We start from the raw sequence: 67,378 nt of genomic DNA, 5'->3' as shown, positions 1-67,378 counted from the left end.
TTTTAATAATATTTGTATATTTGAGTATACAATTCATCTATGGAAACTTCTAAATTTTGAATCCTTTTCTAACTTTTTACCTATTTTTCTGTTTATTATGGCAGCAATTTCCATTTTTAAACTTGATAATTCCATTAACACCATAATAAATCTCCTATAGTTATTATTATATAAATAAAAAAAACAGAGTTATGTGTGGCGCTGGGTGTTGGAGACTAATTTGAAGGGATAAGCCAAAAGTCCTTCTTAGGACCTCCAGGGTAACAAATGGCAATGCTGTAGCCAATGAAGTTTTAGCTGAGGTTCGGCCTATTGCCGTTACCCAGCCATGCCTAGAGCCTTTTAGCTCAATAACACCCCATCCACACAGATTTTCTTCATTCAGATGACGGGATAAAGAATCAAGGACTCAGTCCATCGACCAGTTCTTTTAAGAACTTTAAGAACGTGTAGCGCTGTAGAAGTGGCGCTTGCACCCATAGTGCTAAGCAACCAGAATAAAGCCTTTCTCAGTTCGAATGTAGTCGCTAACTAGGATTCTTTTTTTCTTAGCCTTTCTGCGACTTGGTCAAATCCAATTATTAGAATCGGATTCAAATAGTATGTCAAAACGAAATATGACCAGAATGGAACATATTAATAACGAATATCCAGTTTTGTCAGAAAAACCTGTGATGTATCTTCTGACTTCCCTAACTCATATCTTAAAAAAAAAAGCCTTCTTAACGGGACCCCCCCCCCATCTAAGGCAAAAAATCAAACAATCATAAATATAGTATTTAACAAAACTAATTTCTTGCCAACAGAAAAAATTTCGTTTGTTTTATTAACTTTTCTTTATTATTGAAAATTTATATTTTATAAATTTTGTTTCTTCTGAATGTATATGGAATTTATATAATTAAAAATGTATTTAATAATTATTAAAAAAAATTGTTTCACGTGTTTGTAATTTCGTATAACGCAAATGTTTAAAAATTATCTTTATAATTAATTAGTGTGTGTGTGTGTGTGTGCGTGCGTGCGTGCGCGCGCTCTTTCGAGGTTTTAAGTTTGAGTTTAAATAATAAAAAAAGGAGTTATCATCGCATGTTGGTTGAGGTGGAGGCTGCTTACAACTTGCGTTACTCAAAATGAAGACATGCATTTCTCTACTTAGTACGTTATTATAATCATTATGTTAATTAATAAGCAAGTCACCTTAAATAAATAAATGTTTTTGTCAAAACTTCCAAATCATAGGAATATTAACAAGGGAAAAATATGCATTTGGCATGACAAGATTATCTTAGGTGCATTCACCTCTTTTCTACTTACAGAGTGTTTACCTCTTAAAAACGCTTTGCTCTTTTCATGATGGAACATTTACAAGGTCGACAAAACACCACATCAGCATAAATTATGAAGAAAAAATAATGTTAATGAAACTTGATAAAGTTTGTGTGAGAAACAATATTCGTTGTGTTGATATGCTATGAATCGTAAAAAATTTATTTATTGTTCTGATGACTGGAGAAGTTGCGAAACAGTTGAAGTGATAACCCAATTTCATAGTTCATCGTTCCTTTCTCGATTCTTTTCATGATCAATTATAATATATAATTCTGGGGGCTGAATTTGTTAACGGTTACTTTGCACATTTATTTGTTTCACAAAGGGTTTGACTTTTATAACAACACTCATCGCATTTAAGTGTAAGAGTCTAGACGTGCGTGCCAAGGTGGGGAACCCTTGGCATGCGTGCCAAATGTGGCACGCCAACGACTTTTTTCCGGCACGCAACCCAGTGCTCATCTTAAAAAAATAATTAAATAAATAAATACATATCTAATATCTTCGCTGGGTTGTATATTTTAACTTAATAGAATATAATTTTATTAAGTACAGCGATCCTAAATAAAAATGCAATAAAGAAACACACACTATCAACTGTTTTAATAATAATAAGTAATAAGAAAATGAAACATCAAAATTAATATGAGCGTGGAATGGTTTTAAATGCTGCGACAAGTTCAAACATGTTTGAAAATCAGGCGCTCCTTATTTTGCATGTGGATTGTGCTATTAAGTCAAGGGCCAGCGCGCGCTGGCCCTTGACTCGGCCGCCAGCGGTTGTCGACACCTCCGAGCACGAGTGAAGTGAATACTATGAATCTATGAATACTCTATATAAAAATCCACCAATTATTAACAATACCATCTGCATTCAATAAAGTTATTCTACATGCATTCTTTCTTTGCTTGCAGCAGAAGACAGGTAATCAGATTTTAATATAATAGATAAATTTATTTGAAAATGGTGTTTTAGCCTACTATAAAATATTTAACACTCTTCAAATTTTAAACAAATAATAAATTTTAAAAAAGTGTAAAAATAAGTTTCACACTTTTTTTGTTAATTTAAGAAATTAAAAAAGTAAGTAAAGAATCTTTGAATCGGTTATACCCAAAATTTATCATTTGTGGTTTATAAATAAACACCCATTGTTCATTAAAGCATTTGCCTAATGAAATGTTTAATCAAACCAATGTTTTCATTACGCAAAAATAATGCTTATTTACACTGATTAGATTTTCGTTTAATATTTCATCCTCTAAACGAAAGTACTTAATGAAAAAATAGTACTTTTTTTGTACTACTTTTAGTAAAACATCTAAGAGGAAATAAAAAATTACCAAGATATGTGAATTTAAGTAAAGCAACCTTCTAGAAGGTCAATATCAAAAAATATATTTTTTTTTTTTTGGCTAGATGGGTGATGCAAGAATGCTTTTCATATTCTCCGTAATCTGTAGAAAAAAATGTATGGATAGAGTGTTGTTGAGCTATCAGCTCTGATCATGGCAGGAGGGTAACAGCAATAGCCGAGCCTCCGTTAAAACTTCATTGGCTACAGCATTGCCAACCATTACCCTCCCTGGGTACCCATTTTAGTCGCCTCGTACGACATGCATGGGCTACAGTGGGGCTGGTATGTAAGTAAAGTCCTTTCTAAATAAAAGGCGATCCCCAGAACCACTCCCCACGAATGACCGAAAGATCGTCCAACTCAGCTTTAGTTCCACTCAGTGACGGGCCCCACCACCACTGAACAGAACCTTTCATATTCCAGGGAAAAGCGCTCACCGACAGGGCCTCATCAGAAAATAACATCCCAGGAGACTCAAATTGCTTCCCCAAGGCAAAAAAAACTTAGGAGAGCGAAACTCTGCGTCCATTTTAGTCGCCTCTTACGACACGCATGGGTTACAGCTGCGCTATTCTTAGCCCTGCCACCACACGGGGAATCAGGACACTTTTTTTTGAGGGGGGGGGGTGAGATGGACTGAGTTCTTGACTCTTTATCCCTTCATCAGATTGATGAAAATCTGTATAGATGGGGGTGTTATTGAGCGTTATATTTAAGTAAAGCCATCTCTAAAAATTCGGACGATCCCTGGACCACTCCATAGTGGCCGAAAGACTATCCAACTCAGCGTTGGGCTCCCCCACCACCGAGCAGAATGGCTCATATTCTAGAGAAAAGCATCCACCGACATAGCCCCCCTCACCGGGCCATGTCGGAGAACACCCTTCCCGGAGACTCAAAATGCTCTCTCTCAGGATAATCCCCCTCCCCGAAATTAAACCCTCCTTCTGCGGGAGCAAAACTTCGGAAGAAACCTAAGAGAGCGAAACTCTTAACGGCCATAGCCTCAGTTAGAACTTCATTGGCTACGGCAGTCATGACTGGGTAACCTGAAAGCCGAATACAACTTAAAACTTCGCTTTACTATATCAAACATATTTATAAAATATTGGTTTATTAGCCTTATATTTAATATTTTATTAATTTTAAAGGCTGAGCAGAAATTGTTTATAAGAATAAATGCAAATAAATTTTGCATTATACTTTTTAACTCAAACATTTATATATTAAAATATTAATAATAAATTTTAAAAAAATGGTATTAGTATAATAAAGGAGTATTAACTGCGATCCCGAAAAAAATATATTACGAAATGTTTCATAAAAAAAAGAAACATTTACATAATAAAATACAATACTTAAAAAAGCTTTCATTAAAAACACTTCCATTTGATTTTTCATATGTGTACTTTAAACGTACTAGTTATGGGTAGATATACAAGTATATATTTGTATATTTCTCATGCTGGTAATTCGAATAGTGCATACAGTATTTGCATATTGTCTTCAGAGTAAATACAGTTAATTAAACTCCTGTATTTAAATCTCTACACATATTTTATTGTCATTTTTGCTTCACTGAAAATTTTAATCACGGAAAATGCTCTTTGTACATTTCTTGATAACTGATAATTTAAAAAAAATATATTTTTTAATTATAGTGTAGAAACTATAGTGTAGCTACGCTTACTTTGGAAATTCCGTGATGATGATTGTACGCGCGCGCGCGCGCGTGTGTGTGTTAGGAAAATAATATTGATATATTTTATCTACTTTATACAGTTATTTATTAATTAATAAAAATAATCAGATAACAAATAACAAATATAAATGGAATAGTCCGCACAAACTGCAAGGGTAGTGGTGGGCCTAGGAGTTTGTTACGCTTTATGTACACTAATGTCAGAAGCATTCGGTTAGTCGGCATTTAGAGAGACGGCGTTGGGATAGAATGTGAAGGGGTGTAGTATTTTCAAGGAGGATACAGAGAGAGAAAGAGAGTGAGTGAGAGAGAGAGAGAGAGAGAGAGAGAACAGAATGAAGAAGATCATTGCATATGATAGCAGAAAGTTAGTGCATTTGAGGCCATCTGTTGAGATAGAAGCCAATAATACAAATATATAAGCTATAAGCTAAACAATACAAAGGATGGTGTGATGGTAATAATGGACAAATAAACTCAATGAATGGAGTACGAGCAATTTTTATGGAGACCTTAATTATCCAGACATCAGTTTACATGGGCGAAAGGAATTGGGATTTTTGTGGGTAATAATAAATAATTAAATTGGCAAGAGCAGCCGTATAGTTTTCATTTGGAAGATAGCTAAATGTGTGGAATTTTCAGTTAAGAAGGTGTGTTTGTGGAGTTAATAACGGCAAACTGAAAATATTACTTTGAAAGGTGCATGGAACTGTAGAGAAAGGATATTAGCAGTGCATTGGATGTTTGAAGGATATAGCAGTAGACTGTATACCTAGAGTTCAAGAGGATAAATCAAATTGATTTATCCTCTTGAACTCTAGTTATACTGCCAATAACTGATGTGGAAAGAGGTATAAGTAGGCGAATAGGATTTAAAGAATCTTGATGTGAATACATCTAGAAGATTAAATGGATATTATCCGAGTATTGCGAGAATGCACTAGGAAACTGACACTTCCTTTCATACGATTTTTTAATTTGAACCTTAGCACTTATAGGATTACCAAAGGTGAGGAAAGAGAGGAAAATAGTTTCATTGTATAAAGGAGGTTTCAAGACAGAAGTTGCTAATTATGGCGTATTAATAGTGCCTTAGGTACAGGAGAAGTTAATTAAAAGTGAAATTCTGGAATGGATGGAATAGGATACTGTACGCGAGAACAGCATAGTTTGTGAAAGACAAGGTCATGCAATAATGTGCTTACTTTTTATAATAAAGTGACAGCTGAATTGGATAGTGGGAGCATTATATTGCTGGACTTTGCAACGGCATGAAGAGCTTTGCCAGGATACAGCATGGAACTCTGTTATATAAACTGGAACAAATACGGATGGTTGTGGAGCTGGTGATGTGAATAAAAGGTCGGGTGTTGAACAGACATTGGAGGGGTAGAATTCAGAAGACGTAGAACTAGTTGAATGCTACAGGACTCCATACTCTCCAGTGCTATTTAATTTGTACCTTAATGATATAGGAAATGATCGTGAATAAATATTTAGTATCTTTCTGACGATGCAAAACCGGATAGAAGTATAGTTAATAAGGATTATGTCAGAGACCTTGCAGGATGATTTAAATAATGATGATGATGATGATAGTAATAATGCATTTATGAAATTTGACAATTATCAGATTCATTTGCTATCATATTCTTTTATGATATAAAAACACAACCAGATGTCGCTGTATCAGAGATGTTTGGAGTTAAAGTGTTCTATGGAATTTATGAAGGGTTCGTTGTTTCGTATATATAATAGATATTCTTAAATTTCTGGACAAACATCTTTAAGACCTTACCAACTAGAAAAAAAATTTTAAAACTAAGATATTTCTAGAGAAAAAATTAAGCCAATAACATTACACATTTTTCGCAATGCAAAAAATAAACAAATAAATAAAAATATTAGAAATACGATGCGGATGAATTGTAAGCACCAATCCTACACGCATGTTAGAACACGTGAACCTGATAACCAGTTGAATTAATCGCGAAGTGACGTCATAGATCTCAAATACTGTCCATAAATAATACACTTGTCAGAACTGTTTATAAAAGCTCTTCATGTCAGGAACAAACTTAGATCATGTACATTAACAATATAAGAAATCACGTTTATAGAAATATTTCCAAATTATATATATATTTTTTTTTTTTTTTTTTTTTTTTTTTTTTTTTTTTTTTTTTGGAGAGAGAGGTAGAGAAAGAATGGCCACACAGTTTCCATCTTTCACTCCTACGAAAGGTGGTGACTGCTAACCAAGTAGGATGACGATGTGGAGTCTGCATGAGGCAGTGGGCTTCTAACCTGCGTAGATGTTGGTGCTGTAGGAGTATGGTGTAGTAGTCTGGCTATCCTTGATTAATGAATGTATTGTTCATTGTGTGTGGGTGGGTGTGTCACAAGTTGTTTCTGCCTCATTATTTTTAGAGGATGCAATATATACTGAGGTTACTCTCTGAAAAGGTGGTCAAGTTGCGTATAACAGTAGAATAAATTCATACTAGTGAATTTATTCTAGTGTTACTAGTGAATTCATAGTAGTGAGTTGTTACTTGATATTTTATACATTACCTTGTTTAGTTTTAATAAAGAAATGAAAAACGTCTCCAATTTTCAAGTATCTAAATAATCACTGCATGATATATAACAGAATATTTTCCTGTTTGGTGACTACAGTCATTACACTTTCTTTTCACTTAATGATAGAACTCAAAAACAAAAAACACAAAAAAGTTTGTTTGCTTACACTTGAACAATAAATAATAATAAAATAAAGATGAAATTTATTTTGAAATATAATTAACTTTAAAAAAATCTGAAACAGATGTCTAAAATTATAATAATAAATCAGACGCCTTTTTATTACTTGTAGATGAAAAATATATGTCATATGTATTTATTCCACGTAAATTCGGGTTCAGTGGGGAGGCGAACACCGGAGGAATGTGATTAATACCCTTGGAGGGTAATGGAAGGCAGTGCTGTAGTCAATGAAGTTCTAACTGAGGCTCGGCTATTGCTGTTATCCTCCTGCCATGATCAGAGCTTTAATAGCTCAATAACACCTTATCCCTACACTGTCCTCTACAGATAACGGGGAAGATGAAAAGCATTCTTGCTTCGCCCCTTTAAGCCAGTCCTTATAAGGACGTAAATTCCGGTGTGGAGAAGATCGACCGCGAGATGCGGTGATTAATACTCTTGGAGGGTAATAAATGGCAATGCTGTAGCCAATGAAGTTCTAACTGAGGCTCGGCCATTACTGTTACCCTCCTGCCATGATCAGAGCTTTAATAGCTCAATAACACCCTATCCCTACACTGTCCTCTACAGATAACGGGGAAGATGAAAAGCATTCTTGCTTCGCCCCTTTAAGCCAGTCCTTATAAGGACTACGTAAATTCCAAGGAAGTATCAATGTGCTAGAAAACGGGTTCACTAACTGGAAGATTCAGGTGAATCCCCTCAAAAGCTCAGCTATGCTGTTCTCTAGAAGAAAGGTCTGCATTAAAGAAGACATCTTGCTCTCTGGCCAAAATATTCCATGGCAATCAGAGAACAAATACCTTGGGGTATTACTGGACAATAAACTCCTTTTTAGCAAACACATCAATCTCATTGGCTCCAACACTTCCAAAGTCATTGCACAGCTCTACCCAATGATCAACAAGGAGCAAATTAAACTTACAAAATCAATTACTACTTTACCGGATGGTTATGCGTCCAGTTATTACCTACGCCTCACCAGCATGGAGTCACACTTCACGATCAAACATTTCAAAACTACAAAGAGTCCAGAATAAATGCCTGAGGATGATCCTGGACGCCCCATGATTTATCAGAAATTCACGGGTTCATCGAGAAATCTGCATTCCATACATTTCCTCCCTTCTCCGCGATCTTGCATAAAAAGTCTTCGTCAAAATCAAGTACACATTCAAACCCGCTGATTGTACAAGCTGTCAATTACAACGAAACAGATTACCACAAATATAAAAGACCGAAGGCTATCCTACTCCCAACTGACCACAGCTAACACAACTGCCACCAGAAGGCGAGATTAATTGCTCACAAAACTCCCTTTCTCAAATAACTCTCATCACAGAGACAAAGGGGAATATGAAAAGCACTTGTGCTTCACCCATCCTGGTAACGATACGTAAATTCGAGATGCTCCCCGTGTGGTGACCGGGAAAGAATAGTCCCCACGTAACTATGCGTGTCGTAAGAGGCGACTAAAATAGACGCTGAGTTTCGCTCTCTCATGTTTCTTCCCAAATTTTGCTTCCGGTGAGGGGGGGCTTAGATTTCGGGGGGGGATTGCCCTTGGAGAGCATTTTGACTCTCTGGGGAGGGTGTTCTCCGGCGTGGCCAGAGAAGGGCCTTGTCAGTGGATGATTTTCCCTGGAATATGAGCGGTTCTGTCCGGTGGGGTGGGGGGCCTAACTGAGTTGGACGATCTTTCGGCTACTATTCAGTGGTCTAGGGATCGTTCTAATTTTTATACAAGCCTTTACTTACGTATTAGCCCCAATGTAGCTCATGCATGTCGTAAGAGGCGACTAAATACATAAAATGAAATATATAAAACGTAAATGTAAAACATTTTATATATTTCGCCTTATATTTCATTACATTTATATTTACTCTATTTTATATAACATGTTTTACATTTACGTTTTATATATTTCATTTTATGTATTTACATTTATTTTATGGTATACTGTACATCATGTATATTATATCATCTATTTATATTTAATTTTGCATGTATTTTATATGAATTACAATCACAAACTTTAGTTTGCCGTAATAGATTCAGCCAAACTTTCTTCTGCCACGAGCTAGCGCTTTTAGCGCTCCGTGGTATATTTCAGGAAGTGACGTATGTTACAAACTTCCTAACAGCATATTTTCTTATACGCAGCATATCACTGGAAAGTCCGTGTTGGTCACATACAGTAAACGTAATACGATATCACGGCAACAATCTTGTGAACTTCCTAAGAAATACGGTCACACTTCTGCCAACGCATTGTGCTTCCACAATGAACTAATGAACTCATCCGTTTCCATGACAACGCGGTTGTTATCAGCCGCCATACTTCGACATGCCCGAATGTCGCAACATCCCACTAATTACGTGAGTTTGCAATCGTCGGCTAGGTAGTTGTACGAATACAAACGAGAGGAGTGGGTCGCGACTTTTTATCGTTCTCACGCCTCAAAGCCAGATGTCTGTCGGTCTCATGAAGGTGTGAAACGATGAAATTTGGAGGGTGTTCGCTGATCTGGTGGATAACAACACAGATGTATTTGCTACTTTTAAGAGACAGCGCTATCAGGGCAGAAGATAACTTTACCGTAAGTGAGTTGCACATGTCCCTACCTCTGAGAACAAGTAAGTCGTCATACGCACTATTATGTTTTCTTAAAAGTTGCTTTTTAGAATCAAATCTTAAACGCAGAATTGTTATAATATAATAGTTGTTCATTGAAAGTCGTCGTACGCACACCAAGAGTAATTTAAAATTACGATTGCTTCTCATGTTATCCATGTTTAGCATGTTGGTTAAACATAATCAGTAAGTCGTATTTTTGGTCTCTAGAGCAGAATTTTGGATTATGCAAACTGTAAATAAAAATGCAAAAAAAAATTATAAAATTATGCTTGGCCCACGCTAGTATTACGTTATATTATGTTATATCATATTGGTTGTTTGACAAATTTTCGTACTTCTATGTCAAATGTTCAAAGGAAAAAAAATGAGAGATTTGTTTCAGAAACACCAAAAAAAACCAACTATATTTCATATTTCCAACATTAATTGTTTAAGATGTATGAATTAAAATTTTAGGTGTCTTAACATAATTTCAAAATTTTTGCTAGTTTTTCTTTATTTAAGATAAATATTTTTAAAAATAATAGATTGTTATTATTTTCATACATTTTTTAAGAGAATTGTATTAAAATATTGAAAAAGTAGTTTCTCTATTTTGGTAAAATGAAAAAAGGAATTTCTGGACGAAAATAGATTCGCTTTCTTCACCTTTCTTTCAACATGAAAAACTACAAGCATTGAGAACGATGTTGTAGACTGTGAATAACAACAAGAATAAAACATAAGTAACTTTCTTTTATAATATTGCTACGAGAAAGAAAAAACACACCATAACATAAATAGGCGCCTTTTCATAGTGGTTTGTTGCCGAACTTTTCTTCAATTCACAAGAAATTTCTTTTTATTCTTTTGTTGAGTGACGTACTGAGGTGTGACTAGAATAGATGATCTAGCTACAGTTGACTGCTGTTTTCCTGTGAATCATTATACCGAATCAAACAGCAACATTCAATTTCCTGATTAGCTATTTCGCCATAAACAGATCAGACAATGTATGAAGATGTTTACTACACGAATGTGGTAAACACATATTTTATGATAATAACCGAAAGAATTACAATCACTAACAAACAATGTTTTTACTCTGGAATGTGATTACTTCAGACAATGTAATTAAAGAGAATTCATGAAACTGTTTTACTGCAAGAAAAATAACCAGAATACAGTTAATTTCTTGATTTTCTTGGAATAATCTGCAGCTTAAACGAAAAGCTGCTATTCTTTTTATAGATCTTATAATTATTATAACCTATACATCTTCAAGTGCTATACAGTTGTCCCTCCAACTTTCAATTCATTCACACCAGAAGTATTGATAGCGAGTAGCATACAGAATAAGGTGAAGAAGATTCATTTTCTTATAGTCCTTATAAGGACTGGCTTAAAGGGGCGGAGCAAGAATGCTTTTCATCTTCCCCGTTATCTGTAGAGGACAGTGTAGGGATAAGGTGTTATTGAGCTATTAAAGCTCTGATCATGGCAGGAGAGTAACAGCAATAGCCGAGCCTCAGTTAGAGCTTCATTGGCTACAGCATTGCCATCCAAGGGTATATTAAAGCTCTGATCATGGCAGGAGGGAAACAGCAATAGCCGAGCCACAGTTAGAACTTCATTGGCTACAGCATTGCCATCCATTACCGTCCAAGGGTATATTAATCACTGCATCTCACCTAATCATCGATTCATTTTCTTATAGTCCTTATAAGGACTGGCTTAAAGGGGCGAAGCAAGAATGCTTTTCATCTTCCCCGTTATCTGTAGAGGACAGTGTAGGGATATGGTGTTATTGAGCTATTAAAGCTCTGATCATGGCAGGAGGGTAACAGCAATAACCGAGCCTCAGTTAGAACTTCATTGGCTACAAGATTGCCATCCATTACCCTCCAAGGGTCACAAAAAAAAAAAAGTGGTTCTAGAAGGGAGAGACAGAAGGTAACGAATGACAATGCTGTATATAGCCAATGAAGTTTTAACTGGGCCTCGGCTATTGTTGTTACCCTATCCATACATTTTCTTCTATAGATAAAGGGGAATATTAAAAGCATTTTTGCTTCACCCATCTATCCAAATAATAAAAATACTATTATAAAATGTAGTTTGTGAGGGAAAAAAAAAAAGAGGATAACAGATGGCAATGTTGTAGCCAATGAAGTTTTAACTGTGGCCCGGCTACTGCCGTTACCCTGTCATGACCAGAGCTTATAGCTCAATAACACCCTATCCATACATTGTCTTCTACAGATAACGGGGAATATGAAAAGCATTCTTGATTCACCCACTAGCCAAAAAAAAATTTTTTTTAATTGCAAAATGTAAAACAAACAAACAAAGTAATGCAAGAGAAAACATTTTTTACGAACCTTTTGACAATTATAGAATGAAACAGTAATATGTTAAAAAAAATCGAAACAAAAGACAAATATTTTTTTTTCTAAAACTAAAAACCTATTTTAAAGGAATGGTGTTAAATTAGTCTAACAATAGACAGTCGTTAATATATAAAAAAAGCACTATATTTTGTCCTCTCAACATGACTGTATAGAAACAGATAACAAAACAGGAAGTGTAAGAAACAAACGTTACTAAAGCAGGAAAAGATATAAATATGTCTACGTATCGTTGATTAAATGAGCTGCTGTACAGGAGAAAATATATTGCTGCAGATAATTGTTGTTGAATAATCTATTTCAGAAAGAAATATATTAGCAGTTTTCTGACTGGTAAAATATATGATCGCTTAAGTATAATATTATGTGTTTTATGCTTTAAAAATGTTTTCTTGCTCTATTCAGTCTCCTAATAAAATGAAAACAAATATAGTGGTTGCGTTACTAACCACGTCTTTTTCGCATTAGCAATCATGTATCTTATTAGACTGAATGCTTGTGGCTAGGGGACAAAAAATCACAGAAACTGCTGTTGAGTGGGGTGTATTGAATTCGTTACGATTTTCTGCAATGAATAAAGTAAGAAATTAAAGATTTAATGCTACGTAAGGTCATATTAGAGCCGCCACCAATTCCACTTAAAAAGGGATTGGAAACGTTCAGGCAGTGATTCGAATGACTGACGAATTGTGCTCAATATGCGTCCTACCTTGCCTCGGCGTGCTTTACTTGTTAAGTTGTTTTACCTTAAACAGTGCAATGCCGTAGCTGCCCTTCGGGAATTTAGAAGGCTTCATAACCTGCGTACAGGTCCTATGTCAGCTGTCGCACTGAGAGCTATGATTAAGAAGTTTGAAGAAACTGGATCACAAGGAGTTAGACCTGGCAGAGGTCGGAAAGCAGTATATTAAGAAATATTAAGAGACAGTAATAGACGTTGCTCCCGCGGTGTTCGACGACACAGGGACCAGTACTGGTCCAAGCGCTCGTGCCATAGCTCACAAACTTGATATGGCTTATGGTACAGTCTGGAAAATCTTACGGAAAATGCTTCACTTCTATCCCTATAAGTTCAGCCGTGTGCAAGCACTAACTACCGCAGATTATGATAAGCGCATGACCTTCGCACTAACGTTTCTTGTCCGAATGGAGGTCGACAATGACTGGCCTTGGAGAATATTGTGGGGCGATGAGGCTCATTTTTATCTGAATGGGTCGTTCAACACTCACAACTGCAGAATTTGGGCATCTGAACATCCCCAAGCGATCCAACAAGTACCACTGCATTCTCCAAAAGTAACCGTGTGGTGTGGCTTCACACCCGATTTCATTATAGGACTATAGTTTTTTGAGCGTATTACCCCTACAGGTCCTGTATCCTGCTCCATTAATGGAGAGATTTATCGACGAATTCTGGAAAAATTTGTCATTCCTGCATTGCAACAAAGACAATGTTTGGACTCCATAATTTTTATGCAGGATGGACCACGGCCACATATTGAATGTTCAGTACAGCGCTTTCACGTCAGCATTTCAGTAATGAGAGGGTTAGCAGTCATTTCTTCTGACGGCATGGCCGCCTCGATCCCTGGACATCACTCCATGTGACTTTTGGCTGTGGGGATATTTGAAATCGGTTGTGTATGTTGATGGCGTTCCCCACTTGCATGTCTTGAAAGAGAACATAAAACGGGCTGTTATGAACGTCCAATCCGACTCCTTACGCTCAGCTGTAGAGCATGTCGCCATTTGTTGTACACAAGAAAGGTCAGCACGTTGAAAATCGTATATGTGGTCCAGGAGACCCTAATTCTGATGAATAAAACATTATTTCCTGTGAGTTCAATCTCTACATTAATTTCTGTGTCTCTTGCAACTTGTTATTTTAGTTTATTTGTTATTATTCTTTTTATCATTGTAACGCGCCACATATCCAGCTGGAATGAGTGACGCGGCTGTCGCTTACACCGTCGAAATGTTATTATTCCATTTTATCTGCCTTTAATGCAATTATCCGTTGTTTTCGGCTACGCCAGCGCCAAAATTTCTCATATCGGCGACTTTTGGTACTAAATCTCTTTTTTTTTTTCGCTGAAATCATCTCCCCACCTTCGAAAGTCTCTAAAATTTGGTCTCATTCCGTTTATTGGTTTTAGCTACAGATACCTCCAGAGAGTGAAAGTTATTTTATGCCCACCCTGTACATACCATGGAGCAAAATTTCAATCGCAGACAGATGCAGAGAACTAAGAGTTGAATAATAGGTATCTATATCTTCCAGTGTTACCTATTGGATATAGTGTTACTTGGAAGGTGTGGATTACACAGACAAGCAACTGATTCTTCTGTTTGGGAAAGGGAAGGTAGGCCTGCATCGCGATACTCAAATCTCAGTAGGTGTTTTGTCTTTTCCACAAACGACTTGTGAAATCAAATATAAAAAAATTAAAACTGCTTTTTAAATGATAGGACAAAAAAAAAAAGCAAATTGTCGGGTTCTAGATCTCCACTATTATTGACCTTATTTACTTATAGATTCTCATATGTTATTCTGCATGCTAGATCTTAAAGCAAGTTCATCTTCATCGTATGTTTCGCTTTCGCGCAAGCCTACACATATTACCACGTAAGTTTCCGTAACCGATAATCCTGCGAAATAGGTTGGTTGCTCCTTATTCCCGGTAGTATCCCATGTCTGTCAAAGCGTGTGTTTGTGGGGCCGGTTTGCCTACTTTGCGGGACGAACAACCCCATACAAACTTGCGGAAAAAATCCTACTGTCCACGCAACGCAAAGCTCAATTATTGCCGCGCAAGCTTAAGACATCTTCTGTCTACAAAAATAAAAGTCTAAATGGAATGCTTATAAATGCATGCATTTATTAACAAATAAATATTACTTCTTTCTCAATTAATGAGCATGCGCAGCAAGCATGGGGAATTCGCCCCTGTTAAGTTATTAAGGTATGTAGGGTTCATATTTCTTGTTAATAATATATCATTAAGGCTCTTTTCAGGCTATTGTAGTTTGTAAGGTTTCTGTATTCAAAAGGTATTTTATTTAGCATATCTGGAATGTAGAATCTGAGTGGCCTTTCTATAGTGATTATTATATTTATATATGATATAATTAGTTCGATGAGATCTTGTTATGCAGTATGTATTTCTGACTGTCCTGTAGTTGGCATCGAAATAATATTTTAGCAAAGCTGCATAGTGACATAAGTGTTTTTCTGTTTAGTATTTTGTGTTCTGGCATTGTAGTGTGTAGTAGATAAAGCTAGTATTGTCTCTTTGTTCCCAAAAGATCAGCTTTATCATTTTGTACTGTAATGACATTAATCTATTTATTTTGAAGTGTGCACGAATTGCATACGTTGTTATATTTTCAAATAGTGCTTTGCATATCAGTATTTTTCTGCGTGCAGGAACTACACGTAGGAATAATAATAATAATAAATCTATGTAGAGGTTTTTAGGATTACGGTGATCGCCTTGTTTTGGCATCGGTTTTGAGTTAGGGTGAGAATGAAGTATTAAAATTGTTGGTTCCTCTTCACCGTGTTACTAAAGATGTTGCATGCTCTTTCTCTCGGTATTTAATTAGCCCAAGCTTTTGAGCGGGGATGTAGCGAGTGCAGCATGGAGGTATCTTCCAGTAGGTCGAATACAGGTCTGTTTTATGTATACAGAATAAACGAGTTTGTTTTCTTCCTAGACATCATGAGTCCTTATTTTCAAGTTCAAAAAAGAAATGCATCGTTGCACGTAGGGCTATTCAGATAGCTTTTGAATTCTTCTAGTAGTTTTGCTCAACTTAGCTAGATGATAAATAATCATCCACATGGCATAATTATGTATTTGGATTTAAATAGTTGTTGTAATTAAAGACCATGACTGATTTGCTGAAATTTAAAAATAAATCCGATATGGAGAATGAAATGTTCATATTGATATAGCATTACTTTAGCCCTAGTTCAATTCGGTGTTTGAAATTCTAATTCAGTTAAATATTTAAATAAAAAGAAATAAAAGCTATTAGGCAAGCTCGTCCACAGAAGGCTAAAGTTGTCTGAGTAAATATTCATGTCTTACGTGGGATTCGAACTTTCAGTTTTTGTGAGGAAGAAAAGTAATGGCTTTTATCATACAATTTATTAGCGAGGCAAGTTATAGATGTAGAAATTAACGTGCTAATAATTTAGAAATTTAGTTATTACAATCATTTTGGCTCATATAAGATAGCTATTAGCTAAGCTCGAATGTTAAAAATGGCACTCCTCCAGTTTTTTTTTAATAGAATCTCTTTGGTTACCGCGCGTTTCAGGTGATACCCTCCCATCAAAAAAAAAAAAAAAAATTATGTATGATTTATTGAAATAAAATATTTGTTATAGAGACACGTATTGCCTCTGTTACATTGAGTCAACATAAAATGCCACACTTGCATGTCTTAATGAAAGATTAGTTCTTAAAAGAACTGGGCGATGGACTGAGTCCTTGACTCTTTATCCCGTCATCTGAATGAAGATAATCTGTGTGGATGGAGTGTTGTTGAGCTAAAAAGCTCTAGTCATGGCTGGGTAACGGCAATAGCCGAGCCTCAGTTAAAACTTCATTGGCTATAGCATTGCCATTTGTTACCCTGGAAGTCCTAAAAAGGACTTTTTCCTTAATGAAAGATAATCGTGCAAATGTTTATTTCAAACCTTAATAACAAAAAATTGAAAGGGTGTCTATTTAAAATTTTATACAAGGTTTACATTTTAAGAATAATGATAATTATTTAATAAAAGTTATTTATATTTTATGTGAAATAGTTTAAAATAGTTAATTATACTCTAAGAATAAAGATTATTTTACTTTTATGCAATCTTTCCAATTTTGTTCAAGACGCCATATTTTAATGTATGCTGATACTGCCATTGAACTCTATGTGTAATCTTGAATGAGTAGCAAAATTAAATAGGGTTAACGCTAATGTTCGGCACCTAACGAAACGTTCTTTGGAATTACTAATTGAATTTTATGTTTTGCTTGAATCTAACTCTTAAAGATTCTAACGAAATTATTTCTTATTCTATTCATTGAAATAGAATTATATTAATGAGAATAATTCGCTAATAAAAATTTATAAAAATGCAAGTTGAAATTAAGTGTATAGTTGTTTGTTGGATGCATCACTATAACTGGGGCTGCCATTTTCTTTGCATTTCCGCATCTGTAAAATCCCCAAATTGGATCATCTCCTGGTGATCATTAAGTGTGGTTACACCCAAGCAAGTCCACGCTAACTTTCAGTTAGAGCGTGGCCCATTTTTATTATACCTGGCATCACTGATTTGTTAGCAGATCGGCCTCGCCTGTGATAAATAATTCAGTCACGTGACATTTCCCTACCTAAACTCTTTCTGATTTGCTGTGCATAACTGTGCATTTTAAAGCACTAACATTTCCAAATGGAAAGGAACAGAGATTTTTATTTAATATAAATAAATTCTACATTAGAAATTTTTATGCAAAAGAAAAATTACAAAAATTAAAATTAAAACTATTTAGTGATATAAAAATAACTTTATATAATTTTAAAAATCATTGCACACACCAAATACTAACAGCTATATAATTAATATGGAAGCCTCATATTGCCTTTCATGATCGGGGAGCCCGTCACTGAGTGGAACCAACGCTGAGATATGGACGGTCTTTCGCCCACTATGGAGTGGCCTAGAGATCGTCCGATTTTTTGAGATTTTACCCTTTACTTACTAATCAGGGTAACAATTAGCAATGCTGAACCAAGGAAGTTAACTGAGGTTCGGCTGTTGCTGTTATCCTGGGTGATGAGTTTTTGAGTTCGCTCTCTTAAGGTTTTTGCCTTAAGGGAGCACTTTGAGTCTCCGGGGAAAGTGTTCTCCGGCATGGCCCGCTGAGGGGTTCTTGTCGGTGAATTATTTTCCTCGGAATTTGAGCGGTTCTGCTCAGTGGTCGGGGAGCCTGTCACTGAGTGGAACCAACGCTGAGATATGGACGGTCTTTCGCCCACTATGGAGTGGCCTAGAGATCGTCCGATTTTTTGAGATTTTACCCTTTACTTACTAATCAGGGTAACAAATGGCAATGCTGTAGCCAATGAAGTTTTAACTGAGGCTGGGCTATGGCCGTTACCTAGCCATGACTAGAGCTTTTTAGCCCAATAACACTCCATCCACACAGATTTACTTCATTCAGATGACTGGATAAAGAGTCAAGGACTCAGTCCATCACCCAGTTCTTTTAAGAACTGGGTGATGGACTGGACTTAAGAACTCATTAATTTATCTAATTGATAGATAATTGTAAAGTACTTTGCAAAACAAAACATGATTTTAAAATTTAAGAGTAATAATAGTATTTAGAGGTTCTGGAATCATGAGAGACGTGTTTTCTTATAATCATGAATGCAGTCTTTCTGAAATATAAAATACTCCTAATCTTATATTTATTGTGAGTCAGCTTCAGGAAAATAAATCAAAATTCTCGTATTAATGACTTTCAAAAGTAGTAGTAGCAATCATAACAATAATAATAATCTTTTAAGTCGAATGAACAGGAGACCATAAACTATCCACAATAAAACACACTATCTCAGTATAATAATAATACCATTATTCTATCTTCCGGGTGTTACGAAACGACGTGTTCAGCATTCCTAACATCTGTTGCCAATTCAAGCAAGCTAACATTAAGAATAATAAAATAATTTATTAGTGTGACATAGACAATTTTTCATTAATGCAACACACCGGAAACAAGCCGTATGTTCCAAGAGTAGAGCGTCAGAAGGAAAAATAAGCAACATTCAGCAAAATGTGAAATACCATATTTCAATGAGTAGAGCAATAATTTTTTTCCACTTTTTAACAGAAGATTCGTGAATTTCCACATTATCTTCCTTTGTGTTGAACTCAATGCCCAATTACGGACAAGTAATATGACATCTTAGAAACCGAAGTTTCTAAATTACCAGGGGGGCTCGTGTAGGCACTGCGGAACTGCAGCACCCCCAATTTTTCTCGATATATAAATATATTTATTAATTTATTTATATTTGCTTGTAATATTTACTTTTATCATCAACAATCCTATACAATTCTCTTACTTCGTATAAAAAATAATAAAAATCCATCTTGTAGCACTTAGGAGGGCGAAGGACGCTAGCAGCACTGTATTTACTACAGTGTCATATTGCTACGCGAGCAAGCATATGCATGTCATAGTGAGATGCGAGCTATTAGCATAATGCGGCACTGTCCGTCGCACAGTTCCACTGTTGTTTATATGCAATTTGCGACGGTAGTAGAGTGTTCGTAGTGCTTATCGTGTTTACTCCGTCTCCTTAAATATTTGGACATTACAATTAAAGACATAACGTTTGTTATAGTTTTTATTTTAGAACATTATTGGGGTTATGATAATCGATTTTATTTTAAGTAATTTTTGAATTATACTAAACTGAATAATTTTATCGATAATAAACAATATTTTTTCATGAAACAAAACAAGAAAAATATATTTTATTTTTAAGTAATTGTGAATTCTACCAAACTATAATTTTATCGATAATAAACAATATTTTTTCATGTTTAATTCTTTTTTTAATTTTTTACCATAATTTTGATATTTTATCCAAACACGTTTACAGTGTGTATGTACAGTGCATACGTGTTTCTTCTCCAAAACCAGAGTTGGAGAGGAAATCCTCCACCTCCGTATGAGACCGACTGATTCATCTTCAGTTGTAAAACGATGATAAAAGTTCTTCTGGGCTTAGACAGGATTCGAACCGCCCTTTCAACTGAAATGCTCGATGCTGACTGAGCTACGGAGGTTTAGTGGATTTAAAAGAGGAAAAAGTATGACAGACAATATTATTATTATTATTATTATTAGTGCTTAAGATTACCACCAACAAAGCTAGCATATTGTCTGGTCTGTTTTGTTGTTGGATAAGAAGGAGCACCTTGACTTTATTCGATTCTTGAATGTGAAAATTAACGCTAATAATATTTTAGGGTTTCTGCTATCATATATATATATATATATATATATATATATATATATATATATATATATATATATATATATATATAAAGCCTGATTTATAAAAATATTATCAGTATCTTTAATTTCCTTTGCTTAATTACTAACTACAATAAAACGCTATGAAATTGTTTCTAAAAATAAACATACATTGCGCAACAAACATTTTTAAAAATGATAAATCTCTACTCGCAGAGTAAGACATGAAGCCATGTGCATTAGTCTATTCTGGGAACGAGAGTATACTTAACGGCATGCAGCCGTCTATATATCATTCAAGTTAGTAAATAATCAAAAAAATCTCAGTAATGTAAAGAAACTCATAATTAAAATAAAAATTAAAAAGAATAAATAAATAAAATAATAAAAAATGCAAATAAATAAATAAATATTATAAAAATATAACACTTCCGAAATACTTTGTTCAGTTTAAACTTTATACCATTTAATTTATAGTTATGAGCATCTGTGTCACTTCTGTTGTACTCATGTCTTCCGTCTGTAAGAAATGTTAACTCACAAACGATAGTATACATATCACGATAAGCAACTATAGAAATGATCATGAATAAGCAGAGGTTTCGTAGTAGCATGTATTGTATTGTATTATATTATATTGACACCTATTCACTATCATAATAAATGAACTTTTTCTATATTAATATTAATAATACATAAATAATAATAATATTAATATTAATATTAATAATACATAAATAATAATAATATCATTTTGATCTTATGTTGGTTAGTGTGAATTAAATTTTAACAGTCATTCTAAATTATAAACTTCGTTAAATTATAAATTATATTAGTCCACGGAGGGATTATTATTATTATTGTTATTATTTTCATATCGAATCGTTTTCAAAAGGGGAGAGGGACTTTATTTAAAATCATTTTACAAGTTGAAATGAAATTATTACGGGGGTGAAGAAATATACCATCAACCAGTTTCGAACCCAGTTCAAAAAGGAAATTTATTGCGCAGGTATACACATCTGTAACTCGGGGGAGAATATTTTTTTACGTACAACACAGTGTGTTAACATTGTGTTAATTCCAATACCACAAAACCCTTTAAGTACAATAACAAGGCAACTCACGTGCCGAAAACTGTATTGCCATAATCTCTTGGTTAGCATATAAAATCTTTTAAATTCGTATGCAAATTTGCTTTTACTTGCCTATGAAAGAATAATGGCTAATTATTATTCTGTGTTTTAATAAATTTAATACAAATGAAGATTTTTGAACTATTATTCTATAACGAGCCTTTTTGAACAATTCCACAAAATTATCCGCCTCGCAATAGGTAATCCAGCGATTTCATTTGAGTCTCACGATAATTCAAGCAAGCAAATGATTTTGTAACCCGTTAATTTTCAAATTACCAAACCGAAATATTTAATTATTTCGGGCAACTCCAAGGAGTCCTTAAACTCATCGAGGGAGGCCCTAAACATCATGTCAAGAACTATTCAGCATTCACACGGTATCTATCATACTTTGTCTTGAACTCATTCACAGTCATGGCACCCACAACAGACTCTGGCAGCTCATTCCACACTCTCCAAGTAAAAAACCTAGTTCTAACACCCTTGCTAACTACACTCTTGCTCAGTCTCCATGGATGGCCCCCTAGTTCTCTCACCACCAGACCTCTTCTGAAAAATTTCCTCTGAATTAATCTTGTAAACACGCCTCAGTAATTTGAATGTCTCAATCATATCACCCCTTTTCCGCCTATCAACCAATTTCTGTAACCCACAAATCTTCAACCAGTTCTCGTAAGGCTCATTCCATAGACCTGCCATCTTGGTCACCTAGGCAAGGCCTCTGGATCCTCTCCACATCCTCCTCCTCCTCCTCATTACCAAGAAACCCTGGCATCCAGATCTGCACAGTAGTCAAGATGGGGTCTTATCAAGGCCTCGATAAAGAGGAATAATAACCTGCTTGTCTCGGCGTGTCAAAGTATTCTTCAGTAACCAAGTGATCTGATGAGTTGCTTTAGCCACTTTTGCTCTGTGCCCCCTAAACTTTAACTCCTTATCCACTGACACTCTGGCTTCGTCAATTTCTTGAAGTACAGCTCCACCAATGTGGTATACTGCTGCTAATCTTTTTACCCCCCCCCAAAAAAAATACATAACCTTACGCTTTGCCACATTAAACTGACATTCATTCTCCTTAGCCCCGTCTGCCAATCTATCCAAATCATCCTGCAAAATTTTGACATCATCTGTATTAATTATTGCTCTGCCCAACTTTGCGTCATCAGCAAATAACTGAACAGTTCCTCTCACATCCTTTCCTGTGTCATTGATGAACAAATAAGTGGCAGTGATCCAAGAACAGAACACTGCGACACACCGCTAGTCACAGGCCTTCTTTTGGACTCTACTCCTGAATAAACTGCTTTCTGATATCTCTCCATCTACGACCTTCCTATCATGGAATTGTTCACTCAATAGTTCATGGAATTGTCATAAACATGGCGGTTTGTTTGGTAACTCAAAATAAATAAATAAACATCAAATTGCTTGAAAAGACGTTGGCTAAATTTAACAAAACATTTAGTGGTAAAGTTGAAAAATAACCACATGGACGGTAAAAAAAATTTGCAAAAGAATATACCGATATCACATCAGTCCATGCGACGTCTAGTTCTTCCGCAGAATGAACCTTTATCTCGTGGACATCTAAAGTGCTCTTAATGTGCGTAATGTAAGTCTAACTCAATCCGTCAGAATTAATTAATTAACGAATTTCGTTACCCTTGATCAGCCAAGAGTTCAGTCCTCAACAAAGAGATTCCAGAATATTTCCTCCATTTTTTGTTTGTTTGTTTTGGTTTCAAGATTATGTAGGCAATTAAAAAAGTGCAACACTTTCGTATTTTTTCGGATTTATAATTTCCAAAGCTTAAACTCTTGAATGATTTATTGAATCCTAAAATGGTAATATGATGAACACAAACATCATTATTAAGTACTCGTCAAAATAACTACAATTCTGCATCCCTTGTTTTGATGAGTCTTCATTTAGTAGTGTTTTTCGGTTAATGCCGATTTTTAAAGAAATGACACATAATTAAAGAATAATTTCTAATATATACATACAGCATCTTTTGACACCACTGTTTATGGTTAAAATACTAATTAACATCAAGTTGTTATGTTATTTTAATGCTAATGCCATATCGAGATTTAGTAATGTTTATAATATAATGTTAGCTCGTTATGAACTAAAAAATAAAATTTCTTCAAATGAAATAGATGCCTATCTTAAAACGAAAACGATTTCTTCCGTTATATGTCGCTTTCTGTTATAAATTGGCAGTTCAAAATTTAGTAGAATGATCTATAAAACAAAATGGTTTTACTATAAAAAAGTATTTTTAAAAATTTTTTTAAACAATAACTTAAATAAAATTTTTATAATGAATTTAGTATCTAAATGCTTTATTATTTTATTAAAATAATAACTATTTAGATAACTTTAATCATCTTTCATTTGATTTAATTTGCATAACTTGATTACTGCAATAAATATTCATGGAATAGTGTGGATATTGTATTTATTTCAAAATAAACAAACCAAATATTGGATTACTAGTTAGATGAACACTTAGCACACGGAAAGGATAGAACTCGATTTTTCTGCTCAGTCGCAAATTTAATTATGTTTGGTTTTCTTCTGTATTCCCCAAGTTTGCTTTGCTAAGTGATGCCGTTCTCTAGACTCGTGATGATGATGCATAACTTTAATACCATTCCAATGCTCTGTTTTGCGTAATTTTTCCAAGTTTAACTACAGCCTTTAATAAATTAACAAGTTAGTTTTGTTGACTGTGTGGAATCTTAACAAGTGACGAAGAATGACAATAATAATAATTCGACACCACCGCGCAAATCTTAATTTGTCATTTGAAAAAAAAAAAATCATTCAAATTTAAAATTAAAAAGAATAAATCATCCCTGATAGAGTAGTGAACATAATTTTTAAGCCAAACTTTTGTCTATCGAAAATACAACTGTGTCATGAAAACTGTTGAATCCCATCAGTCTGGCAAATTTGACTTCCCAAAGCTTTTAATCCTAAAATGGCGTATGAAATAGTGACGAAAAATAAAGGAAAACAAAATATATTCATTTGTTATTTATTAGACATTCTATTTATCATCACTATTATCAAATTAGTAATATTTACCCTGTTATCCAAGCAGCAAAAACACTACTTAGTACAGACTGTGGGACAGATCATGAATTCTTGATAGCTGAAGTTAAATTGAAATAAAGGGCTAAGAAGAAAAAGGACAGTATCAGATTTAAATCCTATAAATGAAGCATTTAAAGTAGATGTCGGAAAGAAATTACAAAGTTTGGAGAAGACAGGAAGAGCTTTAGAAGAACTGTGGGAAAAACAAAATGTACAGTCATAGAAGCAGCAAAGAATACTCTAAATAAAGCAACAAGAAAGAAAATTGAAAAAAAGGAAAGAAGAAAATTGAAACTTCAGAGAAACAAGGAAAGGGTTACACAACTGTGTGAAGATTTCCAAAGACAAGCCAGGAAATATAAGGAAAAACATCTAAAGAAAAGGTTCAAGGAAATTGAAGGAAGCAATATTATGGGTAGAACAAGCGATCTGTTTAGAAAAATAAATGATGTTACAGGGAAGTGTATCACTAGATTAGGAGTTGTAAAAAGTAATTCAGATAAATGTCTGATGGAAGAAGAAGCAGTGAAAAAAGATGGAAAGAGTGTGTAGAGGATTTGTACAAAAAATATAAGAATATTGAAGGAGAATTTGAATGGAGAGAATGTGTTAAGGAACACGTGATAATGAAAAGTGAATTGATATCACCAATGGAACAGCTGCCAAAAGGAAAACACCTGGAACTGATGGTGTGTCAGAGAAATTATTGAGAGCAGCTGGGGATGAAGTAATGATAGTGTATTGACGATCACTGCTTCATGTATTGACTGAATATATTTTGTCAATAGGTTTGGAAGAAAATATACTGGCCTAGAGACTGGAAAACATCAGTATTCTTCCCAATCCCAAAAAAATCAAATGCCAGAGATTGTGAGAATTATAGAATCATCGGTTTAATTCTACATTCAAGTCAAGTTAGGCGGAAATTGACCCAGCAAAGGTTGGAGCCATATATGAATAGAGAAATGCCACAAGAACATGCAGGCTTTAGGAGAAGTACAGGAACTAGAGACCAAACAGCAAACATGAGATGGATTATGGAAGGAACAAGAGAATTTCAGAAGGAAGTACTCATCTGTTTATTGATCATAACAAAGCTTTGATTGTCTGGCTCACAACCGACTGTGGATTGTAATGAGATCAATGGGAATACCTGAACATCTAATTCTCTTGATAACAGAGCTGTATGACAACTAAGAAGCCTCAGTAGAAACAATCTTTGGAGAAACAGTGTTGGAGTGGGAAAAGGGATGTGGCAGGGTGGTATACTGTCGCCCTACCTTTTTAATATTTATGGTGAATATATTATAAGAATGGCTGACTTAGACAAAGATCCAACTGGAATTAAGTTTGGTGACCGAAAAATAAATAATTTAAGATATGCAGATGAATATAACTCTCACAGTAGAAACTAAATAAGGAAGATCTCGAGCGGTTGATTCTATTGGTTAAGACAGAAAGTAACAAAGCCAGGCTTAATATAAATATCAGCAAAACAAGTGTGATTGCTCCTGTCAATTTAAATGAATATATAATAGAGAGATAAAATAGAAATCGTTTAAAGTTATGATTTAATGGGGTCCAGAATCAGAAATGATGGTAAATGTGAAGATGAAATTAAAAGAAGGATAGTCATGGGGGGAAAAAGTGATGCTTAACCTGACAAAAATTATGAAAGATAGAGATGTGAGCAAGGCCACAAAAGTGTTAGAATGTGAATTTTGGGTAAGGAAGAGACTATTAAGAATCCCATGGACTGCAAAAATGACCAATAACAAGGTTTTAATAAAGACAGTATGCTCCTTGCAGGCGATGATCGCTAAACAGAAGTTGATGCACTTTGAACATATTACGCGAGTTGATGAATCATTCGAAAAGGCAGTTATGTAGGGGAAGATTGAGTGAATGCGAAAACTGCAAAAGAGTTAAATGGACAACATTAAAAGAAAACTTGCCATCTTGAACTTACAGTTACTGAAAGAAAGGACAACAGGCTGAGTGAGATGGAGAGCCTTTGTTCACAGGATCACCAAGAGTCGAAAATGACTGGATGGATCACAATAACAACAACCCTCACAGGAAGTGCTGTATTTAGGATATGTTAAGTTCTGTTACTTGTTTGGTAGGACTCCAATACAAGAAATACAATATAAAATACAACATGTTTCGTATCCTTATAGTCCTTATAAGGACTGGCTTAAAGGGGCGAAGCAAGAATGCTTTTCATCTTCCCCGTTATCTGTAGACGACAGTGTAGGGATAAGGTGTTATTGAGCTATTAAAGCTCTGATCATGGCAGGAGAGTAACAGCAATAGCCGAGCCTCAGTTAGAACTTCATTGGCTACAGCATTGCCATCCATTACCTTCCAAGGGTATTAGATTCTTGATCCACGAAAAGTGAATCTCTCCACCGCGCATATATTTCGTATTTATTTTGAGCAGTCCTTATAAGGACTGGCTTAAAGGGGCGAAGCAAGAATGCTTTTCATATTCCCCGTTATCTGTAGAGGACAGTGTAGGAATAAGGTGTTATTGAGCAATGAAAGCTCTGATCATGGCAGGAGGGTAACAGCAATAGCCGAGCCTCAGTTAGAGCTTCACTGGCTACAGCATTGCTATCCATTACCCTCCAAGGGTATTGGATTGAATGAATCAGTCACCGACTATGTAAGTAAAGGTGAAATCTCAAATATACGGATACGGACGATCTCTAGGCCACTCCATAGTGGGCGAAAGACCGTCCTAATCTCAGCGTTGGTTCCACTCAGTGACGGGCTCCCCGACCACTGAGCAGAACCGCTCAAATTCCGAGGAAAATAATTCACCGACAAAGCCCCTCAGCGGGCCGTGCCGGAGAACACTTTCCCCGGAGACTCAAAGTGCTCCCTTAAGGCAAAAACCTTAAGAGAGCTAACTCAAAAACTCATCGCCCAAGGAGGTAACAGCAACAGCCGAACCTCAGTTAAACTTCATTGGTACAGCATTGCATTGTTGCCATCCGTTACCCCCAAGGGCATTAATGAATCAATCACCGCATCTCACGGTCGATTGATTTATTCCCCGTATTTATTTTATCCAAATTTTTATAGTTTTATTTGCAAAAAAAAAAAAAGGTGTACTGTAAAAATATTTGTAATATTTCAAAATACTAAGAAATTATTTCAAATTCATTAAATATCAAGTACTAGTATTAAGTTACCAACGTTTTTTTAGTAATTTATATTCAAAATTGCAGAAAAATATATATGACGACACCTTATGGAGGCGAACATCGACTTAAGCATAGAGACTGACAATTCCTGTGTTATCATGTCTTCACAGAAAAGTGGGATTAGTCATAATAATGGTGTTAAAACCGCCATAATTTTTCGGAATAGACGTACATGAAATGATATGGCGTTACTCAGCATGCAGTGTGATAAACAGAAGGGGGGAAAAATGAATTCCTGTTACAAGTTGAATGCGAGTTTTTTCCCTCTTGCCCCTTTGTGATTCAACGTTTTTCTTAAAATAATAATAGAAAACAAAATAAACTGAACCAACAACTACTGGGCAAAAATAAAATAAAAAATAAAATAAAATAAATCCCACTTCAGATTCTCAGACAGGTGTTGTCAGTTCGAACGGCCGATGGCTTTCTGGCGTGTTCCCGATGTAATTGCGACCAACAAAAGCTCATCGTTCTTTTATAAAAATAGCTGCTTTATCAGGAAATAATCGGAATAAATTTTGCTCAGGCCATTGTTACGGTTGTTGCCATGACAACAGCGTAGCGCAACTCACTTGGAGAGCAGCATTACTAGGAATCATTTACATTTCAGGTTTTCTCTAAAGGGAACAGAAATCCATTGATGATGTCATATCCTGTAATTTCGTATATTAACAGAAGACTTAACTAAATAATGCTCTGCACGTAAATCCAGTGGTTACAATTTAATTGAAAACCGTATTTCGTAAATGCGTGTAACTCTTGCTGGAACAGCAAGAGTTACACGCATAAACATTTACAAAAAAACATTTACATTTATAAACATTTACAAAAAAGAAACCGCTTAGAATTTAATTCTGTAAGCAAAATTACAGGAAAAATGTATATAAAACTGCAACTCAAATGAAACAGTGGGAGAAAATTATAGCAGTTAAAGAAATTTAAATAAATAACATGAGAGAATAATATGAAAGTACGCTATGCCCAATTCACAATGAATATATATCTAACATATGTTATGAAATATTGTACTATTTTTCGAAACCTTTTTCTACTTACAATATAGCCGAAAATAGATAATTTCTATGCAATATAATACTACTCACTCAATTAAATAAAATAAAATAAAACATCTTTTCATAGGCTTTTTGTAATTCAGTTTAATGAGAATGGGTTGATATACATTATAATGATTATAGTTTCCAATAATAATTTATAATATAAAATAAAACAGATTAATAGTACTTTAAAATATGATATAATACTATTTAACTTCCTTTATGATGCTCCGTAGCTCAGTCGGTATAGACGAAACCCCTGGGTCGGAAAAACCAGGTTCGATTCCCGTCAATGACGTGAGGAACATTTATCTGGTCTCTTTCGACCAAAGAGACTGGAGGTAGAGGGATTTTTCACACGGAAACTGGGGTTTTTTTCGTCCCTCAGAACAGGCAAACCGGCCGGTGAACACACACACGAATCTACGGTCATAAAATACATACTTAATTCACGAGGAGAGCTCAACCAATCCTAAGGGAAGGGAAACCCCACACGAATAAAAAATATAAATAAAAACTTATATATATTATTGGAATATAATATTTTAAGTTTCTTATTCTATATATAAGAATTATATGTTATCGTAACTTGTTATAATTAGTATATTTATAATATGATATGAAAAACATGCAGAACACCTAAAGATATGGCAATAATATTGAAGACTGTGCTTACTGAAGTCTCGGTAAAGGAGGGATAGTGAAATGTAGAAAATCTAGAGAACAGATAACCGATCGAGTAGTTAGCGTATCCGGTCTTCAATAGGCTGTGGATTTGAATCCAGCTGTGGGAATGGAAGTTTGTGACTGTCGTAGGTGAGAGATGAATTTCAAGCCTAAAGTAACTTGAAAAAGGTCGATGTTTGGCTTACACTAGGGTTTCCAGCCTATACAACAAAATATAGAAAAAACAAAATCCTCAGTCCTACAACAGTGCGAAAGTACTATTAGTTTACAACTAAAAATGACTGAAACGGTATTTAAAGATTTTTTTAAAAAACTGTAATGAGATTAATTCAGAAATTAAATAATTTGTGAAGGTTACACACGATTTAGTAGAAGAGTAGAGAAATTCCGGATAGCGGTAAAGAGACTGTGAATAAATACCATCCATATGGCTCTATGACGTATTACAGAAATATTTATTGTTACTTCCAAAACTAGAGAGAGAATATTTTCTTTTAATTCTTATTTGAATTTTATCTTAATAAGAAAATTTAAATATACATTATCGTAAATTGAAATATATTATTTAAATTTTAAAAAAGTTCAATTTTTATTTAATTTTTCGAGATTCATTGAAATTTACTAATACGCCCGTTATATAATTATATATACTATATATATATATGATTATATTTATAATCTTCTATCTGTTATGGGAGGAGGCGGATCGGATTTTAGAAGAATCCAATACCCTTGGAGGGTAATGGATAGCAATGCTGTAGCCAATGAAGTCCTAACTGAGGCTCGGCTATTGCTGTTACCCTCCTGCCATGATCAGAGCTATATAATAGCTCAATAACACCTTATCCATACACTGTCCTCTACAGATAACGGGAAAAATGAAAAGCATTTTTGCTTCGCCCCTTTAAGCCAGTCCTTATAAGGACTATCTGTTATTTAAAGATGAAAAACGGTCCTTTTTAGGACTTCCAGGGTAACAAATGGCAATGCTGTAGCCAATGAAGTTTTAATTGAGGCTCGGCTATTGCCGTTACCCAGCCATGACTAGAGCTTTTTAGCACAATAACACTCCATCCACACAGATTTTCTTCATTCAGATGACGGGATAAAGAGTCAAGGACTCAGTCCATCGCCCAGTTCTTTTAAGAACTTTAATAACTATCTGTTATTTGGTAGGATGCAGAATCAATCGACCGTCGGATGCGGTGATTGATTCTTTCAATCTAATACCCTTGTAGGGTAATGGATGGCAGTGCTGTAGCCAATGAAGTTCTAACTGAGGCTTGGCTATTGCTGTTACCCTCCTGCCATGATCAGAGCTTTAATAGCTCAATTACACCTTATCCGTACACTGTCCTCTACAGACAACGGGGAAGATGAAAAGCATTCTTGCTTCACCCCTTTAAGCCAGTCCTTATAAGGACTATCTGTTATTTATCTATTCAATTATAGTATGAGTGTTTTCGCTCCCTATAGAAGGAAATTATGCTTATTGACTTTCAGAAAGAGTAAATGTTGCTTCGCCACATATTTTCAAAAAGGGCGTGTCATCTTTCACAATGCCGTCCAGATCCCTACAAGATTCAAAACAAATTTCAACTGTTTTTTCCGTCGTGTGTTGCAACAATTGCAACCCGGAGAGAAAGATATATTCAAGGAATTTTCCGGACAGTTGGCTGCAGTACGTTGAACTCGCATTTAGCCTGACGTGTTCGCTTCCTTGAACTTCACAGATTCTACGAGTGCCGACTACCATTAATTGTTCCTTGACTTGCCTGAACTCACCTCTCCGTTACAGACGTTTAATACTACTAATCTAATTCTCAGTTGAATTGTCAACATGTGCTGTACCCTAGCGGAACAAATGGAAACCAGACATAATTTCATAAGAAATTTATGTAAGCATAATTTTGCTCATAGAATAAGTAAATAAAGTACCAAAAATGTATTATTTAAACTTATAAGATTAAAAAAAAAAATCTATAACTGACGTATTGTGATATTTAATAAAAGATAACTCTAAAATTATGAAAACTACTTGAAAATAAAAAAAAAATTACCTAACGCCTTTTATTCCCCTGTAGGAAATAGGCGAGGCCGTTTTAGCCTTATTTGATAGAGGATCCATGTGTTCATTCATTCTTTACCGGTAGCCAATCAGAGATAGCTGGCCCAAGACTGCCCAGTTATACAGGGTATCCGGTGAAAAGAGGCGACTGACAAGTGGCGCCATCTCGTGCGCCAACACTATGTTTTACTGTGTGAAAATAGTGTGTGTAGGGTCGGTTTCCTTGTGTTTACTGACGTAAAACCCGAGTTTCCTAAGAAAAACCCACTTGCCCGTGCCAGAGATCAACTAACCAGGGAACCAGTCGAAAAACGACAGTAAAAGTTTCTCTAGTCGGCTACTAGAATAGAACTTACGACGCTCGTTCTTCAGACGGTCTAGCGCAATGGACGACACACATCACTTTCACTGAGCTCTACATGCAAAATTTGAAGGGAAAAAAATGCACAAAAATATTTTTTCCAGACTAGCACAAAAATTTTCTTTGGGAATTAAATTAAAATGAGATGAACTTTAAAATTGGAGATGATGAATATGACAACAAGATGAAACAACTCCATACGGATATCTATTCTTTACTGTACCTTGATTCTTCTAGAGAATTTCAAAATCACACAAAACATTTCCAAAAGAACTTATAAATTCAGTAAAGATACCAGATTAGCACTTAAATTTCTCCGTCCTCTCATCCCATACCTTTATGAAACCCACAAAATTCACAAAGAAGACATGCCTCTGTTCCCGACTGTTGAATGTGTAGACTCCCGAATATATAAATGTCTCCAAGCATTGAGAAAAATATATCAAAGGAGCTTGAGGGAACAGTGGTCATCTTTTATTAAAAACTCTGAACATCCCTTTTTTGCTATCAACGACATCTTTATCGTAGTTAATTTTGTTAACTACGTTAGAGTTCCCAGGTATGTCATTTGATGGGTATTCCTAGCAGAAGAATTCCATGAAATATATTGACGCGCTGCTCAATTTTGCGGCGAATTGGGAAGTTGATAATTGGATCCTCGGTTTAACTGTGAACGGAATTAAGAATAGCTTGAAAGCTCTTCTTTTATGAATTTCAACCACGAAAAGTTGTAAGCCTATCATGCATTGGTATCATGGGTGAACTAGGGGTTACATAATCATGAATCCTACTCATAGAGACCCAGCGTGTAACTTTTGCAAAGCCGCTCTAAACTTTCACAAAGCAAGGAAATCGCCTCACACAGGCGACAACATAAAGGCCTCTACCATCCATCCCTGCGGTGGGATTCGAACATATGACCTATTTGTTGGAAAGCAGAAACAATAACCACAACGATAACCATAACGACAAGCTCCTCTATTATTATTATTATTATTATTATTATTATTATTATCGAATCCCGCCGTGGGCATGGATGTTTGTGATTGTCTATGAAAATCGTGGTGGTGGTCGATGATAGATGGCGCTGGTGTAGATGATGAAGGTGGTTGCGGTTAGTGGAGTGGTGGGGACGGAAAGTTGTAGAGCAGGTGCCCTCCTTCGATGAGTCTTTGGACTCCCTGGAGGTGTTACGTAATAATAATAATTATTATTATTCCTGCCTAGCTTACTGAAGTAAAATATCTGTGCATACGATGTTTTAAACGGCTGTAATTTGAACCGTTTCTTTAATTATTATTATTTGTAACATTTCATTATTTTCATTCACTGAAAAGTGGGAGGGGAAAAACCACACACAGAAAAATCACCACCATTCTTAAAATATACCCAACATGTTTTCTTAAACAGTTTTAAGTACTTCCTCCTATCCATCATCTAAGACGAATACGGCATAATTCTAAGACACTTATTATTCTTTCTTAAACACCAGTCATAAAGATATGTCCTCGGTTTTAATAATTAACAATAAGCTGGCATGAACGTGAGATTTGTCACCTATTAAAAGTCATTTTAATTACAAGGTTTTGTTGAACGTAAAGACTCGAAAGGTATCTTCTCAAGCTTTAGTGCCAACTCACAGGTTTCCAAAAGCATAAATAAGAACTTTGAAACCAAAAATCGAAATTCATTCCTAATTAAAAATGGACTACGAGACAAATGATGATGATATTGCAGATTTTATTTCTTAGGTTGTTTCGAGAGAAATGACTTTGCAGTTTTGTCTCAACTAAACCAAGAATCTCTATAGCAAACCTGAAAGTCAAATTTCTAGAAACTGAATTCATACTTACAGTATATACACTGCTAGGAAAGAAGGCAAGGGAAACCATAGTGTGAGGAACAAACAGCCATGGCTCCCACTTTAATAAGATGTAGGACTTCCTTTCACAAGCGTAAGATAGCGATCAAAGGAAAGTTTGGACCATTCTTCCTGTAGGCATGTAACGGGGACATGGACTGTTGTGAAGCAGATATTCCTTGATCTCACCCGACGCATCAGATCGTCTCAGGGATGTTCAGTAGAGTTCAGATCAGAGCTCTGTGGAAGCCAGTCAAGTGTGGTGGCGTTCATGTTCACAAACCACGCAGTTGCAGCAGCAGCCTTCGGACATGGTGCATTGTCTTGCTGAAAGAGACAAGGGTTAGTTCCGTAGAAACGCCACAAAGTTGGAAGCATTGAATTGTCCAGAATGTTCAGATACCTCTCGGAGTTCAATGGTCGTGTCATCACAAACAGAGGTCCGAGAGCAAACCAGGAAAAACAGTATCACACCACCACCACCACCTGTGAATTTCATAGTTGGGGTGACGCACTTTGGTAAGAAACGTTCAACGGGCATCCGCCACACCCACACCCGTTCATCTGCTCGGTAGAGGGTATAGAATGATTCATCGCTCCACAACGCAGCTTTCCCAACTTCCACGTCCCACTGTACGCACTCTTTGCACCACTAAAGATGACGCTGCATGTTGGTTCGGGTAATGTGGAACTTGCATATTGCGGTCCCACAACAGAAACCCATGTTGTGAGCGTCAGTTCAGTTCTGAATGTTTTTGTGCAGGTTCGTGTTCCATTCGATGCCTGGAGCTTCTCATTCAACGTGTGGGCCGATGAATGCTGGCTTTTGTATATTATGTACATCCTGTCGTTCTGTAAGATTGGTATGACCACAGGTTTCTCTATCAGAAAACAATATCGAATAACTTTACTCCTTCTTATATCTTCTTGCGCACTTTCTTGAAATCACAGTCTAAGCATGTTAAGACTAAATAGGATTTTGCACCTCCGACTTAGAAAGTTGTGGCCACCAAGGCTACTTGCCTAGTTGGCCGAGTGGTTAGGTTATATGCTATCAAATCAAGATCAAATTCTATTCAAAACTACACTCTCTGTCCAAAAAGAAACCGAAATTTTCGAAAATAGAAGAAATTACTGGCGCCATCTGTTGCATCTTTTTATTGTCGAAAGTGGCAACCTTGGGTAGTGTTGTGTGAACTGTTTATGACATTTGTTTCATTAGAAGCCGAGTTATAGTGCCAAGAGTGACAGTGTGTTTGGACGAACGGTCGATCGTCACGATATTCATGCCGTACGCGATGAATTCTCGCTATCAATCGCATCAAAACTTCGAGATAAAACTCACCATTGACCGTTTGGCCAGACGGAACGAATTCTCTGTGGATAATGCCCTTGGAATCGTAGAAACAAATCAGCATTGTCTTTACTTTTGACTTCTCCAAGCGACTTTTTTTCAGATGACCCTCTTCTGGTGGTCTCCACTCAGCACTGTGGCGCTTTGTTTTAGGCTCATACTCAAAAAACCACGTTTTGTCACCAGTAACGATCGTTTCAAGGAAGTTTGAATCCTTACGAGCGGCTTTATTGACGTCCTTGCCGTGTTCAATTCAATACATTTTTGATCCTCGGTCAATTGTAGGGAACAAATCGGGAATTCAATTTACTCTCGGTCAAAACGTTGTGATTCTGGAATCCCCAATTCATCTTCAATCAATCTCACGGACGATTTCGGATTTTTTTTGATGAAATCACGCACTTTTTGGATGTTGACTTCGCTCAGTCTAGTTTTAGGACGGCCCGGCTTTTCGTCGTCCTCAACTGTCTCACGACCGCTTTGAAATCGCTGAAACCACTCGTAATCTTGAGTACGGGATAGGCATTCATCACCGTATGCTTTTAAAGCATTTGATGCGTTTCGGTAAAACATTTACCAAGTTTAACACAAAAGTTAATCGCAGTTCTTTGTTTGAAACTCATTTTTCGACCGTTCGTCAAAACACACTGTCACTCTTGGCACTATAACTCGGCTTCTAATAAAACAAATATCATAATCAATTGACACAACACTACCCAAGGTTACCGCTTTCGACAACAAAAAGATACAACAGGTGGCGCCACTAGTTTCTTCTGTTTTCGAAAATTCGGTTTCGTTTTGGACAGAGAGTATAGATGTTTCATTACTAATTTACATTCATGAAACATCTAGTTTTGAGATAACAGGCTTTATTGATTGAGATTTAGATAAAAAAAAAAAAAGTAATAATGCATGAGCCATGCACAAGACCTACTGTTGTTCAACTATGATGCCTGTTATTGTTCGGAATTACAATGTACACTAACCTCATAGGCTTAATAAATTTCACCTGTAATAGATAAATAAATTTCAATAAATTTATAATAAATAATAAATTTCAACTATATTACATAATAAATCTAAAAACCAGTGTGTTAAAGTTGTAAAATAGATTTTTTTTTCTGTTTGTCATTTAGCAGAAAAACCCAGGTTTATAAGAGGGGGAAACCCTATCATAATAGTATGAGACCGATGACTCATCACGAAAATCTATTATGGTTTTGTGCTTGCTTTAGGGAAAATGAGGGATTGTACAAAAAAAAAAAAAAAAAATGAAACATTACCTTGAAATTAGCTCTGCTAATCTCAAGATATATTCAAAGTTCCCCTGGCATCGAGAATGTCTAACTAAAAAATAAATAGATATCGATTATGTAGTTCTATTAGCGAATGTCTCCACATGAGTTAACGTGGCTTGTACGAGACAGCACTGTTAATAATGTGTAAAGGGTGGAGGCTTCTGAAACGCCTTATGAATCTATTTATTTTTGACAGATCACTCTGATATATGACAACAAGCCACGCCAAACTGTTTAGTGTAACGATGCAGCGACAACATGGATTTCGTCAGGTGCTAATCACGCGATCTTATATTCATATCCCTAAACATATGTTAATTATATTAACATATGTATAATGATTGTTAAAAACGATTTTTTTTTCAGGGGTCTGTTATTATATTTTTCGTTTTTTTTTTAAATGTTTTATATATATATATATATATATATGTTTGATATATATATATACAACGAATTCACCACCTTCAGGTGAAAATACTAACGCTAAAATAATAACAACCAATACTACTACTACTAATAATAATAATCTCTTTTACGCTGTTATAATCTTAAATACTGTAATTCTAAATTCATGATCTGTTTTCTTTCTTCTCTCCTTATTTATATTTACTTTATCAATTTTTTTACTTTTTGTTTTTCCAGTCTACATGTACGAGTTGTGTGGCAAAGTGAGTGAAATATCTGCTGCTGGCTATCGTTCTAGTGGAGTCCTTAAACTAATGAAGTACGAACAACCTTATCCGACAGGATTAAATTGTTCTGTGCTTTTACACGCCCCCTCACGATATCAAATCTTAGTCGCCTTTCGTGTTTTGAGCACGCGCGACAATTGCGTCGATTACTTGAAGATGGAAGACGGTCAAACGAACAAGCATTTGAGCGACGACATCTGCGGAAGCGGCTGGTATGGATCGGACAACAAGGTTGTTTACACCTCCGAATCGAACTTGATGCGTATTAACTTCTATAGCAGCTCGGCAGGACATAATCCCTTGAGAACCGGTTTCTCCTTGACGTATACGGCTTTTATTAATGGTAAGTCCGTTGATTCTTTTCTCGAAGTCCGATTTCACGATACACACTTTCCATCAATGAAACTTAATTGTATAATATTCAAATCATTTGCTGTTAATATTTTAAAATCAAATAAGAAATGTGAGATTTTAAATGCTGGTTTACTAACACACACTTATTTTATAAAACTAAATATTTATATAATTTCAATATAAATTTTATTATAGTTTGAAAATAATTACAAATTTTAATTTTTTTTAAATAACTTCGAATATAATGGATGATTTTCGTTTACACCCTACAGTAATTTGTATAATAAGAGTAGATTTTCCCCTATGATTGGAGTTATAAAATTATGGATTCATTCAATCCAATACCCTTGGAGGGTAATGGATTGCAATGCTGTAGCCAATGAAGTTCTAACTGAGGCTCGGCTATTGCTGTTACCCTCCTGCCATGATCAGAGTTTTAATAGCTCGATAACACCTTATCCCTACACTGTCCTCTACAGATAACGGGGAAGATGAAAAGCATTCTTGCTTCGTCCCTTTAAGCCAGTCCTTATAAGGACTATAAAATTATGGAAGGTGACAGAATAATGAAAAAGGTCCTTTTTAGGACTTCCAGGGTAACAAATGGCAATGCTGTAGCCAATGAAGTTTTAACTGAGGCTCGGCTATAGCCGTTACCCAGCCATGACTAGAGCTTTTTAGCTCAACAACACTCCATCTACACAGATTTACGATTTACTTCATTCAGATGACGGGATAAAGAGTCAAGGACTCAGTCCATCACCCAGTTCTTTTTAGAATCGAAGTTAAATATAGGATATGAGAGAATTTGCAAGAGTCCTTTTTAGGACTCCCAGGATAACGAATGGCAAATGCTGTCGCCAATAAAATTTTAACTGAGGCTCGGTTATTGCCGTTACCCAGCTAAGACTAGAGCTTTTAGCTCAATAACACCCCATCCACAAAACGTTTCTTCATTCAGATGACGGGATAAAGAGTCAAGGAGTCAGTCCATCTCTCAGTTCTTTTAAGAATTGAAGTTAAATAATCCGATTCTGCAAGTGGTTTATTACTACTCGACAGATAGCGCAGTGTATTTCTTAGATGAAGTACATACATGTAATGAATATCGCGGTCTTGACTCTTAAAATACTTCCATTGTTAATTCAATATTATTATAAGAATAATATTGAGTAGTAATTAAATAAACAATAGTGCATGTAATTGTAGAACATGGTCATAAGTGTTTACTTCTTCCTGTTGTGCAAATATCTCTACTGGTGGCGCTTTTCAACGAATTTTTTCGTTGAAAAGCGCCACCAGTAGAGATATTTTGAATATATATATTCGTTTATATATCCACTAATTTATATAGGAGACGATGAATCAATCGACCGTGAGGTGCGGTGATTGATTCATTCAATCCAATACCCTTGGAGGGTAATGGATGGCAATGCTGTAGCTAATGAAGTTCTAACTGAGGCTCGGCTATTGCTGTTACCCTCCTGCCATGATCAGAGCTTTAATTGCTCAATAACACTTTATCCCTACACTGTTCTCTACAGATAACGGGGAATATGAAAAGCATTCTTGCTTCACCCCTTTAAGCCAGTCCTTATAAGGACTATAAGGACTAATTTATAAATATTACTTTATTAAGATTTTCTCCGAATTTTAACAGAGTGAGTGCAAAATAAAAGAAGCGGGGTGTTTTTCTGTATACATCTTTGCGTTTCAATAAACCATAACTAGAACACGATAGGGTTCTGGCAGAGTTATTTTCCTTCTATTGGACACCTAGTGCAAGTTACAGTGTTGCGAAATAGAATTCGACTTTTTTGTTCGCTTCTTGTGAGATATGCATCTTGAAGTATGAGTTTGTTGTATATTCCAGCAGTACTGTATTTAACATTGTGCAAGGCACCAACTTACGTGTTTATCATATATGCGCAACTTTAAAATATAAAGAAAAAAATCACCTAAAGCCTTTTATTCCAATATAAGGAGTAGGCGAGGCCATTTTAGCCTTATCTGACGTTTTGAAGATTGAGTGGATAGTTCAATCTCCACTGGTAGGCAATCAGAGATAACCGGCCCAAAACTATCACTAACTAAGCAGAAAGCAGTGAAGAGACGGCTCAACAAGTGCCTCCATCTCGTGGTCCCTAACACAATATATTTAATGTCTCAAATAGTGTGGGTTCTATGGTCGATTTTCTTCAGTTTACGGGACGAAAAACCCGAGTTTCCGACAGAAAAAACCCGCTTGCCCGTACCAGAGATCGATTAACTAGGGAACAGGTCGAAAAAAGGCTTAGAAAAATTTCCTCTAGTCGCCGACTAGACTCGAAACCAAGTCTTCCTTTGTGCGGTCAAGCGCCATGGTGTGCAAACGCCACATCTACTGGTAGTAAAACATTACTGGACGAGAACATATTTCACGCAGAAATGAATCTCAAATATTATTATTATATCGTTAAAAAGGATTTCTTAATGATTTTTAGTAGTGTCCGTTTGTGTGTGTGTGTGTGTGTGTGTGTGTGTGTGTGTGTGTGTGTGTGTGTGTGTGTGTGTGTGTGTGTGTGTGTGTGTGTGTGTGTGTGCGTGCGCGCGCGCGCGCGCGCGCTCTCACAACTTTCGACCGAGCGAGCGGGTCCACACACATACACACATCTTTACTTTTGGGTCCGCGTCACATAAATTGTAATCTCAAATTTTCTGTGACTTATGGACGTCATCTAATAAAAGTTTAGGTTCAAGCAAATTCATCTTTGCCTGTGAATTCCTTATAAAAACTTCCCAAACTCCTGTGATACTCCGCTCCTAACATCTTAGCGCTTTGAAGACTCTTCTCTAAACGCTACTTCCTGCAGTCTATCAGTCAAATTATTTTCCTACCATCTCACTATATTATCATCAGTACCTGTTTAATAACCAAATAAATCCATAGCGTTATTTTGATACATTTTCCTCGTGACCTCTTCAGAAAAAACGTAAGACGATTTCCCATAACCGAGTCAAAGTTTGGACGTGAAATTTGAACCACCCTACACACACACACACACACACACACACACACACACACACACACACACACACTAAATTCTTCTACAAACAGAGATTAAAAAAAAAATTAGCTAACGCCTTTTATTCAGTATAGGAAGAAGGCGAGACCGCTTTAGTCCTATCTAACTTTTGAAGACAGAGTGTGCAGTTTAATCTTCAAACAGTAGCCAAACAGAAATAGCTGGCCTAAGGTTATCCACTAATTTAAGTAGCCCGCATTGAAGAGACGGCCCAACCAGTGTCGCCATCTCGTGGTCCCTAACACAATATGTTAATTTTTTTAAATAGTGTGGGTTCCACGGTCGATTTTCTTGAGTTTACGGGAAGAAAAACCGATTTTCCGGGAGAAAAACCTCGCTTGCCCGTGCCAGAGATCGACTAACTCGGAATCGGTCGAAAAAAAAAAAAAAAATAGGGTTTACTAAACGTTTCTCTAGTCGGCGACTAGATTGAACTTAAGTCTATTTTCAGGCGGTCTAACGCTAAGTACAAACACCGCTTCCACTGAGAAACAAAGATCGATGAGTTAAAATTATTCCAGATGAACTGGTTATGTTTAATGCGGTTCTATTACCCCCCCCGTTTTACATAACTATAAAAGCATTCTGAATAACTTAGCATTATCTACTACAATCGTTAATTACAGGTTAGTTAATGCAACTTAATTGTTGCTATATTTATCATACTTAATAACTAATTGATTACATTACGACACTTTCCATAGCATTTTCTCATAACGCATTTCTTTAAGAACTTGATCCGTCATCTCCCATCAGGAACATTCTACTCCTTCCTATCTCTTTAAGTAACTATTCTATAAGTAACTCTGTCAAGGTTTACTAGTAGCCCTTGGGTCAAGTAGTTATAATAATTGAGGCATCTTTCTTCTACCATCTACTGTCACCTAGGCGTAACTGTAACTTAGGATCATAGTTAAGCCTCTTAGATAAACATTGTGGGTTATTTTTCCACTGATTAAACAACCGGGATATCTCACCTTTTGAGAAACCAGTCAGCTCTGCTGTTTTCAAAATCGTTGTTCACGTGGTGACGCACATGACCAAGTATTTTTGCCCACAAGTTGCGTAAGTGACGTTCATATACGTCACGTTTATATCGGCATAAAGTTTCTAATTCGGTGGCCCGTATGTGTGTTATTCAAACATGGTAGATGTGGTTATATCAGTAGTAAACACATCATGAGTACTGTTGAAAACAATATACAAATTCCATCCATTTCAGTTTAATAAACATCAGCTCTATCATAGGTGTTCAAAGCATTTGTTAAACTCAATGAGAAAACTAGCAATTTACTTAAAAAAGAAAAATACTTACTAACATAATTCCGAAGTCTAAATTTTTTATACAAAATAAATAAATAAAGTACTTTCTTATTTGAGAAGTATTGCTAGTGTATTTGACCCAAACTCGTAATTAGTAACGATTCCCATTTTTTACAATTGTTAACAGCTTAAATCCATTAGCCATCAATAAGTAAAACCCGAAGACTTTCATAAAATCTTTCTCCAACTCTAAAAATTTAAAAATTAAATAAGTGTAGATATATTTATTCAGCTTTTAGAATACAAAATTAGGATTGAAAAAGCAAGACTCACAATCGGTGAAATTATGGTTTTAGATGGTTTAGGTGTAGAGAAAGATACCTCAATCACTTTAACTATTTGACCCAAGGGCTAAACTTGGCTAAACCCTTTACTCCTGGGTATCAAACACCGAGTAGATAATGCTCATGAAGTTCTTGCAATTATATAACCTGTATATTTCATTTCACCAATATAGTTCTTCTATTCCTAATTGCCATATGACTGTAATGGCAAAACACTTGCGTTAACGCAGGCAAAATTTAGAAGATTAAGAATAATCATATTTTATTTATTTTATACACGAAATGGTGTATTAGTACAAAGACAACTTTAGATTTACTTAATATCGGTTTAAATTTTGTGTTTTAAATATACTAATGGAAGTTAAAATTTATATTTAATATTTGCAAAAAAAATAAATACAAATTTTTATTTATTATTAAATTTTAATATCACCATCTACATTTAAAAATGTATACTCATATAGAAAGTTGCATTTTGTCTTTCTAATTTTTACAATTTTTCTCCTCTAGTTTGTTTACAAATCAATTTTGTATATTTAACTAAAATTGAAAATACAGAGAACAGTCATTTATCATTGCTCTCATGTAAATGAAAAATGATAGTTCTAAACTAGAGTACAAATTTAAATTCAGAATAAAAAATGCTTTGAATGTAGTTTTCAATTTTTATTAGAAACGTATTCAAGTAATAAAGCTTTTGATGTTCTTCTTTGAGTGCATCTCCTATCGGAGGTCGGCGACCACCTTGGCAAACTTTGAGCGATCCTCAGCCACTCTAAACAGTCCCTCAGAGCTCATGCTAGTCCATTGTCTGATGTCTGCCAGCCAAGATTTTCTTCGTCTTCCTTGTCCTCTTCTTCCATTTATCTTCCCCTTTATAAGCAATTGAAGTATTTTATATTTTTCATTACGAAGTAGGTGACCAAGATATGCAGTTTTCCTTCTTTTTATGGTATCTAAAAGTTCACGTGATTTCCCCATTTGTTCCAGTACTTCCTGATTGGACGTTTTTGCTGTCCATGGGATTTTTAACATTCGTCTGTATGACCACATCTCAAAGGCTTCAAGTTTTTTTATTGATGTTGTCTTCCAGGTCCACGTTTCTGCACCGTACAGCAATATAGACCATATATAGCATTTAACCACGCGTATTCTAAGCTCTAAGTTTAAGTTGTGGTTACACAGTGTTGATTTCATCAGGAGAAACATTTTTCTTGCCATTTCAATTCTAACTTTTATTTCCATTTTTGGATTGCATTCTTCATTTAACCAGCATCCGAGATATTTAAACTTTGTCACTCTTTATATTCATTTCCCATTTAGATAAAGTGATGAATTAAGAATTGGCTTCTTGCTTATGACTATGAATTTAGTTTTGGTGATATTTATTTTTAATCCCATTTTTTCACTCTCTTCATTCACTAGTTCCAGAAGATTTTGAAGATCCTGAATATTGTCAGCCAGGAGAGTTGTGTCATCAGCATATCGGATGTTACTGATGATTTCACCATTTACATTAATCCCTTCCTCTCTTCCTTTTAAGATTTTTTGAAATATGGCTTCTGAGTTTATATTAAAAAGAAGAGGGGACAGCACACATCCTTGCCTTACTCCTCGTTTGATGTTAATGGGGTCTGTAATAATGTCATCAACTTGTACAGATGCCTATTGATTCCAATATAAGATTTGAATGATCCTGATGTCTTTACCATCTAATCCAATTCTCTTTAATAGTGCAATCATTTTAGTATGCTGGACTTTATCAAATGCTTTCTCAAAGTCAATGAAGCAAATGAATACTTCCTTATTTTGATCAATACATTTTTCGATTAAGATTTGAAAGCAGAAAAAAGCCTCTCTTGTTCCCAAACCGTTTCTGAAGCCAAACTGGGTATCACTGATGGTGTCTTCACATTTTCTGTATCTTCGTTTTTGAATTATTTTCAGGAACATTTTGAGAACATGACTCATTAGGCTGATCATTCTATAGTCATTACAAGTTTTCGCATTTGCTTTTTTAGGTAGTATGATGAAGGTCGACTGTAACCAGTCTTGTGGGAATATGCCTGTATTGCAGACCTTATTAAATAGCTTTACTAATATAACAATGTTGCCACCTTCTAATAACTTGGCTATTTCTGCTGGTATTCTATCAGGGCCTAAGGCTTTACCATTTTTAGCCGAGTTCAGCGCACATTCTACCTCTGATCTTAGAATGCATGGACCGTCCATTTGTTCATAAGTATTTTCTGGGTTCTGTTATCAGAAAAGAGTTCTTCTACACATTTCATCCATTCTTGTATTTTGTCATCTTTTTCGGATATTATTTCTCCCTTTTTGTTTCGAAGGACACATAGTTGTTTTTTCTTAAATATACCTGAGGTCTCTTTCAGCTTGTTGTGTAGATTAAAACTGTCATGCTTTTCTTGTAGAATTTCAATTTCTCTACATTTTTCATTAATCCAGATTTCTTTTGCTTCTTTGATCTTGCCTTTAATCATTTCTTGAACCTCTTTATATTTTGCTGGACTGTGATTTTTATATGATCTGCGTTGATCCATGAAAGAAAGAATTTCGTCAGTTATCCAATCTTTCTTTTTTACTGCTCTATCAGGACACAAGGTATTGGAACATTTCTCTATGAAGACAGATTTTAATTTGTCCCATGATTCATCAACCCTCATGACGTCATCATCCTTGATAAGTGCTATCTCTTGATTCAGATCTTGACTCAATTTGTTTCTTATCTCTGGGTTTTTTAACTTTCCTAAATTAAACCTTTTTTGTTGATGTTTCTGAAGTATAGCTTTCAGTCTAATTTTTTAACACTGTCACCACTAGATTATGATCAGAAGCAATATCCGCACTAGGATAGGTTTTTGTGCTCTTTATGGAACTTCGAAATCGTTGATTAATTAGCGAGTAATAAATTTTGTTTCTGACTATATTTGTATTATTATCTTGTGGTGATCGCTACGTATATAGCCTTCGGGATGGTAGCTTAAACCATATGTGTGTGACTATTAGCTCCTCTTCTTGGCAGAATTGAATAAGACGGTCTCCTCTCTCATTTCTTGTTCCCAGTCCATGTTCGCCAAGTATATCTCCACTTCTACCTTTCCCAACTTTAGCATTGAAATCACCCATGACAATGTTAATATCATGTTTTTTTGTGTTTTTCATTAGTTCTTTTAATTGGTCATAAAATTCTTCGATCTCGGTATTACTCTTGTCAGCAGTAGGAGCATAGACCTGTATAAGATTAATATCTAGTGGTTGACCTTTTAGTTTTAATAACATCATCCTATTTGAGTAGGGGATGAAGCTCAACAGTGACTTATTGGCGTCTTTGCTTAATATTATTCCAACTCCATTTTGATGGTTGTTTTCACTACTTCCGGTGTGGTACTTTGTCATGTCATTAACTTGAGTTTTGCCTGATCCTGGCCACCTAACTTCACTCATTCCTAAAATCTCAATTTCAAGTCTTTTCATTTCCTGAATAGCATTTCTTAGCTTACCTGCTTCGTACAGTGTTCTGACATTCCAAGTTCCTAGTTTTAGTGAACGAACCGTTTTGAGCTCCAGATTCTTCGCACCCCTATACCATTTAAGGGACGCCGGGAACTCGGGGCCATTTGTGTAGATTTGCTCGTCATGTTAGTGTTGATTTTTATTCGTGATCTCACGTGGTTCTCGCGAGAGAAACAGGTGAGATCACGTGGAAGATTAGTTACCTAATCTAGACAGCAGTAGAAGGTGTTTTTTTCTTTTTAAACAATCAGTTTTTTACAAAATAACACTGTATCCATAGACTAATACATTCACCTGCTAGTCCTAATCAGCATTAAATTGAGATTCGAAATTATCATTGTGAACGTTTTGACTAAAAAGTATAAGCTTATCGAGAGAAACAAACAGCGGATATTATATGTTCGAGGGAAGAACACACAATGCACGGGGAATAGGACATGGATCATTTACTCATGGTAGCACTAGCAGTTGATCGCTGAGCTTCCATTATCACTGATTGTTGACCCGAGATGGCCAAATTTGTCAATAGCTTACTGGACAGATAGGTTTTCAATATGGCATTCTATCAGACGTCTAACTCCGTCAGTTTCCTTCTCGTAGCCATTTCACCCGGACACAGTTGCACTGACTTGGAAGCATCATATTCCTTTAATTTATACTGCCTAAAGTGACTGACTCGTTGCATGACACGATGCACCTCATGGCGGGGGGTCTGACTTTTTTACAAGCAGTGTATATGGTTAGTTAGAAGCATCTTCACTTAGTATAGAGAAAGTGCATTATTCTTCAAAACAAGAGATAACAATCTCTGTGTGTGTGTGTGTGTGGAAAGAAAATTTTTCATCACTCATAAACGTGTGCATATGTGTTAATTAAGAACATTTGCGTAATTATAAATGAAATAGGAATATATAGCTGAAACGAATGCTTCAATTTGCAATACAATGGGGATCTACGATCCAGTCAAATTTCATAACCAAATATACAAAGAAATTAAAAAAAAGTTTATGATGGAACTTTCTGAGATTGGATTGCTTTGTTATTCAGATACTTTACTCTCCGGGTTTCTTCCTGGTCTATGACGATAACCAACAGTTCGAAACAGATGTCACAAAGTATGCATATTTTATCACTCACTTATTTACGTAGATCAACGTATCATTTTTTTATAAAGCTAAGAAATTCTGGCTTATTACGTATAACGCTACTGTCATGATGGGTGAAGCAAAAATGCTTTTCATATTCCCCTTTGTCTGTAAAGGAAGATATTTTGGAAAAGGAGTTTTGAGAGCTTTAAGCTCGCCCTCTGGGGCAGTTGTGTTAGCGATGGTCAGTTGGGAGTAGAATAGTCTTCGGTCTTTTGTATTTGTAGTACTCTGTTTCGTTGTAATTGACAGCTTGTATGATCAGCGGGTTTGAATGTGAACTTGACGAAGAATTTTTCTGCGAGATCGTGGAGAAGGGAGGAGATGTATGGAATGCCGGTTTCTCGATGAATCTGTGAATTTCTGATAAACCAAGGGGCGTCCAGAATCATCCTAAGGCATTTATTTTGGATTCTTTGTAGTTTTGAAATGTTTAATCGTGAAGTGTGACTCCATGCTGGTGAGGCATAGGTAATGACTGGACGCATAACCATCTGGTAAAGTAGTAATTTATTTTGTAAGTTCAATTTACTCTTGCGGTTGACCATTGGATAGAGTTGAGCTATTACTTTGGATATCTTGGAGCCAATGAGTTTGATATGATTGTTAAAAAGGAGTTTTTTGTCCAGTAGTACCCCAAGATATTTGGTATGTGATTGCCATGGGATCTTTTGACCAGAGAGCACGATGTCTTCTTGAATGCAGACCTTTCTTCTAGAGAACAGCATAGCTGAGCGTTTGAGGAAATTTACTTGAATCCTCCAGTTGGCGAACCATTTTTCCAGTTTGTTGATACTTCCTTGGAGTCTACTGATTGCCAGGCGAGGGCTCAGAGACCTTGCTAGAATAGCGGTGTCGTCGGCATAAAGGCCGACGACGTATTTTTTAATTCCCTCTAATAAATTCAGACATCCCTCTAAATCTTGAATTTAGAGGGATGTCTGATACGTAAATTGTGAACCGTAGTGGGGCCAGAAGGGGACCTTGAGGTACACCAGCTAAAATTTTGCGCCCCTTGATGAAGCAATTCCGTTAAGCTTTTCTTGCATGTATCTTTCGCTGAGGTATGAGTTAATAAATTTTATTAGCTTAATTCGGATGTTGTTTTCAATAAGTTTGAAGATAAGGCCTTGAGGCCAAGCCTAACCAAAGGCCTTGACCACGTCCAAGAACACAGCAGCAGTGTGGAGGTGCCAGTCGAAATCATGGATGATGTTCTGTTAATCGGTGAATTTGTTGCACTGTGCTGTGAGCTTTGCGAAAACCAAATTGCTCATTTGGGATTATTTTATGTTTGTCCACTGCTAGTTGTAGCCTTATAAGGATGACTTTTTCTGTTACTTTGCCGAGGCAGGAAAGAAGACTGATGGGCCTGTAGCTTTGGGGGAGTTGTGGGTTATTACCAGGCTTTTTCAGAGGAATGATGTTAGCAGTTTTCCAAGCTGTGGGAAAGTACTGGAATCTTAATATGGAATTGGTTATATTAGCTAGATGAATTATAGCCTTCCTTGGGAGTAATATTATTATTCTATTGGTGCTGTCGTCAGGACCAGGAGACTTTTTTTATTCTTCAATCTACCCTATAGATATAAAATGATAAGCCCTTTTATGTAACGTTTATGGGTTACGTTTTTTGTTAAATTATTTGAAACGTTTTGAAACTCAGGAGCTGCTACCCTGAGTGTCGAGTCTTCAAAATTCGAGTCTACCAGCCAGGAACTCGGGGAGGGGAGTCCCCCTAGTTGGATATAATGTTGATTATTTCTGTTGGAGTAGTGGAGTGATGAGACCTGAATCATCAAGCCTTTTCTGACTTTACGATGAATCGGGCTTATTATAGCCCTTATAAGGACTGGCTTAAAGGGGCGAAGCAAGAATGCTTTTCATCTTCCCCGTTATCTGTAGAGAACAGTGTAGGGATAAGGTGTTATTGAGCAATTAAAGCTCTGATCATGGCAGGAGGGTAACAGTAATAGCCGAGCCTCAGTTAGAACTTCACTGGCTACAGCATTGCCACCCATTACCCTCCAAGGGTATTTACTGGATTGTATCAATCAATCACCGCATCTAACGGTCGATTGATTCCCATCCATCTGGCTTATTAGGACAAGAAATTAATTTTATACTTTGTTTATTTATTGAACAGTATGGTGTGTTGGAGCGAGATAAAATTTTAGCTAGAAACAGCTATAAAACAAATAAAAAAATTTGACTTGGTTTCTGTTTCCATTTTTTATTTGCAATTTCTATTCTTTATTAACCATTCGGCACATATGGGGGATTTACTTTCCTGTTTTTTTTTTTGGTTTGTTTGTGTGTATATATATATATTCTTCATAAAACTATACACACACACACACACACACACACACACACACACACACACACACACACACACACAGAATTTTGCATATTCATATTTCTCTTTAATTAAATATCTGATTGTGGATGGATATTTAAGTGTAAATGAGATCTGTATTCACTTTTAGCAAAAATATGTGATGATAATGATTTTATCGAAAAAAGAGCGATATCCAGCCTTTGCCAAGAATGCGTTTGAAAATAAAATTATCCGCATATGGAATACGTTAAAGTTTTTTAACGTATTCTATATTGTAATTATCTACCGCCGTTACAGTTTTCTCTTTCAAAAAAGAAAAAACTGTAACGTTTGTTATGTTTTTTGAGGTATGAAATTAGTTGAACAAAGGAAGATATGCTTAGAGCTGTTCTATTAATTAGGTTTCGTCATTTGCTTATGAATGACATTTTTTTTCGTTTAATAATAAATAACAACACTCTTGGCAAAAATAGCTAAATTTACTTGCATGCATTAATCATTTAAAATTAACAGTGTGTCATGTAACTGATTATAAATAGTATGATTTTTCAGATCTAATCGTTAGTTAATTACTTGTTTAGAGATAATGATTATCTAGCAAAGGGAATTAGAATAAGTAGTCTATATGGATAACCTAGCAACAACTAAAAGCAATTCCATTTTTTTTTTATTTTATAGTCCTTATAAGGACTGGCTTAAAGGGGCGAAGCAAGAATGCTTTTCATATTCCCCGTTGCCGGTAGAGGACAGTGTAAGGATAAGGTGTTATTGAGCTATAAAACTCTGATCATGGCAGGAGGGTAACAGCAATAGCCGATCCTTAGTTATAACTTCATTGGCTACAACATTGCCATCCATTACCCACCCTGGGTACCAATTTTAGTCGCCTCGTACGACATGCATGAGCTACATTGGTGCTTTTTTTAAGTAAAAATTAGGACGATCTGTAGACCACTCCATAGTGGCTGAAAGACCGTCCAACTCAGCGTTGGCTCCACTCGGTGATGGGGCACCCCCCACCGCCGAGCAGAACCGCTCAAATTCCAGGGAAAAGCATCCACCGACAAAGCCCCTCAGCGGGCCGTGCCGGAGGACACGCTCCCCGGAGACTCAAAATATGCACTCCCAGGCAAAACCTCCCGAAATCTAAGCCCCCCCCCCCCCTCCCCCCTCACTGGGAGCGAAATTCCGGAAGACCGAGAGAGCAAAACACTCGAATCTCTGCGTCCATTTTAGTCGCCTTTTACGACACGGATGAATTTACGACGGCACCATTCTTATCCCGGCAACCACACGGGAAAAACAATTCCATGTTCTGACGACAATATTATTAAGTCAAACTACTTTTAAACTGTTAGAGGTGTGTATAGAAAAAATGAAAATTTATATAATTTTCAGATATTACTTGAAAATTTAAAACTAATTAAATTATTTATTTCGTTATCTACCGTAATTATTTATTTAGAGATAAGTTTTCTACAAGCATATCAATATTATTCAAAAACAATTAGTATTGGTTTGTACATTATTAGTATAGTCCATTAACAATACAGATTACTCAATAATTGCAAAATATTTTGATCTTGACAAATGTGAAAAGGATCTTAATAAAATTTAATTAACAGACCACATTTTAATACTTTTCGTTCTGATAATAAACTTCTCATGAACTTGAAATTGATTTGAAATTTATTTTCAAGTATAGCTGTTTCACAACACAGGAATCCCTTGATTAGTGCGCCTAATGCATTCTTTAAAACAGCCGCATTAATCGAAAACGCACTAATCGAATATATATATATATATATATTACATAATAACGTATGGGAAACAGTATTATTCGTTCCTCAAATTTCTTTTTTGAACCTTAATTTTTTTATAAAAGAATTAGGATATGTCTCAGGGCCTAGTTAAAGGAAAACCATGAAGCTGAAAGACAATAAAACATATTCAGGATATAAATTTTATTATTCTACTTCTTAACAAAGAATTGAGCTAGCGTAGTTTAGTTTGTTGACATTTTGTTTCTTTTTTTCATACAACCGACAGTATGGCCCCATTGTCTCTTCTACTCTTCTGCAAATTTTACTGCTTCTCTCTTCATCATCGAATCTTTTTCACACATCCACGTTTTTGCTCACTAATTCTTTTACTCATGATTAAAGCTTGGCAAAATACTTTAAAATAAAAAATGTAAGGAAAACACACTCATATAACAATGCAAAGGAGGCACGAGATACGACCATCAAAGCACTATGTAATTATAGTACGCCCACACTTTTGTACAGCTTCGCTTGTCTTGGTGCCAAGAATAGTCGATTCCTGCTGAAGGGGAGAAAGAAATGAAGGACGTACGAGTTTTTTTTTTTATTATTATTATTCATATGGAGTTTCCTCCCCCTTCTCCCTCGTCCCTATTGGGGCAAGCCCCCTCAACGGGGATTAAATATTTATGGCTGTAGATCCGTGTGTGTTCATGGGGCCGGTTTTTGCCTGCTTGTGGGATGAAAAACCCTAGATGAACTAGGGGAAAAACCCTGCAGTCCACGCCTAAGACCGGCTAACTTGGCTATGGCTGAGAAAGATCCTTAAGCTCCTCACGTCGGCGACGGGAATCGAACCCAGGACACTCCTTCCCCAGGCATATGGTTGCGAAGCGCAAAGCCCCTAGGCTAACCGCGCGGACGACGTACGAATCGATCGCCAACACGAAATCACGTGCTTTATAGATAAAATTTCCCAACTGTTATAAAGCAAAATAGTTACCCCTTTAAAAACTACAATGATCATAAAGGAGAAGTTAATTTTCCGATGTGTGATAATAAACAATTCATCCCATATTATCGGAATGTATTCTCCTTTTTGTGACATGCGCAGAAGTGTCGAAAGGTCTCGAATCTGCGGGCGTACTATAGCAGACGACATAAATATTGGCGGTAAATTTTGTAATTTAGTATACATAGTGTACATGGAAGTAGTGTAGTAGGCCATTAAAAATAACTTTGCAAAATGTTTTAAATGGGTAACTGAATTATTTCATTCTGGTGAGTGATTTTTTATAAATAGCTATCCATAAAAATGTACAGATAGAAAATTTTTAAAATCTGTAACATTTATTTTTAAGATGTATATAGGCGCGCTAATCGAATTTGGATATCGAAAAAATGATGCACTAATCGAAAACGCACTGATCGAGGGATTACTGTATATCATTTCATGCCTCCAGGTGGTACTCGTATCGGTGAGATCTGGTGACATCGCACATCTTATACTATTCATTTGAGACTGATGAATCGATATTGACAAGCACGTGATCTGACGTGCTTTAGATTGGATAGAAAATCTCGGTAGTCTCGAATAAAACGTGATTTTGCACGATTATCAATATATTGCATGTTCGATTGATATATATATATATATATATATATGTTGTTGAATGAGAAAATAATATTCTAAACAAACTCAACATTATTATTGCCAACGATTTTTTGAGAACAGAGAGAAAACTTAAAAAAAAAAAAAAATTCGTGATGCAAACTTGAACACAGGAAAGTTTGTCTAGTGGACTAAAGATTTTTTAAATTGCATTTTTATTTTTTTATTATTTTATATTTTTATTAATTCTTTAACATAAACGGAAGTCTTAATCTAGTGACCAAACGTGAGACTTTTTCAAATTACTTCAGCACTCCAATTCTTCTTCTCCTTTCGTTTAACCCGCTTCCAATACAGGATAGGCATGTTACATTGATGCGACTTTGTACTATAACCCGCCAACCGACCACTCGCCGAGCCTGCCGTTGGGATGGGGGGGGGGGCAGGGGAAATGTATTTTGGCTCTAGCAGCGTGTGTTCACAGACCGGTTTGCCTGTTCTGAGGGACGAAAAACCCGTGTTTTCAGGTGTAAAAACCCTCTACTTCCATATGAGACCAGCTAACTCACCTTCAATCAAAAGAGACCAGATAAATTCCTCACGTCACGGACGAGAATCGAACCCAGGTTTTTCCATCCAGAGGGCTTCGTCTATTCCGACTGAACTACGTAGGTTCCTTTCAGCCCTCCAATAAGTGTGAAAATATTGGGCTACGAAATTCATTTTTCACTTAAAGGAAGTCAAGGACATGGTAGTTCATCCATCCGGGATTTGAACCCACAAACTGTTGTTTGGAAAGGAGTTTGACAACTACTCGGACCAGAATGTGTTCATAAATTTAAATAAATAATAAATTTCTAAACTCGTTTTAGGAAAATGATAGAATGCATCGAAAAAATATTAATTCATTTTGATAAATCTGGTAATATTGAGAATTAATGTATCGAATAATATTTATAGACATATGTACAAAACATTTAGTTATAAAAAAAGAACTTTCCCACAGTGAAGGAGTTTATTATGGATGTGAACTTTCGCCATCATTAGTACGTGACAGAATTCTATTTAATCTAAACCATTTAAAATTAACTACCCACTTGAAAGACTGTACGACACATTTTTGTTAGACTTTATTGAATTAAATGTCTCCTATCACTGACACTTTTTCCCCTATCTTTGACGTCAATACAAGAAAGAATAATGGGACCTCTTTACGAACTGATATCTTAAATATTCTTCATGTACCGTAGCTTCATTATTTACTAAACAGAAGATAAAAGATAAAAAGGGTCTCTAGTGGTGAGTACACGAAGTTATATTAGATATCGCAACCAACTACTGTACTACGAAAAACCTTGACTGATGCCATAGGGGAAGCAAAGGGGGGAGGAAACAATGTTGCTACATTCGCAGGACTCACAGGTGATAGAGCGTACTTAAAACTGACAGTGTGTAAATTTTGCTAAGAGAAAGAAATTGTACGAAAACACCGCTGACCTTATAAGTAAAACGAAGTGTAATAAGATGCTTGTATTCTAAGAAATGTCCCTAACCTTATCTGCATGTGTTTCTCTTCAGTCATCTAGAATGAGAAAATATCGGTATGTTGAAACCGTTAGGCCACTTGCACGTGCAGATACATATGTAGAAACACGAAGGTCAAATTAGGAAAAGGCAAATACAATCAGTTTTATCCCCCCCCCCTTTCCATCAGTGTCTAATGAAACTCACTTATACTGTTAAGCTAGATATTTGAAATATTTAAAAAGAAAGGTAAGGCATTCCTAGAGTGAAATAAATACTGTAATTTTATAAAAACAAGGATGTACATTATCCCCTCTGTTATTCATTATCTATATGGATCACATTATGAAGAAAAGTGGTATTAAACATGATATCAAAATTGGAGATGTTAATGTCAGTTCTTTGCTTTATCAGACGATGTTATACTTTTAAATAAATCCGCTAGAAGTCTGCAAGATTCTCTGACTAAATTGAATAACTGTTGTAATAGATATGGTATGAAGGTCAGCAATAACAAGGCAAAGACAATGAAAATAGGCAGAATCATTGAAAATGTCAACTGCATTGTGAATGGAGAACCAATAGAACAAGTAAAACATTTCAGCTACTTAGGCACGATTTTTAGTGAACATGGTAAATTAAATATGGAAATAGACAACAGAATCAACAAAGCTGGTATGGTGGGAAGTCAATTGAATAAATTCATATGGAATAAGAAAGCAATTAGTCAGAACACTAAATTAGCTGTATATAAGACAGTGTTCAAACCAGTTTTAATTTATGGATCTGAGAGCTGGGTCACAAGTAAAACACTTGACCAAAGACTAGACACTGCAGATATGAGAGTCCTGAGAAAGATTATGAGCGTGAACAGATGGGATAAATGACAATATCATATTAAAAACAAGGATATTAGGAAAGAACTTGACATTGTCAGCATCCAGGAATGCGTTAGCAGAGCTAATCTCAGGTGGTATGGTCAGTCACTTAAACAGAATGGGCAACGAAAGACTAGCAAAACAAGTGTTCTCTGCCAGGTTGGCAGAAAAACCACCCCGAAAATGACCAAGATGTAGGTCGATTGATACAGTAAAAGTGCCTTAGAAGATAGAAATATAAGATCTGATAATGTTGGAGTCTTGACAAGTAACAGACGGATTCGGAGGAAAATTGTAGATAGAAAGTTAGTAATGATGTAAATTTTTCATGTAGTAGTATCATATCCTGTACACCCCTTAAGGGTACATGGCAGGAATTTGATGATTATGACGATGAATTTCATAAAACTAAATGCCAGTCAGACAAAATTTAAAAAAAAAATAGCATCTGTGTTGTAAATAAATTCGAAGTTGAGACCAATTAAACACAAAACGAATGTATAAAATTGGTTTAATCGCTATTAAAACAAAACTGCATTGGTGTATGTGTGTACTCTTAATAATGCTATACGTGTAGTATCAAGCGTATAAATCCAGACAGGGTTGAATTCCTACATTATTAACAGCATACTAGTTTATGAGTGAGTTTTAAGTAGTAGTTTTACTTTCAAATATCTTTGCAGCATAAATTTTTCTACCAACTACGTCTTTAGAGCAATTAAAACTACAATAAATCCCTTCAACTGACAAACTTCGATACATCTCTAGAAATGCTCATTTTTGTTGCATGAGAATTTCTTCGAAAAGTATCTCCTTTGAAGTAGTGAAAATCAAAATGTACTTAATGAGTTTCGGCATTGATTCGTTTGGAAGTAGGCTTCCTATTATTGTCCTTATATGTTCAAGCAGTAATCAGAACATATTATAAACGCAGTGGTCTAAAGAAGGTCTTTATCATATCCAGTTTATCGTATTAGAATCAAATCTTTTGTTACCCAAAGGTGCGTTAAAAGGAAGCAAAAGAAGCCTCCTAAGGAGTCAACTTCCTCTGTGGAAGTACAGAAAATACCCATAATGTGCAGAGGAGAATTTTCTAATAGAGATTACTACTGTAAGTCAAATAAAAAAAAAAAAAAAGAGTCACAAGAACGATGTCATGGAACTATCATCAGATGATTTTTACGAAAATCTCAGATGAAGATTTCAAAATAAAAAATTTCAAAAAAATTAGCAAAATTGCTGGTTGACAGACTGGAGAAACAATCGCTCATCAGAGAATGTCCTGCTCCAAATACATAATCCTAAGGGAAAAAGTTAGCGTCGCAACTGTGCTTCAGATTTCAATGGACTAAATAAATTGACTCAAAGTTGATACATGGAACTCCTCGATTTGACCAACAGCGATTCTAAAACATCCAGAATGTTATTACGTTTCTATCACCTTTTCTTACATTGATAGGACGGACATATGAATATTGACAACTACCTCATGTGACTTATATTCCAAATAGTACCTCAAAACAGTTCTTCTAAACAACTGTTTACTCTTTAGAGGAAGTATTCAGAAATATTTTAGTTGTAACTAGTTTTGCGAAATTGGTGGGTAGTCGGTTTTTCCTATTACAGTTCGTCGATGCACTCGTGGTTGCCGATGATTGCAAAACATCGGGTGAAAGAGTACAGGAGAAAACTCCGATCATCTCATGATCCTAAACCCTGGTGTGGAAAATGACTTCTTCGAAACAGTTAGGGATAGGGTAGCTATTTGAGCACTAGGCTAAGACAGACGTTTTGCTATAAAGATCATAGGAGTTGAGGTGGGAAGTTTGGTAACTGAAGCACAAAAAAAAATATTAAAAAAAAAAAAGGAAGAAACTTTTTAACAATGATTGGAAAAAATGAATGGAAGATGGATTAATAAATATAAAAAAGAACAGTGAAAAAATAAGTTCTCTATAAATAAATGAATTTAAAAAATCCCCTAATGCTGCTTCATTCTCCACAGGAAATTGATTGGCTTTTTTTTTTATTATTTGTGAAATTTGGGCAGCCAAATTTCACAAAAAAAAAAAAAAAAAAAAACACCAACAGAACCAAAAAATCAATAAAATAAAAAACGTGACTGGGAACCTGAACTCCAATTCTAGGATGCGAAAAAGCTTTATTCCCTATTAAAGTAGAGCTGATGGAAGGGTTTTCTTTTCCCAAAAAGTCGAATTATTTTTCATTCGAAAAAAACAGGCAGACCAGCCAGGAGAACACGTAATTTACATACGAAATATTCTATACTCATAGGATTAACTCAGCAATTTTGGAATAATGGTGAAGAAAAGCATAGGAAGAGTAGAAGATGATAACATTATAATTACATCACAGCAAAAGAATTTAGGACAATGGTGATCACCATAATATAATAAAATAATAACAAAAAAGATTATTCAAATACGGTAATAATTCAGAAATAATAATTCCGAATTAATTTGAAATTAAGTATCGAAATCAAATTTAATGAAAAACAAATATTATTGCATGTATAATCAAAGAACATTGTTTCTTTGTGCTTTTCACATCTTTTTCTATTTTATTATACTAGTTTTTATGTAAAAAATAAAATGGTTTATGAAGACATTCTAAAAACTCTAAGTTTATCTTAAAAATATTGTTAAGATTAGTTAAAAATAAGAACTATCATTTTATTTATTTTCTTGATTTAAAAAGAATTAACTATCACATTAAAGTAAATAAACCTTTACCAGAACAAAACTGAATTTATAACGTTAGCAATTATTCACACTATATTTCATTGGGATTTTTACTTATTTAAACATGACATATACGTTGTTTAGATTTGATTCTCGATAAAATGTATTATTTCAGCATTTAATTTATATGTATAGCCATTTTATTTATAAATAACAGAAAACATTCATGTACGCGTAAATTGCAAGGCTAGATTGACAAACAAAATTAACATTAATTAAATTAAGGGGATATTAGATCCCACATTGTTTTAAAACCGAATAAGAAACTCAAAGATTGGAATTACAGAGTTCGGAAAATTAGCATTGTTAATATACACATTAGTAGATTCGCGATGAGTCTGCGGACATGACCATAATAAATAAATAAATAATAATAATAATGACGGAATACATTTAGGGGTAATGCTGATTATTCTGAATTGCGCGCAGTCACTATTATGCGTGCTTTTATGCGCAGTCGCTGCTCATTTATTTTTCGTCATATTTCGAAACCCAGTGATATTCTGCTGTCAATGGTGTTTGTTTTGTAATTCAGCACGTAATTCATTTAAAATAATTATTACAAGTATTTTATTTAATATACTAAAATAAAATAAAATAAATTTAAATGAAAAAGAAAAGAAAAGCTTTTGTTGAATTATGAGAGATTTATTTGAGTTTTGTGATATTATATTATATTTTTATGATATTATATTTAATAATAAGAAAAACGATTGCAATTTAGAATTGTCTTCACTGATCATGCGCAAAACCAAGTTTTGTTTCCCGTTTGAAGTACAAGTTTAAAAAACAAACAATCAAATTAAATAAATGAAAACAACAAAAATGATTCCTATAATTACTCATAGATTATAAAAATAGCTGAGCCAACAACAATAATTTGACTTCTACATGTGTTCGCGTTTCATTTATTTATATATATTTTTTAAATACTAAAGATAATTTGAAAAACACTTTTCAGTGTATTCATATGAGAATAAACTTTAGATCGGTATATTGGAGATAGCATGTTTTTAAGAATATGTGATGTCCTTGATCATTTGTTTATTGTCATTGTCATAAGTACTGTACGTCACCCGCGGGGTTGATGGTGAAACTTCCGTTCCAGTACCGCCCTTTCTATTTCTGACAGTTATTTTTGAGAAAATCATTGCAATACTAACGTCAATGGATGACGTTAGATAACAAGCACAATTGTTTATGATGATAGGGATTTCCTCTAATTATAGGTTTTCGAATATTTATTTACAAAAAATATATTAGAAATGGGAGTATGAAATTGTTTTTTGATCTGTTATATACGTTGCGCTATTGATAAATAATGATTTCTGTATTCTTCAAGGTGAGAATGGAACCTGCATCGACGAAACCAGCTTTTACTGTGATAACGGCGCCTGTATCTCTAAGGCATTACTATGCAATGGGCATAACAACTGTGGCGATCTAAGTGATGAATCAACCACTGGGCGTGCCTATTGTAATGGTAAGGATACAAGAACAGCAATACACAATTCTTACTTACCTAAGTACATATGTATAACCAAGTATGTTTTGCTAATTAAGACAATACGCAGGTATTTTCCTCAGAACATACCTAAATATTCAAGTATGATTTGAAGTTAGTAATCACAACTAAATAAAATTTATTTCAGAAAGTAATACCGAAAAAAAAAAAAAAACTTGAAGCAACTAACTACTAACTTACAACTTAAATACGACTTTGCATTGATGTGCGTAATAATTGGTTTACATTGCATAATTGCAGTGATGATTCGAAGAGCTTTTTTGGTAGAAAAAGCTCTTCATAAAAAATGTCGGTTGAAACACTCTCTACCGAGAGTTCTGAAATGCCTATGCAAGCAAACCCACTACTACAACTGTGTGTCCGGAGTTGAAGAGCATGGGTTTCCATGGCCATATATATTTTGTAGGGCATTATGGGTGGATATAGAAGGCAATTATGGCAGAATAAAAGAGCTGGAAAAATTTTGTACATACCTTGTTTGAATACTGGGACGTCTTCCAATTTCATGATCCTGCTGAAGGTTGTTTATAACAAGGGGGGGGGGGGGGGTTGACGTGGGAAAAATAAATTTGGAAACCCGGGTTTTGTGTTAATAATAATATATATATATATATATATATATATATATATATATATATATATATATACTATTGTGTTTAGGGGCGCACATAAGGGGGGGGAGAAGGGGATAATGGGGAAACTGGGGCAGGGGAGAGCGTTAACGGGATGTGGACCGTTTCGGTCAACTGAACGAAACGGTCAGTCGACCGTTAATTAAAGCAGATTAATATTTATTTTGAAAATCTGCAAATTGAATTTGTGCAGAGAAAGTACTAACAGTCACAAAAACAGACTGAATGAGATCGTAACATTTCCTTGTAATTAATGAGACGCTAATAGAATTTTTTCTCTTGAAAAAAAAAAGAGAAAAATTACTCCTATGTTATTAAGGCTAATTATATAATTTGTTTACTAGAATTCCATTCTTTCTTTATTATTTTTATTAATTATATTATTCATTTATTTGTATATTATATTTATTTATATTTTTATTTTATTATAATTAGTATTTTTTTTTGTTAATATATTTTTGCAATGCAAACTTGATTTTTGGTCATCATTTTTGGGAAGAAATCATACAGAACAGAGCCTTATTGAGTACGACGCATATTTAAAACATGTAACATGATATTTCCAGTGTTTATATTACTGTTTCTTGCTCCATAATTAGAATTTTTGATAACCATATCACAAGTAATACATTTCTAAATAATATTAATATTTTTTTTCAATGTCAAATAATACTTTATTATCTGTCAAATAAATTATATTCATACACATACAATTTATATAATACATACAGTTTAATATAATTACATATAGTTTAAGAGATTATACTACTTCCCGTGTGGTGGCCGGGATAAGAATAGCCCCAATGTAGCTTATGCAAGTCGTACGAGGCGATTAAAATGGGTATCCAGGGAGGGTAATGGATGGCAATGCTGTAGCCAATGAAGTTCTAACTGAGGCTCGGCTATTGCTGTTACCCTCCTGCCATGATCAGAGCTTTGTATAGCTCAATAACACCCTATCCTTATACTGTCCTCTACAGATAACGGGGAAGATGAAAAGCATTCTTGCTTCGCCCATCTAGCCAGTCCTTTTAAGGACTTTAAGGAGATAATACTACACTTTTTCACTTGTGGTTCAATTCAGATTCCAATTTATTGCATACTTTGTACAGTGCGCAAGTCATAAGTACAACAATTCGTGTGTTATGTAGTAATAACGATTTTAGTAATAGTTTATAATAATTTATAGTTCAGTTACACAGGATACATTACAATTATCTATCTATATATTTTTTTTCAGTACAGAATGCTTGGAAAATATCTTATTTAAAGTGCATAAATAATGATATTAACAATGTGTTTTACATCTTTTTTCACATTCATATTTACAGTGATTCGTTTTTTATTAAATCGATTATAATATTTACTTGTGTCTTTGGGTGGCTTCTTCCTCGAAGCTTTGCAGAGCTTATCTGAATAATGTCATCAATATCTTCATTATTGTTATACACCTTACTGACTGTTTTGTTACATAATCTGCAGTCTTTGATTATGTGGATTACGTGTAGATGAATGAGGCAGATTAATCCCACGTACTTCGAAGCTTGGGTTAGCTTTTATGAAGAGAGTTGGATGAGCCTTCACTATTTATGTTGTTGTTACTGTTTATGGATGGGATATAGGCATTGGATGCTGGTGATTTGTGATGTATACATTAGTGTTAATGGTATATATTAACTTTGTTGATATATTTTTCACAGTTCGTGTTTTAATGTTCTGTAGTTAGTGGTTATCTATGCGTTTTAAATTTTTGGTAAGTTGTTGAGTAGCGTGGGTATCCATAATAATAAAGTGGGGAGCTTGACCTGGAAATTTCTGCATGTAATATTTAACAGCAATGATAAATTGTTACCAACTCTCGTGAGGTTCGATTTGTTTCAAGAGAAAAAACACATCCTATCCAATCTAGATTTCAAGGTTACTAACCTTACAATAGAACCATTTGTAAATTTCTCATAAAAGATTTTCTATGTTCTATATTCTATTCTTTTTAAAAATCAGCTCACACCTCTGTTGTTCCCGTATAGGGAGTAAGCGGGGCCATTTACCCTATCTAACTTTTGGAGACTGAGTGGGCAGTTCAATCTCCGGAGCCTGTGTAGCTCAGTAGAAATAATAAAGTGGGGAGCTTGACCTGGAAATTTCTGCATGTAATATTTAACAGCAATGATAAATTGTTACCAACTCTCGTGAGGTTCGATTTGTTTCAAGAGAAAAAACACATCCTATCCAATCTAGATTTCAAGGTTACTAACCTTACAATAGAACCATTTGTAAATTTCTCATAAAAGATTTTCTATGTTCTATATTCTATTCTTTTTAAAAATCAGCTCACACCTCTGTTGTTCCCGTATAGGGAGTAAGCGGGGCCATTTACCCTATCTAACTTTTGGAGACTGAGTGGGCAGTTCAATCTCCGGAGCCTGTGTAGCTCAGTAGAAGTGGCGTTTGCACTCTACAGCGCTTGACCGCACGAAGAAAGGATTTGGTGGTTCAAATCTAGTTGCCGACTAGAGGAACTTTTTCTAAGTCTTTTTTCGGCCGGTTCCCGAGTTAGTCGATCTCTGGAACGGGCTAGCGGGTTTTTTCTCCCGGAAACTCGGGTTTTTCTTCCCGTAAACTCAAGAAAATCGACCGTAGAATCCACACTATTTTCAGACATTAAAAATATTGTGTTAAGGTTAGAGACCACGAGATGGCGGCACTAGCTTGCCGCCTTCTTCACTGCGTACCGATGAATCAGTGATAGCCTTGGGCCAGCTATCTCTGATTGGCTGCCAGTGGAGATTGAACTGCCCATTCAGTCTCCAAAAGTTAGATAGGGTAAACGGCCCCGCCTACTCATTATACGGGAACAACATAGGTGTTAGCTGATTTTTTGATTTTATATTCTATTCTTTTGGGGCATATGATGATTTTACCTCAAGCAATAAAAATCATGTACTACCTAATGACATTCGCAAACATTTATGTTAAAGTGAGATTTGAACCCCCACAGAAGATAACAATAACCGTTCAGAAAACCCATAACCCCTCAAAAAAATATAAAAAAAGACAGCTGTGAATAAGAAATGTTGTTTACGTGTGAGTAATACTCACCATTGTTTTGCTAAATAGATAATTTTAGTAATAACAATTTACTCTACACTCATGAGCCAAAATATTATGACCACTTACCTAATAGCATGTTGGGATTCCAGAAAACTGCTTGCAACCTTCTTGGCATTGATTCCGCTAGACAACAGAAGGTTTCCTGAAGTATTCTTGACCAACTAAATAGAAAAACGTCCCGGTGCTGAAAGACAACGAGGCACGGGAGTCCATGGCGAATGCTGCTTCACTCATGAACCCACAAATGTTCAATGGGATTCAAATCAGAAGAATTAGACGGCAGAGGAAGCACACAAAACGCTTGAATATACTCTTCGTACCGTGCTTGCACAGTGCGAGCTCTGTGACATGGGATGTCTTGCTGGAAGAGTCCTGATTCATTGAGCCACATTGTCCCCATGCAAGACAATACCTGGTCCGAATCTTCAATAAGAATTAGCGGGAAAAGCATGTTCAGTGGAGATGAGTTCACCCAGTGATGTCCATGAGAACAATCTCCATACAGCCATCGCCAACCTGATTCTCGCAACCGTGCAGTCTGGTTGGTCGGAAGCTGTTCTTTGTTCGAAGAACGCTTTTTAAACAAATATTTCATCATCGGATATTAGAATGGTCGAATAATTACATACTTTCTAGAAATGAAGAGTACGAATCCTATTGGATGGATGCTGTGTTAGCACTCCAAGTAATTCGCTTTAAAAGTATAAATAAAAATCAATTTGTCATGACAACATCATGATAAACTAATCATTGACATTCTAGCCAGACTGCGAAGTGGATCGTTTATTAAATGAATAAATGAATTTATTTGCATTCCACATTTCATTTTCTCTTTATCGTCATTAGATGAATGGTTGTCCCAGCAACTATCCTGGTTTCATACAAACAAGCTAATTAAATACCATCACAGGACAGTGGAACAGTCCTGTGATGGTATAGTGTACTATGCCAGTATGTGATTGCATAAGTTCCCTGGACGATCTACATGCTTTAAGTCAGGGTTTCCCAAATTGTGATCGGCGGAACACTGGTGTTCCGTGGAAAGTGAATAAGTGTTCCGTGCTGTCAGTGACCAAGCCGTGTATTTTTAAACATGAAAGTAATTCCGGAAAGGAAATACTACCGCTGTTTATGACCGGTCATAAAAATTGCCTGCAAGCCGATTACAACAATGGGCAGCGTATCCTCTGTTCTCAAAACTGAACGAAGTAACATCTGTGTTGCAAAGGTTAGTGACCAATCAGCAAGGAAGTATAAAGAAAATTTCTCCACTAAAATTGAAGATCAAGGTAGTTTGTATCCGGTTCTCAAATCTAGTAATACTGAATACTTCCTTCGCAAGTTCGTATTGTAGGGTGAAAGTTTCGAAACCGTAGTGCCGTGATTTTTTAAAAGTAATACACCTGCAGATTTAAATTTTAATATGAATAAGAGACAACGGACTTTGTTTAATTTTGTTGTTAAGAAATCTCTTATTGAAGGTGTTTGTGACGCAGCAGATAATGAGTCATCCACCACCAGCCTACAAAGCGATCTCCAAGATGTACAAAAGGAGAGGAAAACTACCAGCACACAGGAGAAAAAGTCTGCATTCACTCGTAAGTACTTATAATAATATACGAAATTTTTGGTGATCAGAATGGGATATGTCAATGAAAATCAACACAAATTAATTTAATGATGTTGGCCTGAGGAAACCACAATATGCTACAAGATTTCATTAGTCCAGTGATTGATAACTAATTTAAATGTAATTTATATTTGTCAACATGCCACACCGTATACATAAGTGTACTAATACTCTTTATGATTATGCCATAATTAATTATTAATCCATTACAAAATAAGCAAGGTGTTCCGTGAAAATTTCAGGGTTTGTGAAGTGTTCCGTCGTAGGAAAAATCTGGGAAACGCTGCTTTAATTAAAATGATGAGTGAGACGACTTTCTGGAAAAAAAAAAAACTCCATCAACACTGTCTTTTGTTTTAATTTCATCCACAAATTACCCTTTAGCATTTTATTACTTGATCGAAGGGTTACATAATCCGAATACCACTTGCCAGAGATCAATTGTAGCACTTTTTTGAAGCTACTTTAAGCCTACATTAAAACCATGAAATGAAAATCATAAAAATCATCTGCCACTTAAAATGTGAAAACCTCATAATTGTTACTCGCATTCTAGATAGAATTCGAACCCAGATCTTTCAATTTAGTGGGTACACGTATCTCTTCATTCCTTCGATATGGAGATTTTTATTCGACTTCTGTATTTCTATATTATAAAATATAAAGAAATTATATTTTAGTAAAAAATAATCAATGGTATATGTAATATAACATAAAAATAATACATTTATATGATAATATGTTAAATAAATATTTAATATAAATATAAATTTAAACATTTGTAAATTTAATAAATATACTTATATAAGCAAATCCATAGTAAAATACAATTTATAAAACTGTAATTTATGTAATAATATCAATGTACTCAAAAAATGTTCTGGGTAATCAAACCAAAGACTTTGTGAGGAAAGTTTACATTAAAAATTCAGTTTCTTACTATTCATAATGAAATCAATTATTTCATACATTGATTTGCTATGTTGGAATCAATTCTTTTTCAGGCTATTCCTTCCATGTCAGGCAACAGTCGTTCAATGCCGCTAGCTACATTGGCCTTCTATTTGCCGTCCTTATGCTACTCCTCATCCTTCTATTCCTACTCATCCCAACTCCTCGTAGGCCTAGAGGCTTCCTGTTTTCATCTTTTCGAAATCGAAGACGTCCATCAGCTGCCGAAGCACCACCAACTCCATCTTCAGTGTGTCACACCGATCTGAGTTCTTCGTATACCAACACTGCCTACATCTGCGAAAGGCCTCCATCCTATGAAGAAGCTTTAAGGGGCCAAGCACTCTTTCTTCCTACCACACTCAATAACATTGTATGAACGATCGTTACAAATAGAATTCTTTGATATCCTCGAAAGATGTGCAAAGCATATTTAAAGAATGCAAGACGGGATTTTTCTCACTTCTGAAGGTCATTGAGTTAAATGTGCCTGCGACTTCTTGAAGCAATAATGAAATTGAACTCTACAGGAACGTCAAAGTCATATCATACAGGAGAAGGATCCGTCTATTGACATTATGTTATTAGATAGTCAGTCATAGTGAGAATTCCAGTGTGGTGTTTGTCCAAGATTAGTAACATACGTCATACCATGGGTATGACTCTGAAATATATTGAAAGAGAATATGTTCTAGTCCTTAAAAACTTTTAGACGTCTGTTTATTCACAAACTCTGATGATCTGGACATTATGAAAACTGTCCAGTTTTCATAATGAGAGTCGATATACACCCGTCCAAAATTTTAATACGTTTATAGTTAATATATATTTCGATGGCTTCTGCAACTACTATAGTGTAAGATGGATCTTCCAAAACAAGTAAATTACATCTTCCTGGAGACTCCAGTAGAAAAAAATTATTAACTTTTGTGACGTAGTGTACACAAATATTTAATCTCAAATCATAGGAAGAAGTGGAACGCATTGACAACAATTCGTTTGTTCCATTGACTGTTCAAAATGCATGTCATCTTCTGCAAACATTGATCTCAATTAAACAGACCTGGAAATAATTGACCTCAGACACGCTGTCAATGAACAGGTTTTCATAGGAAGAATGCCACAGAAGTTAATGTCATCATCATCATGCGTATCAAGGATTTAGGCCTAGCATGGCCTGTTCCGGCCTTAGAAGTCATCGTTGAATAGGACGTCCTGGTTTTCTTTTTCCTAATGGCTTGTACTTTAAGGCAAAAGTTAATGTAATTATTGTAAATATTGAAAATAAAGAAATTAAATAGCTATTGTTTTATTTTCCTATTTATTACTACAAGACATACAGAGTTATGAAGGTAACTTATGTTCTTTCTTGTGGCTATATCAGTTGCTTTAATGTCATTTTTTGTTCTAGGATTATCCTAATGTTTTGATTCGTTGAGGCAAGGGGGCTCCATAAAGAGCTGGAACTCGATATACGAGAAATGATCTTTTCTCACTCTTTTCTTTGAAATTATGGGATTATATAGATATCCATTAATGAGGATATTGCTTTATATTGTAGTATGGGCATTAATTCCTGATAAGAGGAGGGATCAGCTATCCATGCTATTTAAAATGGCATTCTTCGATCTAAAACTGAATTTGTCTAAACTAAATATAGGTACAGAGATCTCACATCATCGTTCTAATACTAATGGTATGGCGCAAAAACAAAATAGTACTGAACTTCGACACCCCTTTCAGTACACGTTCTACGAGATATGCCGTTCGACTGCATTCACATTAATAGAAATGCACGTGTAGAAGCTATGCCATTACATTTAGCTGTAGCAGTGATGTTGACTTTGAAAGAAAAGACGTTTAT

At 35.3% G+C, this 67,378-nt stretch overlaps 1 protein-coding gene across 1 annotated transcript; it reads left to right on the top strand.

Annotated features, from left to right (window-relative positions):
* Positions 1 to 9,541: 9,541 nt before the first annotated feature.
* On the top strand, positions 9,542 to 66,818 carry LOC150103538 (uncharacterized). Its single transcript, XM_090398218.1, has 4 exons — positions 9,542 to 9,799; positions 37,031 to 37,423; positions 59,008 to 59,148; positions 65,568 to 66,818. Exons 1-4 carry the CDS (start codon positions 9,664 to 9,666, stop codon positions 65,891 to 65,893), a joined length of 996 nt encoding a protein of 331 aa, XP_090254344.1. The 5' UTR covers positions 9,542 to 9,663; the 3' UTR covers positions 65,894 to 66,818.
* Positions 66,819 to 67,378: the final 560 nt, after the last annotated feature.

This window comes from Typopeltis vanoorti, chromosome 9, assembly GCF_054136105.1.
Source record: "Typopeltis vanoorti isolate ZY-2024b chromosome 9, IOZ_Tvanoo_1.0, whole genome shotgun sequence".
Classification (NCBI taxonomy): domain Eukaryota; kingdom Metazoa; phylum Arthropoda; class Arachnida; order Uropygi; family Thelyphonidae; genus Typopeltis; species Typopeltis vanoorti.
The sequence above is the reverse complement of the archived record's forward strand: the minus strand, read 5'-3'. Positions and strand labels throughout refer to the sequence as shown.

Bases quoted from the DNA above. Each gene is read 5' to 3' on its own strand.
- LOC150103538 (XM_090398218.1), top strand. From the start codon at position 9,664: ATGAAATTTGGAGGGTGTTCGCTGATCTGGTGGATAACAACACAGATG. The intron at 9,800-37,030 runs GTAAGTCGTCAT...TTGTTTTTCCAG, and splicing joins GTCCCTACCTCTGAGAACAA to TCTACATGTACGAGTTGTGT. The intron at 59,149-65,567 runs GTAAGGATACAA...ATTCTTTTTCAG, and splicing joins TGGGCGTGCCTATTGTAATG to GCTATTCCTTCCATGTCAGG.